Genomic DNA, 56909 nt, shown 5'->3' on the forward strand with positions numbered 1-56909 from the left:
AAATCGATATCCACAATCGTTATTATTAGTAGTATTATATAATTTTAAAAAAATATCTTATTAATATAATATGTTATTTATTAATTTTTAAATAAAAGATATCACATTTAAATTATTTATTGCAATTATTCAAAATAATTAATAATGAGAATAAAATTGACTAGAAAGAGTACACTACTTAATTAAGGGAGCACATGGTGTTGTGTGCATGATCTATTAATGGGATTGAAAATAGAGAGAGTGGTGCCAAATGTTAATCAGAACTCCTCCACGTAATTACCGCTTTAATCCTCTATGATTTTTAATGCGAATTCCAAGACCATTGAGAAGAAATTAGTGTTAATACTACTACTATAGTAGAGTATTATTTATAGTAAAAAGGTTGCAGCTCACCATATTAGCAGAGTTGTCACATTTTTTCTGCAAAAAAAAGTACTGTACAGAGAAGACGATACGCTACTCCAGTAACCGTCTCTGCTTTTTGTTTTTGTTGTATTTGTATCTCCATTCATACAAACAAATCCAGCTCAGGTTTGAATCAACACTCCTAATTTGTGTTTACATTCCGTTGTTCACGTTGTTTTTATGAGCGATTGTATTCTAGAAGCTTCTAGTATGTTTTCGAGAAAATGTTATAAACTAGTATGGTATACTATGCTCTCGCTATGAAGTTCAGGGAAGGGCTGAACCTAAAAAAATGTTTTATAGTGTTTTAGGATTTTTATGGAGTTTATTGATAATTTTTTTCAGTCATACAGTTTTTATTTGTCTGCGTACTTTTCAGTGCACACTATACAGTTTACAGTACTTGCTCTGTTTCCCTTTCCCTTCTCTCTCGGTAACTTGTTTTTTCTTCAGGTGTGTATGGAATATGTTGGTTCATAGGGTTTGGATCATTGGTTTTTGATCATTACTGTGTATGGATGTATCGTTAATCGTTCTACAACTTCAAATAGACGGAAAAAACTATGTACTCTATGGGTTTTAATGTTTCGAAATAGACGAATGGTGTACAGGGACTTTTTGGGTTTTGTGTTTTGGTCATCTTACTTTGATTGCATTTGTCTATCTCTTTTTCCTTTTGTTGGATTGCAAGTACATTATTCTTTTTCTTTCTTTTCTGGTTGAATTTTGTATATGTTCTTGGTTTTTATAGTTTATACTGTGATTTTGTTGATCTTTTGTGTATTTGGGTGAACTTGTGAAGTGTTTTTTCGGTAAGTGATTAGAAATTTGTGTGATTTATATTTTGTTCATCTCGTGGATATGTTGGACTTTAGAGGCATAAAATTTACTTTCTCATGGCATTGATGGACTATTGAATTTGACTTTTATTTTGGTGGGTATTCTCCTTTGCATTGCATTCTCATAGCTCTCCTCCATTTCAATCTTCCTATTTTTAATTCTATCTGTTGCATCTATCATACTGTTCTTTTGGAATATAATGTCTAGATATCTAAATTGTCCACATTTAAGCCAGTGTTATCAAAAGTGCAAAAAAAATCTAAGGTCACTCTAAGCGCAAAGCACAAATAAAGTGTGAGCTGGGTTTTAATGAAAAAAACACAAGTGAAGAATAAATACAACTATATATGTTTAGTCCAAGGCTAATACGTATAAGTATGAATCACAAATGTATGGACAATGCATTTGATTTTTTTAATGATAAAATAAGATATCAATTGATTAGTGTCGTCACTTCGGGAGATGCTTAGAGCCTTGATGACGACATTCAAACACGCAATAACCGAGGCAAAGCGCCGAACATGTTTTGAGCCTCGCTTTAGGGCTTACGTGTGCTTTAAACGTGCCTTTGACAACACTGATTTCAACACTGTAATCCCATGTAAATTACAGTGTAGGAGCTTGCATATATTGCATAATTCATATATGTCTTTTTTGTTTAAATATTTATTTTGGAAAACAGCAGATACTTGTCATCATTCTACAATCATGGAACTCCTTTTTTGAGACTGGTAAAGTATTGTGTACATTAATAAAACAAATCTTGTACTAAGTTGGTACCAGAGAATTTCAATGATCGGAACATTTCTGCAAGAAAAACAGAAGGAAATGGTTCAATCTATACACGATTCTAGTCCTGCGGTGAGTTTATGAATTCAATCATGCTATTCTAATCATCTTTAACATCTTGTAGGTTGCATCAAAAATCCATAAGCATGAGTATTTAATTTACTGTACAGTTTCTAGTTTCTCTTCAAAACATCTTGCATTTCTCTCTTTCCATGTAGATCTAGTAATCCTCTTATGGTATGTTTTCTGGAATGAGATACTCCATTCATCGCGATGCTCCATCTTCGTTTCTAAGAAAAACCAAGTTCTATATAATGTGCTAAGATACTCTTTGAGTCTTGTTATATGTTCAATTATTGAATCTCCACTTCAAACTGAAAATGATACTTAAGAGGGAACATAGAACATTTTGTTTTTTGAATGACTTGTTTTTTTGGAGTCTTACCTTTGCTTGCTTTCTTTGTTTTCCTTCTTCTAAAGCGAGGTCTCAATGAGTGGGTTTCTGCTTTCTTCAAATTCTCTATGAATTTTGGGGCTTTTGCATAATTATTATGCTTTTAGTAATTGTTGTAATGTGCACATCTACTTTTTTAGATGGTTGTTAGTTGTCAATGACAGGAATATGTATTTCCATTCCAGATCTTTGAAAGATTAACATCACATTGTGATAAGTATCAAATGTTCCCCCTTCAAGAAGCAGCGGAAGAAGATAGTCCCGAATTTAGTTGGGGTGCCAAGAAGGGAAAGGGTGCCCATAACAAGGACGTCCAATTTTACAAGTCATTCACTTATGCTGGAGTTGAATTCAACTTATATGATTGTGTTTACATGTATCGTCATGGTGAACAGGAGCCAGACATTGGTAAGATCGTTAAGGTGTGGGAAACGAAAACACGGAAAAGGATAGTCAAGGTGGTATGGTTTTTCCGTCCCACCGAGCTAACTCATTGGTTGGGTAATATCAAGGTGCTTGGCAATGAGTTACTGTTGGCTTCAGGAGAAGGTGTAGGGCTTTCAAATTGCAATCCAGTGGTAATTCTTTCACTAATCCTTTTTAAGGTATAATTTTAATCTATCTGTTTTTAGATGTAATGGTCTGACCTCTTTGAGATTTTATTACAGGAAGCCATCACCGGTAAATGCAATGTTGTCTGCATATCAATTGATAGGAGGAACCCTCAGCCAAAAGACAGAGATTTGGAAACAGCTGAGTTTTTATTTTATCGCACCTTTGATGTCGGCACTCATGAGATATCTGAGAAATTTCCAAATTCAATAGCGCAAATTGAAGGTAGTGACTCTAATTCTATTGCTTGATTTTCATTCAGTCCACAGTGTTATGCATTTTATGGTTGGATGAAACAGCTTGTTAAATGCTTGAATGGTTTCTGCTTCTCAGATTTCTGTGTCATACATTTGGTTTATTTCGTTAGAACTGCTTTAACATATGATACTATCTTTCAGAATTTTGTCTTCTCAAACTTTTGTGTAACTTATTTGAAGACAGTTTATACATTCTCTGGGAACCTCGGTTTTATAGTTGCTTAGGATTATGTAATACATTCGAGGACATTTTCTAAATGAAGAAATCAAATTAGTAAAAGGATAAAGTTATAAAAGTACCATAAAGAATTTCCCACTACATTGCTGTTTAAAGGGGTAGGGCTCTAATTTAACTGTCTTAGGCGCTTATTGGTTTTTCTGTGCTCTCGCCCATGCACGTTCTTGTTTCAGGTTATTTCCATCACTTGATGTCTTCTTTATTTTGATAGGACAAAAGAATAATTGACAGAACTAGATAATTTGTGCAATATATAGCAGAACATCTTAATATACTATTTCACTTAGTGTTTTAGTCAAATTGGGGTATTTGAAGACAATATTGCTAGCATTCAGGTTGCTTATTCTATAGGGGTGGGAAACGGAAGAATAGTAATAGATGGATGTTGGACTTTCATGGCTATTCACAATTTCACATTCATTCATGCATTCCCATTCATAGCCATTTGGTTTCAGCCTGTATTTTTTGTCACCTGTTCACCCATTAGTGCTGCCTTTTATCTGATGCATATCTAGAGAGTTGGGTTTCGTAGGACTCTCCAAAGCTCTATGACTTCTAGTGCAGTATTTCTTCAACGTTCTTGGAATTTAGAGCAAGGTCTTGTTTCTTTCAGTTTTTACCTTTCATTCACTGCTTTTTAAGTCATGGCCCCAGTTCTTGAATTTAAGGAGCTCTAGTGATGGATATATTGGTATAAGTTTCTTAGAAGTCTTTATTATGGCTGACCGCTCCGTTTTAATGAATGCATTGGATAAAGTACTAACCAAAGAACTGTAGTGGTGGACATATCTAAAGAGATGTAGTCATGTATATGATAATTTCACGTTTCATGTTGGCATTTCGCTTAGCTTTTAATCCAAAAATAAGTTTTGTAAAATTCTCCTCAGAATCTTGCTTATTATTAAAGAAAAGAAGAAACATCTTCCAATGATTCTATTTAAGTGTTTGCTGTGACTTGTGAGTTGTCAGTATAGGGAGGATGCTGGTGTTAACCGAAGTGGGCATGTTCTCTTTTTATTGTATCACACATCGCCAGACACGTGAGGCGTATGATGTAAATTTCTTTGGGATGAACCAAAATGTCTATTTCTTTTTGCTTAGCTTTCTTGTATGCATGAAGCTTTATATTGAAAAGCTAGCCTCTGAGTATATGTTTGCAGTAAAATCTGCTTCTTCAGTTTTTACATTCTTACTCTGATGCATTTAAATACTGAAAATCAATGATTTGAGGCATTACCTCATTCCTGCTGCAGTGGAGCACTTCTTTAATAAGGTGACAGATCTGAAGCAGCCTATTCATTATGGAGGAAAAGGAAGTCTTGACAAGCCACATTCATTTGGAGGAGCAACCATTAAAACAACGCTGAAAGATGACCAACCAGGAAGAAACACTCGTAACTACTTGTAGACATGTGTGGTAAATTCTTAGTTGTGATGTCAACAACCCATGTTTATTTTCAATTCGGCTCTTGCAGAGTCGACGTTGCCACCTGTGACTTTGGTCAAGCAAACTAAATCCTCCACAAGAACGGACCAGTGCACTACCATTTCACAGTGTCAGGTGACGGAACTGGTAGAAAAAGGTGATTACTCGGAAAGATAATGGGTTGATTCTTGTAAATTCATATCTGAGCTTAACTGTTAATCTGATCATTTCCAGAACTGAATAAAGTCCCAATTAGTTTAGGCAGACAAGGCAGACAGGGCAATGTTTCTGAGACGGACAAGACTGTTGCCAGAACTGAAGTAAAACATTCATATTGTACCCCGTCTACTAATGCATTGAAGAAGAGAAAGCTTCAAGACTTATCAGGTTTCTTTCTTACCTGTAACTTTCTCTTAGAGACAGTGAACAAATCATTATGAATGTTGTCTGATCGGGGATATGATCTTGCAGATAATACACCATTTGACCAACATAAGGTCATGAAATCCACAAGTCAGGTCATTGAAGTAACAACAAGGGTGAAGGAGGTATTCCGTTTTCCTTTTTCCAACTTTTTTTTTTTTTTTGGAGTATTAGGGTCCTGTGAAGGATTTGATTCACATAGAAAACTTTTTCCTCCTTTCGTTTTGTAAACAGTGCTATGAAAATTGAATATTGAGGTTTCCCTCTATAATCTGAAATCTGTGAGTGCTCATACCTGGCATACTGTTTCTTTTTTAGTTCCGGATTTTTGATGTATTGCATCCTTGTTTGATGAGAACGTACACTGGTTTTTTTTGTGTGTACTGAACTTGTAACTTGATTATTTGTTCTTTTTTGTATCTGTTTGCTGGCCCCATCTATTGTATAACTAAACCTCAGGTTGATAACTGATATCAATGATTGGATACTGTAAGGGACCTCTTAACCTGTTTTGAATTTAGTTCTGATATGATATCTTTTAACTTGCAGGGTGCTAGCACATGGTTTAAGGAACTGGTTAGTCTCCTATCTCCATTGTTATATTTATTCCAAAGTGTTTTCTTTTGAAGTTAAGTTGGTTGGGAAAGTGATGTAAGCTTCAACTATTTAGGCAAAAGTAGAAGATGTACATGATGTGCTGTAGCCTCGAAGCAGTTATTTACTCTATATTTTGTGATTTACATATATTAATTTGTTCTGCCCAGCCATGGAATGATAGACTCCAAGACGCTCAAGAGCGAGGTACACTTGTGTTACTTGAGAATCTTGATCCTTCATATGCATCAACGGAAGTGGAGGTACATAGAATGAATTTTTAGTCTATTTCAGTTTAATATGTGCTTTATTTTGTCCATTTGAATTTTGAGTAATGAAAAATGAAATATTACTGTGTCATTAGGTGTAACTTGTGTTAATTCATTTTGTAGACATGTGTATGTTTCCATTTCTATTTCGGGTAATATTGTTTCTAAAGCTCTTGTAAGTTCAAATGTATGTGGTAAAAACTTGTTTTCCCTTTTTCTTTCTCTTTTCTTCTTCGTGTTTTGATGAAAGTAAAAGTTTTACATGAATAACATTTCTTGTATTTTACACAAACTTCTCTTTTGAATTATTGCTATACATCTTGAAAATTTCACAAGCAAACTTTTGAATAACCTTACGTAAACTTAGGTTAACCAAGGTTATTGTATCTAGTTTCAGAATTGTTCTATAAATTTGTTTACTTAACCCATGTTAATTCTCATCTTCAAGCCACTATCTTTAGTGAGTCTATTAGTGGTGATGGTATGTTATGAACTTAAATAGCAGAATTAAACAAGGAAAACAAACAATAAATTGCAAGTGTTTCTTGGATAATTCTGTCATATATATCTGAAATTGAGATTAGAGCTAAGCTAAACTATAATGACATAGAAATGGAAAGTTGGAACACCATAGATAGCTCAGATCTGCAGAAAGAAGTTGAAGAAAGGATTATAGTGAGAAGAGGAATCAGAGAGGGAGGAAGAGAAAGAGAGAGAAGAGAGTCGAGGAAAGAGAGGAGAAAATTTTGCAAGTTTTCCAGAATTTTGGATGCCTCTGCCGTTTCTATTACTTTTACCCTACTGGCTTCATCTCAGCCTTTGAGCATCATTAAATGCGAAATGATCCTAGCCCGCCATTCAATTTCCTGTCTAATCACTTCTCCTCACTACTTCTTTGGTCTACCTCTACCTCTCTTGAAACCATCCATAGCCAACCTCTCATACCTTTGCACTGGGGCATTTAGACATCTCCTCTTCACATGTCCAAACGATATCAATCTAGATTCCCGTATTTTGTCCTTCACCGAAACCACTCCCACCTTGTCCCAGATATCCTCATTTTTAATCCTATCTCTCCTAGTTTGCCCACACATCCATTGTAGCATCCACATTTCTGCAACTTTCAACTTTTGAACATGAGAGTTCTTGACTGCCAACACTCCACCCCATACAATATAGTTGGTCTAACTACCACTCTGTAGAACTTGTCTTTAAGTTTTGGTGTCACCTTTTTATCACACAAACTCCGTTTGTAAGCCTCCATTTCATTCGCCCTGCACTAATGCAGTGAATGACATTCTTGTTGATCTCTTCATTTTTTTGGATGATAGACTTAGACACTTGAAACTTTATCTCTTTTGGATGACCCGAGTGTCGAGCCTCACTTCCATATCTGTGTCATACATTACATCATTGAACTTGCACTCCAAGTAATTTGTCTTGATCGTGCTCAATCTGATCCCTTTTGACTCTAGGGTCTAACTCCAAATCTCCAGCTTAGCATTAGTTTCGTTGTGAGTCTCGTCAATCAGAACTATGTTATCTGCAAATAACATACACCATGACACTTCACCTTGAATTTGTTGCGTCAATGCCTCCATCACCAATGCAAGTATAAACGGGCTTAGCACTGGTGCAACCTCATAAAAAATGGGAGGTGCTCTGAGGTCTTAGCTCCATTGTACATGTCCTATATCTCCCTAATATACTCCACATGTGTTGAAGTATGTGACCATCTCATCTAAAAGTTTAAGCTGTTAGAGAGAGCATACTTTTTATTATTTTATTATATGGTCAACAACAGGTACACCTCTAGCCTCCAAGTATCTCTATAGAACCTTCCTTGGAACTTTGTCGTAAGCCTTTTCTAGGTTAATGAACACCATGTGTGTGTCCTCTATGTACTGCTCCACCAAGCCTCCTTACCAAATGAATGATTTCTATAGTTGAGCATCCCGGCATGAATCCGGATTGATTCAAGAAAATTTTCACGCCTCTCCTCAAATATATTCTTATGTCCTTTTATTTGGTAGAGATAGATATATCAAGACAAACTTTTCCTCTGATATATATTGTGGTGGGTTTTCTTCTTGAATTATTCTTTGTTGTTTTTGCTCCTAGTTTTATACTCGAAGAGCTTGTCTCATTAATCTTTTTGAGTTTCTCATTCTCTATATTCTAGGATATTGTTAAGCATGCCTTGAGGCAAAAGGTTAGTGCAAAAATGGTGCAGCATAACACCTTCTCTAATCCCCTAAATGGTAGGCCATCGTGTATCTTCTTCTAAAATCCTAAAGTAAAATTTATTGACATTTTTCTCAGTGAACTCGATGTTTTTTTCTCTCAAATGAACACTACCAGGAAAAGCATTTCTTATCTTCAAATCAAGTGAGGCTGCAGAGACCGCCATTTTTGAGTTGAAAAGGAGGTGCCTAATGTTAGGTGATGGAAGGTACTAGATCGGCTTGGCAAGTTTTGTCTCACCCTTTGTTTGTCTTGTTGATTAGATGTTTTTTTATATTGTTCTTACATACACCTTGCTAGTTAGTATTCCTTTTTGACAAACTATGCTTGGTGTAATGATCTTCAAAGTCCTTGATGACATGAGTTAGTTGGTAATGTTTTAAAAGGCAGGGCTTGAAGCAAGGCGTTTTGTATAACATGGGGCGAGACGTAAGCCTTGAGATGTGAGGAGTAAGCCCCATAAATATTTAATTTTTTGTTTTTGATAAATTAATATAATAAGTATATAAATAACAAAAAGTAAAATTACATTAAATTGTAGAAAATTATAAAATTAGTGTATAAGTATGAATGTAAGAGTGAAAGATGAAAGATGCATCACAGCTATAGCCCGGTGGTGATCTACTTGGAGTTGTAAAATGATTGTTCCTAATAGTTCAAAAAAATAAAAATGACAATAGTATAAAGTTATTGTTTGAAAACCTGAAACCAGAAAACAAATCACAAATACCTATTATAACACAAATAGAACATGTTTTAGAATAAAGCCTCCCAAAATAGTATCTAAATTAGAGTGATATCAAAATGAATTCCAAAATCAATACCTAACTTGAAAAGAATAAAAGAGAGAAAAGGAATTGAAGCATAAAAAAGGAATTCACAAGCATTTGAAGACAAATCTTTTGCTTTGTAGTTTGCACTTTGCTGATGAAGAGCCAAAGAATGATTGGTTGCTCTGTAAATGACAAAGAAATATGAAATTAGGGATAACAATTAAGAGGAGACTTTGACTTTTGAGTTTTTTCTTTTTAGTTTGAGAATTTACAATTAGCTAACTTTTGAATGTTTTAAGTAATAAAGAGAACTTGCAATTTTGATTTTAAGTTTGGGAAGTTCTCTGAACTTACCACCCAAATGAACATCCGGAAGATTGAAACCTACGCTTAAGTTAATGCTCGGGAGGTTAGAACTTATGGCCCACGATAGTTTTCCTCTGCCAATCCGTTCTTGTGCGATATAGCCCTCCTAGCTCCATGGCTTGCCCCATGAATCGCCTACAAAATGCCTTTGAAAATACTGATTTAGTTTTTTTTGGTAGTAAACTGTGAAATATTACCATACCAACAATCAAAAAGTTACACCTAAAGAGCACCCATTATCTCGACCCCCTTCTAGGAAGATTGCCAATAATCAGTAGGCCTCCAAAATCAACCAGCTAATTACAAATTGTCTGTATTAAATCAAGAAGCACACTTCCTGCCTCTTTTTGTGTATTGAAACATATCTAACCTCTCTCTAACATATCTTCACACATCACACACATGTGGTTATCACACTGAATGCCCATCATTAGCTATCTATCCTTTGTTCGTAACCTCCCAAGATCCAGTTAATCACATATAAACCTATGTTTGTGCATTGTAATTCTACTCCATATTAAGTCAGCAGTATACATTCTTGGTGCAGGTGGCAGCACAGTACCCCTTAGAGACAAAGTATTTCCTGTTAGCAGTTAAATAATGATCATCTCTATACCAGCTTGTCATCTTCAGCTTCAGTTTATGAAGCTTTTTCCAGTAGCAGAAATCATCTCCTCCTTTCATATATATACCATTCACCCATTTTACCCATAATAGATCTTTTTTCTTCATCACCATCCATATAAAAATATAAGTTTTCCCAATGCAGCCATATTCCACATCCGACAATTCAGACCTTCATACTTCTTTGGTTGACATAGCTTATCCCAAGCCACAAGTGATAGTTTTTTCTTTTCATCAGTATCCCACCAAAGAAACTCCCTACACTTCTTGTCTACCTCCTTTAATGCGATTGGGGAAATATTAATACAGCCCCCTGAAAAATTATGTAAGGTGAAGTGGTGAACAGTATAGAATCAATAACATGAAGCTTACCAGCATAAGATAAGTGTCTTGTGGAGACAGCCCTGATCTCCCTGATCTTGTCTGTAATCTTCATCTTTAGTTGGTGACACTCCAATTTGTTCCACTTATTGGGAGAGAGGAAGGACCAAGTACATTATTGGAAATGATCCCAAGGTGAAACCAGTTAGGTTGAGAATTTCCCCTTAAGTATTGTCATCTACACCAGCCATAAACAGACTAGATTCATCTATGTTAAGCCACTAGTCCAGTTGTATTAGAGAAATGTTGTAAGGCCTCCACAAAACTTTGTACAGATACCACATTTCCTTTACGGAAAATCATCAAGTCATTAGCAAATATGAGGAGAGTCAACTGTTGCCCCTTACACATGGGATGGAATCTAAAATCAGTTAGCTTACACATTTGAGTCGTGGTTCTAGACAGGTACTCCATTACTAGCGCAAATAGTAGGGGAGAGATAGGATCCCCTTGTCTCAGCCCCCTCTTGCCTTCAAAATAATCATGAGTGTCCCCACTAACCTTGACTGAAAATTTGGTTGTTGTGACATGGACCATAACCAACTGTATGAACTTTGGAGGTAATCCATATCCATTTAGCATTTCTTCTACAAAATCCCATCGTACCCTTGAAAACACTGATTATGATGGTGTGATATTACCTTTTCTGTTTTAGAGAATTATCGAGAAGCCGTTAATTTTGATAATTAATACTGTCAGCTTTGTCTATGTAATTCCTCCTGATGGTCATTATGGTAGATGTCATATATGTTATTTATACTCTACCATCTCATGTCACTGGATTTTTTTCATAAAGAGAAATGATTAGGGTGAATACCTTTTCAAACAAGCTTTCGTTGAGTTAGCTTGATGCACCATGAATCTCTTCTATACTACTCTATTTCCTTCCAATAACCCTCCAAATCTGCTCACTATAGAGGGAGAAAGAAAAATGATGTAAATCTCATTCATGATAGTGGTCTGTGCTTCTTACTGGAAAGAAAAATGATGTAAATCTCAGTCATGATAGTGGCTTGGGATTCTTATCGGTGATCTCTATTTGACATTATCTTGGATGAACTTTTGTGAATACTACTATTTTATTGGAATAAGATGAATGAAATATGAGAAATAATTAAGATGACGGAGATAATGATATTGTTGTTTATGTCTTGTTAAGGCCAGTTGTTGCTCGGAAGGGAACTATACAGGACCAAGTGAAAAGTAAAGACTTTCCTGGCCATCTGTCCATTGGAAAACTCAAATTTCAAAAGCTAGGAGAAGAAATGGTACGCATTTGACTGCACACAAATAACCTCCTCTCCCTTAATTTGCTATTTGATGATCCAATTTTCATATTCCAATTTCTTTCTTGTAAAGAGAAAAGCAGTATCAACATCTCACTATGCCCAGAGTAACACAATAGAACATGAGTTGGCGGTTGAATGGCGTGTACTACAGGAACAATCAAGCCTGTGGTGGAAAGCTTTACGTCAGGTGATTATGAAGTGTTTATTCCCCGTCATTCCTTTTTTACCCTCTCCAGATTGTTGCTGTTTTCCGCCTGTCCTTTCTAAGTCTTATGATTTTCTTGTTGCAAGGAACAAGCAGCAGAAATTGAACAGCTTAATAGCAAGTTGAAGAACCCTATTAAGAACTCTGTATAGGATCTAACGTAAGTTTAATCCACTTTTTTAGTGTTCTTTAACTAAAGCCTCAGTTGATATCTAGACCCTCTAATTTTGGTTGTGCACAAGTAGATACTTAAATTTATAGAGTTGAACAAATAACCACACGCATCCTACATGGAATAATACACGCAGGACATGAATTCTATGTAGGACACATGTGTTTACTTGTTCCACTTTATACAAGTTTAATTTCCTACTTGTGTACACCCAAAGTTGGAGAGCATATATGTCAGCTAAGACCAAGTTAAAAGACACGTTTATGTATTATCCTTTTTCTTGTCCTTGTATTATTGTCAAGTTTCACCTAGATTGATATTAATTTCTTTTACACAGGTCTCGTTTTGTTGGTTTTCTCGTGTCCAAGAAGCATACAGATGTGTGGACCCATTCTGGATATGGGGTTGCGCCTTATTACAGAGATTTTGTTTGTCTAATGATAGAAGGCAACTTTTTGTGCAGCACAAACAATGCATCTTGTGTAGTTCACTGTGTTGGTGTGACTTCCAGAGCTGTAGGCAGATAACTATAGGATTAGTCAAATAGCCCTTCTGATGAACAACCCTTGATTTAAGGTCATCATTAAATCCATTAGGTAAAATTTTACAAACTTCCTTTTGGTGCACCAAGAGTGTCCTTGTTTTGCCAACTTAAAAAGGGCTATTTATGTTCATTGTGATATTACAGGGACAAAGTTAAACAAACCCTTAAACTTGAGGGATAGTTTTGATCATTTTTCTCATTGGTTGTTTTGTTGCTTGTTAGGAAGGAAGTTATTCATACATTAAAAAAGTTAGCGTAGCTTATATCATGTTTAGCTCTTTAGTTGTTTGATATAAACTTTGGTGTTCGGTTATCATTTTACAATTCTACAAGAAAACATGAGTAAATTATGGGTCAATTTGTAAATAATTTTGTGAAAGGTAGAAGTTGGAATAATTAAATCATATATTAATTAGTTTTTGCACTACTAATAGGATGAATACATCAATAATCTCTTAAACTTGATAGTGAACTTTTTTTAGACACTCGAACTATAACATATTCTGATAGAGTATGTGGACATGTAGAGTGTTCCTATTATGCACATATTGTTAAGTGTCTACTTATGTAGATGGTTAACTATTTAAAATATAACACCTCATTTTACTATATGCATTAGCCCCCATAAGTTGTAATATTTTAGGTATGTTTCAATTGATGCTCATGGGTACAACTAAATAGGGTGACATAATTTATGTGAATATGTAATAGACATTTGGGTGTATGTGAAAATGTTGCAAAATGTGATGTGCAGGCAGACTACCCGTCGGTGAAATTACCTTTATCTCCTTCAATGTGTTATCAGCTTTTAAATAAATAACCGAAAAAAGAAAAGAAGCTAAAGACTTTCTTCCCAGTTCACAACATCATAACAACCAGTTTACTGTTTTTCCCCTTTTTCAAATCCAACGTTATTCATAACTCATATATGTGGACAGTTCCAATTTATTTGACTTAGATTCAGACTATGAAGGACAAATCAATTAATGTTTGACGTTAATTTTTTAATTTTCTGAAATAAAATTTATATATTTTATAAATTATAAAAGAATTTACTACGTATAACTTACAATAGTTTAATAATTCTAAATCTTTTCAAAAATTATGATAAAAAAATATTCATTGATTGTTCAAATATTAATTAAGATAAACAAATTAAAATAAAAGAAAGTAGGAGTAATATCAAATTAGTTGAAGTGAATGACATCTAATACTTTCTCAGTCCCTAATTATCTGTCCAATTTTTTTTTTTAATTATACCTTTTTAACGGTTCATTTTGACAAATCAAGAAAGAACAATTTTTTTTTATCTATTATATTCTCAATTAATTAATTTTGACAAGGGTAGAAAAACTTCTTGAAAGTCTTAGATTTTTAATTCATCCACTTCACAATTCACAGGATAAAATAGTTCCTTTTTATCATTTCATAAAATTAATGCATAATTTACAATATTCTCCCTATTTTACCCTTATGAGTTATTAGCCTTGAGAATATGCATTTGACTAACATAAAAAAACTAAATAAATAATTCATATTCATTGATCTAATTATTAATCAAAATAAATTAATTCATATCTATTGATTGAGAACTTGACTTCAAAAAAAATAAAATAAGAATAGAATAATAAACTTACTTAATTACTTGATGCGCGTGAAATCTAAAATGATGACATATAAATAAGAACGGATAAAATATATCAATTTAAAAGTAGACAAGTAATTAATAAGCGAGGCATAATAAATCAGCTTGCGTTCATGGGTAAACTTTTGTAGGTCAAACGTATTTTCCATCGAATATTTGCACTTTTAGAAAACTTTAAACTCCCCGTATTCTTTAAAATGACTCTGGTCAAAGTTTGGTAAGGGTTTGCACTAACATTTCTGTCTTACTTAAAAATGTTTTCTTGACGGAAAATAAATTTTTCCATTTTTTTATAGTAGCTTTTATACTTTCATTTCTATTGATCTTCATATATAGGTTAATTGATTAAAATCATATAAAAAAACTTATGATTTTTTTAGAATATTTTTCTTTATTATCTAATTTATCCATTATGACTTGACACATCACATACCCCTTAAGAAACTATAAATAGAAGGATAATTTTACTATATCACCTTTTGAATATAATAAATAAAGTATCTTGAAAAATGTAATAGGAAAATGTCTATAATTAATGATAAGAATAAATTATGAAGTAAATATAAAATTATCAATGAATTTCATAAAGTTGACACGTATATTTTAATACAGTAAACAAGTATGGTTGAATAACTCTCGTTTGGATCTCAAACAAGTCTTTCTTATATTCCAATTTGTAAATGTGGACGAAAATCTAAAAGTGGAATGACCCATTTATGAAATTGTGTAGAAAATGATGTGTAAATGCCATTACTCTTCCCACTATCTAAACTCCAATTTTTTGTAAAACTCTTTGTATCTTCCTTTCAACACCTACCCTTTTTTTCACTATTATAAATACACCCATATTCATGCAAATTAATAGTGTACCCAAGAAAAAATAAAACTTCCTTTTCCACTTATTAAAAATTCCTAAAATGGTTCATGATAAGCGAGTTAAAGATGTAGTTTCCGGTTGGCTTACAGTTTTTGACGACGGTTCAGTAGACCGGACATGGACCGGTCCACCCGAAGTCAAGTTCATGGCTGAGCCAGTTCCACCGCATGACGACTTCATTGACGGCGTTGCCGTCAAAGATGTAGTCGCCGGGGAGAACTCCGGTAGTCGTTTCCGTATCTACTTACCTGAACGTAATGATAGTTCGGTTGATAAGCTTCCCGTCATTCTTCACTTCCACGGCGGCGGTTTTTGCATCAGCCAAGCTGATTGGTACATGTACTATGCTGTCTACACTCGCTTAGCGCGTGTGGCAAACGCTATTATTGTCTCCGTCTTCCTCCCTCTGGCGCCGGAGCACCGCCTCCCTGCCGCCTGTGATGCCGGCTTCGCCGGCCTTCTCTGGCTCCGTGACGTTTCCCGGAAGCAAGGTCACGAGCCCTGGCTCAATGAATACGCCGATTTCAACCGCGTATTCCTCATCGGAGACAGCTCCGGCGGCAACATCGTCCATCAAGTCGCCGCCAGAGCCGGAGAAGAAGACTTATCTCCGATGAGGCTCGCTGGCGCAATTCCGATCCATCCAGGCTTCATGCGGTCCCAGCGAAGTAAATCGGAGCTAGAACAGGAACAAACCCCCTTTCTAACCTTAGATATGGTGGATAAATTTATGGAACTGGCTTTACCGATTGGTAGCACGAAGGATCACCCGATCAGTTGTCCGATGGGTGATGCTGCGCCGGCGGTGGAGGAGCTTAAATTGCCGCCTTATTTGTACTGTGTGGCGGAGAAGGATCTGATAAAAGACACTGAAATGGAATTTTACGAATCATTGAAAAATGGGAAAAAAGATGTTGAACTGTTGATAAACAATGGCGTGGGACACAGTTTTTACCTGAACAAAATTGCTGTTGATATGGACCCTGTTACTGGTTCTGCAACTGAGAAGCTTTTTGAAGCCATTGCAGAGTTCATCAACAAGCACTAGTTAAAAGAGAAAGATATATACTTATTAGGTTATGGGTGCAAATAAGCATGGCAATTAAGGAGAATTTTGCATGCTGAATATCTGAGATGATCATATCGTATTGTTATTTTAAATATTTATGTTTGTTTTGATTGTCAGTGTCTTTAAATTAATAAGATATGTAATGTTCAAAAATCTCATTTTGTGTAATAACCAATTTGGTTGGATTACATCGTTGTCTTAATATTTTTCTTCTCATTTTGAGTTAACTTATTATTTAATAATTTGATTTTTGTTTTTTACCATACCTTTATTTAGTAGGTTATGTTTATCTCGTATAGTATACTAGGAGTACTTTTTTAAAAATGTTTGTTGTTCAAATTGTTGATGTGTGACATTATATAATAACGGAGAATAACCCTTCTATTCTTTAAAACAATATGCACTTCATATATAACTTTTGAGAAGTGTTTTCTATTTTATCATTAAGAAATTTTACCATAATGTAATAGTATAGACAATAATTGGAGTAACTCCACTCTCGATATGTAATACTTTTGAAAGAAAAATATTGCTATATTTCGAAAGCTTTTGCTTTTCCGTTAACAGGAAAAAAAAAGAAGAGATTTTGGCCACATATATATTAACTTAAGATGTTACATGAAATGCCAATTTTACGTGAGAAACGGATTAACATCAAGATGTAAAAGTGCTAACAATTTCAAAGTAAGTACCACGTAAATATTATTTACATTTTTCTATTCATGAGTATAATAATGTCAAAGAAGTTTCCTCAAGGACTTGAGTAAATTTCACTACAATTTCAACGCTGTGTTTTATGTGCTTTTTAATAGAAAAGTTCAAAAAGTCTTTCAAACAAAGTCAAATAAACTTGCAACTTGATTGACAAAATAGGACCGTCTTAAATAAGCTTAAGCCTAAATGTAGGTAGTTTGTCTAACCTATTCAGAATTTTAAGGGTTGAACTCAAGATAATTTAAATTGGATCAATAAATGTAGGTAGTTTGTCTAACCTATTCAGAATTTTAAGGGTTGAACTCAAGATAATTTAAATTGGATCAATCTCAATCTATTTGAAAAAAAATCTTTAATTGAGCCCAATATAATCTCCAATTTTAATCCGTTTTAAGACTTTTTATTTGCATTGGTGTAATATATATTTCCATATTGAAGGTATAAATTAGAGATAATATCTCAGATGGTCACTCAACTTTGAATAGTTCACTTAGAAAGTCACTCAACTTTGAGTTATTCACTTGGAAAGTCACTCAACTTTGTTTTATAACTCAAAAGTCACTCAACTATTGGTATTTCACTCAGAAAGTCACTCAACTATTGATATTTCACTTAGAAAGTTATCCAACAAATTTAAATAATTTATTCAATAAACTATTGAAATCTATTTTTATTTTAAACTATTTTTTTAACAAATAATAAAATGTCTATTTTAATTATCTTATTCATGACTCACTCCAATTATGTAACTATTTTTTTTTAAAAAAATGTACATCAGCAATTCAGCATAGACGAATTAAATATGCTGAAAAATGATCCAAAAAAGAAGAAGATTGAAATTGAACGGAAGTAATTAAAAAAAACGCACAGTAGCATATAACAATCCTTTATTATTTTTTTAAAAAAAGTTCAAAAAAAATTGTATTCAACAAAATTTAATAAAATAATTAAAATGAGCATCTTTCTGTTAAAAATAACAGTTCAAAACAGAAATTGTATTTAACAAAATTTAATGAAAAAATTATTTAAATTAGTTGGGTGACTTATCAATAGTTGAGTGACTTTCTAAGTGAAATGACAATAGTTGAGTGACTTTTGAGTTATAAAATAAAGTTGAGTGACTTTCTGAGTAAACTATTCAAAATTGAATGACTTTCTAAGTGAACTATTGAAAGTTGGGTGATCACATGAGATATTATCTCATATAAATTACTATTTACTTTATATCTTCTAGGATTTCCAATATAATTTAATTTAAAATGAACGGAGTAATATTTCATCATTGATAAGACTATAACCAACTTCCACATTACAGAAAAACTTCAAATATTTTTTAGTATGGTGGAGCTATGCAGTGTGTTCCCCTTTTTAGCAACACATTGATTATCTATTTAAAAAAATGAATGGTCATCACAAGCCACACAAGTTTATCACTTCAAAAAAACATCTCAGATTTTCCTGCCACCAAAAAAGTAAAATAAAAATCGATTACTTGCAAGTTGCAACATACAGTAATATATGTACTCTTAATAATGTATAAAGTTCAGGTGGTGTGCATCGAATAAACCTTATGATTTAGATGGCAAGTTGAGAATATATGTGAAAGATAGACAATAATGAACCAACGGTAAAACGATAATTCCCTAATATCTTGCATTACAACGAAAACTAAGGACCCAAACCAAGTTCCTCAGAGTAATAATGGCAAGTTTTTCGATACATAGCTTTGTGTAAACTTGAGACGATAGAGACAAGGAGACGTATAACGTAAGGCCTTTCACTTTAAAGACACTAAGCAAGCTTGCAAAATTACAGTTCCAGTGAAAAAATAAAGAGAACTTACGTTTTGGACCATAACTGTTTGGTCAAAAGCCAGGAATTTCTCCTGGCATGGGAGCTAATTCATTATTGCCGAACCTCTCCTCGTCATAGAAACAGGCATGAACAATCCTACCGCCAAAAAATCGACCTTCAAGTTCTATAAGGGCTTTAGTTGCATGTTCTGCTCTCTCAAATTGAATGAAGATCCGAACAGCTTCTTCATGAGGGAAATTCGTTTCTGTTATCTCAAAAATTAAGACACGAGTTACAGTACCAAATTTAGAGCACTCTTCAGCCACCTCACCTTCTAGGTCATCATCAACCTCGCCAGGACCAACCTTCAAAAGAAGGAAAAAAAGGAACAAAAGATAGGTAGGTCAGACGATCATCAAAAAAGAAAATGAAGCGCGTTAAAGATTTGTTCGTGTATTATATCCCTACAGATGGTGCATCAGTTTCCATCACTGAATAACTTCTCTTTTTGGCCGAGGGTCTATCGGAAACAACATCTCTACTCCACAAAGGTAGAGTAAGGTCTGCGTACATCTTATCCCATATGTTGTTGTAGATAGTGAATCAGTTTCATTTATCTCATTTTCTTTTTGAGTCTATTCTATAACTTGGTCAACCCCCCACCCTCTCTCATCCATTCACTACTGATATATATCTTAACCTTTTTTTTGTGCACCCACCTAGAGGAAAGAGTTCAACATTGCAGATATGAAGCTCTTGGAAAAGTGTAACCTCATGCAAGCCCACTTTTCATTAATGGCAAAACTATGATTTTGATCCAAAATGTTTCAGTAAAAACTAAGATCCAGAAAATAATATAATACACACAAAGCAATGCAGCAGCCATTAACCCTCTTATAAGCGAAACATTCAATTCCAAATGATGTGTAACCTAATGCGCTCTTAGTTCTAAGCCTCCACCTTATTGCCAGTTCACCACAAAGCATGCGCTCCACCCTAGTCCATCTTCCCATCATTCCAAATAATTCTTTTAACTAAATTTGGTCGAATTACTTTAAAGTTTTATTTAATAGCTTTATACAACTTAAACCTCATTAATCAAACAAAGGATACATATATCCAATCCATCCACAATTCTTCAGATACAGTTCACTTTAATTCTCTCATTGCAACCAAATTCACCATGACCCAGCATTACAATCCTTCCTAAATGAATCTCTACTTCCTCCGCATTGGAATACCATCTATAATCCAAAGGTATCTATGTGTGTGTATCCTGTCCACAGACCAAACAACCCATACAAGCTAGAGAAATTTGAGTCAAGCTAACCCCTTGGTCCATTCACTAGAAGTGACTTCCCCACTGAGCAGAGCATTAATCATATTTCAAACCCTAGAGTGAGTGGAGAAATACTTAGAATCACAAGAAGAGAAGCTAATCAAGGGTTGTACCTTCGTTTATGAAGATATTGGTAATTACCAGCACATGAAACCTTAAAAGGGAAAACAGGTTATATATCTAGAGAAAGTTGATTCCCCTTACTGTAATGTGAAAGCAGATGCACAGATACATTTCTGAGGAGATGTTTTAAGTAGCCAAAGCCAACAGAAAATGATAGGCAGAAGTGGATAATGTTCTAATTAGCTACTTTAGTATTTCACTTATCAGGCAATCATTAAAGATTGATAAAAAACAATAAAAAATTATATTAGTACTCAATAGTTCTCTTAGCAGTACTTATTGTTAGATCCCAAAATAGTTTGGTAGGCACAAATTAACAAAATAAAACATAAGACTAATTGGTCCTTTTACCCTTTTTTAAAAGAGAACCTATAGATCGCATAAAACAAGGTTAAAAAGTTCACATAGATAAATCTGTTGAACAGGTTCAGTACACTATCATAAAGATCAGTCAGTGAACCTTATAAAGAAAAAGGATCTGTGAGTGAATCTTAGTACATTAGCTACCACAATTAAATAACTTGTCAAAGTATATGAGTAGCACACTGGCTCTCAAGACCTAATTCAATAGCCAATTAAACATAATACCTTTTCACATGATTAAACTACATGACTGCCTCTAGAAACACAAATTCAACAATGAAATGTTAAGTCTTAACACCCATATCTAATAAATAAACAATCACAAACACTCACTACCAAATATTGGACCTTAAAGGAGTTCATCTAGATAACCAATCAGAAACTTGTTTCAGATAACAAAGGCAGAATGGTAACTTCTCTGCTATATTAGAAAGATTTTTTTTTTAAAAAAAAAAAAAGGGGTAGGGAAAGGGGAAATGAAGGAGGGGATTACAAGGTGGGGAATCCAACCCTCACCAACAAGCTGAAAGTTCAGGTAGCCAAACAACTAAGCTACTAAGATAGATTAAGGTGGAAGCCAAATTCTTCTTTTTCTCAATGAGGTGAACACTTTTATTAGGTGGAAGCCAAATTTAAAAGACTATTCTCAATGGCATGGCTGAGAACTTCACTTTTACGGGGCAAAAATAAAAGCAAAATTGACGAGTGTGTTGGTCAGAAATCACTAAAAGACGAAAGTTTTTCTACTTCAATTTCCTCGGCGGAAACAACTCTGATTCAAAACACACCTGAGCCCCTGGAAACTACTTGCACTAAGTGTAAGACTAAGCCAAAGTCCAAACGACTGAAACCAAATTAACTCATATGAAAAAAACTATTCTAGCAAGAAGCCATCATAAATGATAGATCTTTTGGTTTTGCTTATTGTATACTCGTGTTGTAATTACTACTGAAATACACCATTGGTGTATTGTTGTCTATAAAATGTTAACTTTCTCAAAAAAAAAAAGAAACCATCATAATTTATGCAGCTAAAAAAGCTCATACAATAAAAATCCCAAATCAAACAGAGCAAATAAGTAAGTTAATAGAACATCTTAACAATCCATACCATATTCCTAAGCGACTTAACTATATGAAAGAAACTATTCTAGCAAGAAACCATCATAATTTATGCAGCTAAACAAGCAGAACAAATAAATATGTTAACAGAATATCTTAATAATCCATACCATATTCCTAAGCAGCACGACCCTTGTTGGAGGCATATTGAAATTGACACTCTTAACCTTCTTTTCAGGTGCCTGTTGTTGTTGTTGCTGCTGCTGCTGCTGCTTTGCTTCACTAGCCACTATAACCCCACCTCTCTTATCAGTCTTCTTAGCCATCAATGGAGTTGTAATTCCTTGTTCCAGCTTCCCAAGTCCCTGACCCTCCTTCCATCCCATCTTAGCCATCATCCTTTGTGCAGCTGTCATCTTTCCTTCAGCTCCCAATCCCAAACCCCCACTCTCTGACCTCCCAATACTAAACTCATTTCCTGATGGTGGTGAAGGCGACCGTGGGGGAGCACTGCCTCCTCCTCCTCCTCCTCCACTCATTGCCGCCCTCCGCCGCCACGCCTCCTCACCTGAAATATTCAATTCTCTCTCTTTTTCCCTCTTCTCCTTCTCCTCCCTCTCTCTTTCCCTCTCCTTTCTCTCTCTTTCTTCCAACTCTCTCCGCACCTCAGCCTCCATTTGCTTCCTCTTCTTCTCCCTCCGATAATCTTCGTAATCATTCGGCCGAGCCGGGTCGTATTCTTCTAATACACTGCTGGTAACAGCCACCAGGGCTGGTTGAAACGACGTCGTTGCGAAGGTGGGATTTGGATTAGTGTTCTCGTCAAGAGGAATCGAGGGATGAGGTTTCGGAGCTGCTGAAGGCTGCGGTTTGGGCTTCGGCTGAGGTCGAAGAAGTGTTTGGGGTGGGGCGAAGGGTTTGCGAAGGGCTGAAGGAGCCATCTTAGCACTGCTGGACCACACATTAGCTGTGGTGGCGTTGGTTGGCTTGTCATCGTCGCCAGAGGACGACGGCGGTGGGAGATCGCCGTATAAGCCGCCGAGCATTGTGACGGGAACTGATCGGAGATTCTGAATTGACGAATTGAAGAGTTCGGTGGAAATGGGGGTTTAATTGGACGGAAGTTGGGATTGTGATATACTTTTCACTCCTTATTGCAATATATTTTACTACTTTGGTCCTAAATGTTTTTTATTTCTTTAGTTAGTTTGCACTAAAAAACATATTAATATTAGGAATATACAAATATTCCTATCCTAAATATTAATCCACTCTATAGTTTAAATAATTACATATTATCTCATTGATTAATAATTTTATACTAATTTTTAAGTCAGATATATCACTCATTCAGCTGTCAAGTCAAATACGTGTATCAAAGATACTAAATACAATATTTTGATACTAGATACATTCTAAAATACAAATATATGGAGAGGGAAGGGGGACAACATTTATCTTTTGATACTAAACAAATACATTCTGAAATACAGATACATAGGGAGAGAGACAAGTGAGAGAGTCAATGTATTCCACATACATGCGTATCACACTTAAATACGGTGTATAAAAAATTACATCTACTTTGATCAGCATGTATCTAAGATACATGAATCTGAGTAAATGTGATACGAAAAGTAATTTCAAAAACTAAAGGATAGACACATAAATCATAGTTATACCCTGAACTAGTGGAATTTATAATTTTTGCTCTTTAAATTATTACTTTTTTTCAAGTTTCATATGTAACTAGCCATTGTTTCCTTCATTGACCTAAATTATCACTTCTTTTGTATTAAAAGACATCTCAATGCTGAGTTAGCTACATATTGTTTCCTTTTTTTATGATCGTGGTATCCGTGCCAACTTTCACACGTCTCAACTAATTTAAATGATATCTATCATCTTTTTTTAAGAGCAACTTTCACATATAGCAAACAAACTATTTATATACTATAACAAAGTTTGCATAATTGCGCTCCATAGCAAACATATATATGTATAATTCGCTATACATATACAATTGAAAACTATGTCTATTTCGCTATACGTATATACAAAAAGAAGCAATTGTATAATTCGTTGGCTCATCTTCAGATTTGTATAATTTCGTTGGCAGGCCATTTGTATAAATTGTTATTAGCCTCTCGTTTGTATAAATCGTTGACAAAAATATTCGTATATCAAAAATCACTTTCTCTTTCGCTTTATTCAAACATAAATTATACATTATACAAACACAAATTATACATTATACAAACATAAATTTTACATTATACAAACATAAATTTAACATTATATTGTATAATTTGTGTTTGTATAAAACGAGAAAGAGAGAAAGACAAAAGAGAACTACGCAGGAAAATATTTACATTGTATAATTATAAGTGTATAGGACGAATATTTATGCATTTGCATGTGTATATACAATTTTATCTCGCTTTATACAAACAGAAACACAATTTATACAATTCTGTTGTATAAAGCGGGAGAGGCGAACACAGAGGGAGCGAGCGAGAAAGGGAGAGTGGCGAGTGAGAATTTGAAGGGAGAGAGGCGACTGGCAAACGTTTGCTACGGGGCGCAATTAAATCAAACAGTAGTTACTCCATTTATTTTAGATTATAAGTTTGTCATCTCTATTTATTTTAGATTATAAATTTGTCATTCTGAACAATTATCCCTTTTATGATCGTGGTATCCATGTCAACTTTCACACATCTCGACTAATTTAAATGATATCTATCATCCTTTTTTTTATGATCATGGTATCCGTGCCAACTTTCGCACATCTCGACTAATTTAAATGATATCTATCATCTCTCACCAACAATAAATATCATATAATTTTGTCACCCAAGATAAAAACATAATGAAAGAAATCACTAGTGTTTTTTTTTATGATCTTTTTTGGAAAGAAATCGCTCACTCGACAGCATGCATTTGTAGAGTGTTTTAACACAGAGAGCTATAACTTAGATAATCAAGGGGCAACTTTAAAAAAAAAAAAAAATCAAACTAGGATTAGGATATGTCAAATTACATAATCAATGCTATGGATTTGTTTAAAATGCTTCCCATCCAATTGTTCAAGTGCACCAAAGTTTGTTTGTTTAAACTGTCCTGTGGCCTTGTGCGTCTCAGGATGAGCATGCGTTTACATCGCTAAGTTGTGAAAACTATCAAATGGTACATCGACTATTTAAAATACACCTTACATTTTGTTTTGGACTACCTTATATATACATATGCATGAGATCACGAACCATAGAATCAACTTGAAAATTGAGAAATTCCAACATAACAAACAAACACAAGTCATGAAGAGAAACCAAAAAAGCTTAAATATATTGACATCAAATTTTGATGGGAAGAGTACGGTGAGAGCTACAGAATCAATCTCAAAATCTTATTAACTGGGAACCTGCACTGGAATGCTGTGTGCAAGTGTCGAACATAACCTGGTTGTCAATTAGGTCTATACTTCACCAAACATGGTCCAGTGAATTTGGCGATGAGAGTGGATCAAGACGTAGAAAAATGATAAAAATATGAGATATAAAACAAGATCCTTTCAACGTGTACAGCATACAACTCCCTTTGGCAGTTTGGACACATCTAGAGGCAGTTCTGGGTTACTAATAAAAGTATGATCTACTGAATCACCTGCACTAAAGGCCTTTAATAAGTGAGAAGAAAGAGAGAGCACTCTTTACCTATAAGTTGAGGAAAGAATCATCTGTGGCTAAGTCGACTTTTAAGCCCCAGTAATATACATCAGGCTCCAAAACCAGATATTAGTCCCAGCTGACAGCAAGAGCTGAGACTTTCATCAGTGCACCAGGTCAATGGCAAAAGTGCTAGGTTTTTTCTCCCGCAACTGCACCTCGAGAATTCACAGTGGTTCCACACTTCACTTCTCGGTTTCTCCACTAGATAACCCCACCGTTCCAGCAGGGGGGTTCTCCATACTACAAGAACTAGCATTGCTAGCGCTTTGGCTCCCACCTGTTTCTGGAGGCTGTGAAGTATCACCTGATGATCCTTCAGAATCTTTTTCCACATTACTGGTGCACCCATTAGTGGGTGGAATATGAGCATTTTCTTCTTTTGACTGAATAGTATCCTTTGGAGCTTCTGATTCCTTTTTGACGTCGCCATTAGGTAAAGGAGGCCCGACCACATCAGCAACGCCAGCTGAATCCGAGGTTTGATTGGATGTTGCAATTGTATTAGAGCTTTCTCGCCATTCAACCCATTCAGGAGGCTTAATGGTTTCATTAATTGTAGCATGATGCAAGTCCTCAGACAAACTAGAGGGTGCAGGATGATCTGAACTTTGTTTTGGCTCAGGTCGATCAGATGAGGCAGTGTCTGCCAAATCATCATCTTCATCAGCAGCTGCATCATCATCTGTGCTAGGCCTAATAACATTAGTTTCTTCTGTGTCAGGTGAGGGAGAAGCAACCAAGGCAGTGTACTGTTCATGAATCTCTTTGTCATCCTCGAAAGCAAACCAGTTGGAATTTGTAAAAAGTGATCCACTGCAAAAACAATTATAAGTAACATCATTGTTACTAATGATACTGGGACAGATACACAAAAAGCATTTTGAACAGTGTTTTTTACCCACCTTTCCTGATCGTCACCCAAACGTAGTGAAGATATCACAACTTCAGCAGACTCATCATCAAAATAGACATCCTACAGGAAATCAGAAGAGTTTATGTAAATGAGTTGCCTGAAAGGGCACAGGTTGTGCATCGCCACAGGCAAAAAGCATAAAACAACATCAAAGACTACTGAGACTTGAGCACAAAGCACAATTAGGTTCAGAGAAGAGAGCACTAATGAAGAAAAAATAAATGTAAACACAAACAACAATTATCTGGATTAAGGAATTGAAAGATTAAAATTAAATATATCAAGCAAAAATCATGTCACTGAGTTCAAACATAGATTTGAAGTTCTGATTTAGATGTAGAGATGCAGTGCCAAGCTTTAATGACTGGGTATTTATACCAAATTTCACTAATTTTGTAGTCGTAATCACTCAAACTCCATTCATAATGTTCTATTAGCAATCAATCTACTACTTCATGAACTATAATTACTGTCTAGTATGGTCCTCCTAAAGCCACAGCCATGGTGATGAAGCATAGTCCCTAGCACCTTGGTGACTGCACTAAAAGGTCATCTAAGCTAAGCCAAAGCACCCAACCTGCGCTTCACCAAGCTTTAGGCGTAAGAGGGCTTTTTCATGTGAGCCTTAGCGACATTGATTATGACAACATACAAATTAATATTCAATAGGAGGATTTCCAAAAGAAAGAACTATGTGGGAAAAATGCTTTTGAAATTTCTCAAAAGGAGAAAGCACACAAGTGAGTTACAAAAAATCCACCATCATCTCAGAACTGTTATACATACCCTCTATGAGAATTTTAAAAAGATATCTATAAATGGTCCAAAATCAATGTTAAAGGGTATAACAGTTTGTATGAGATTACCCTTTAAACTTTAAAGTCATTTGTAGGGCCTATTTCTTTGAGATTTATTAAAAGATGTGATAAGGTGGACATATCAGGTAGCAAGAAAATTCCGTTAGATATTTCTACATGCAATATTATATCACTTCATTCTTCCATAACAAATGACATGTTCATTTAATTAATAAAATAATAAACTAAATATGCACAGATAACTAACTGGCTTTAAAGCAATTGAAAGCTAAGGGAAATATGGGTATTTTGAAAAGCTAATAGGTGACTTCAGAACCAATCCCTCTGTCCCAAAGTACTTGTCAAGTATCGTTTTTCGAGAGTCAATTTGACTAATCTTCAGAGCTAAATTGAATTAGATTAATTTAATATTTAAGACTAAAACTTTTCGATTCATAAACTATATGAAAAGTACTATACGTTGCATTTCTAATATCAATAAGGTGAAAAAATACATCTTAGAATGTTTGATAAAGTTTATGAAGTTTGACCCTCAAAAAAGGAAATATGACAAGATTCGGACAGAGGGAGTAGTTGGAAGTATTGCTAATGACCAAGGGGAAGTTCCTGTCAGCCACATTGAATTAAAGGGAAGATCAGTATTAGAGGTGGAGCAGAGGTGGTCTGCCTTACAAATCGACTCAACTTTATGTAATGATCATCATTATGAAGAATGATACCAATCAATCAATCAATTGACTTTGCCTCAATCACAAATTAGTTGAACCTCATCTGAATATCTTCCCGCTATATGAGAACCCACTTCATGGCCGTGAATATAATTATGCTTCTAAAAATCAGACTTTTGCTATGTAGAGATGAGAGTGAACACGACCATATAACAATATTGAGATCTATGCTGAAGTGAATGTGAAGGAGAGAAAGTACGCCCTGTACTCTCTCTCTAGAGCATATGCACAAACAGCATAGAAGTACGGTAGCAGACAGTTTGTATATCTCATTAACTAAGCAATCACTGAAAGACTAAATAAAACCTCGACAGTTACCTCATCATCCCGCTCAAGTGAACCACGAGCCTGCACACAGATAAAGTCTTCCTTGAGTACATGATTAATGATAATATACTTAATGGCCATGTGCTTAAAAAATTGATATGTGAAGATTAAAGATGAAGTTGAATAAAAAAGATTTAAAACAAGAAAAACCAGAAAAGGAAAAATAAGCAAAATCAAGCATCCATTGTTTTTGGCACTGTTAAGATATAACTTGTATTGAATTGGTTGCAGACAATATACAGAGTGCTCCATAGTTTAGGCTACTTGAGATAAGGTTTCTTTAAACTTAAAATGAAATAGTCATTTAATAAGGAAGATACTAAATGCCAATATTCCTAATAATGACAGAATTAGGAAGACTATTCTACGCTATTAACAGGATAAAATTCATTCTAGCTCTCACTGGATTCTGTCTTAGCCTACTACATCGAGGCAATAATGCCATGACCATATAACAGTTACAAAATGCTGCCACAGATTCCTGGACCCTCTGTCTAACCCTGCTACATCTATATTGAACTATGGATCTTATACCATTTTCAGCAGAGGCTTTTTACAGTAAAAAATTCAACCACAGATTCTGAACAACATTCCTGTGATTGGGACTTGCAGATAAAAACCAAAACCACACTTCAAATTCAATTATAAATAATTAGATATGCAAAAAGGTGTGGGCTTGAATCAAAAAGCACATTTACTGTGCTCATTTTGCTTCATCTCTAAAGATTCTACATAGCAGGCAGCTCTAAGAAAGGACAACTCTAACTATAAGAAAGATAAATTCTCCAACTATCTATCAATGTTCCAAATCCTCTGTCGTTACCTTCTCCAGATATAAACACAGGAACCTAGCCAGCACTATTACATGCTAAAAGATAGAGAGAGATGAAGAAATGCACAATCATATTGTCTTTTGTTAAGATATGAAGAACACCTCATCAAGTTCATCATTGTTATAGATTCCATAGCGGAAGGCCTGGCTTAAATTATTTGCCAGAGCTGCAACATCATAGTCTCTATCTTGATAATCATCATCATCACTGTCCCTCATTCGGTCATGCAGTGATGTGGGTCTCCTGAGAGAGGTTACATGAAATAAAAGTCAATATTATGCTGGTATAAAGAATAACAAACTACAATCATGATCAATCCAATGAAAAGATGAACATATATCATTGGTATAGAATGGATGTAATGAGTATATTTTCTTCAAAAATGTTGTGTCCAACTCAAAAGAAAAAATGGCATGATGTTTATATAATTCACACAAACGATCAAGTGAGGAACACTCAAATCTGGGCATGATTCTCTCCTTCCATCGCAGCAAGAATTTTTTTATAAGGTAAGGTAAATATCATTAAAGGAACTCAGCTAGGGAAACTCAAATGCTTTTGTACAGAATAAATGTAGCATTAATGAGACACATTCAAGACCCACAATTTGTTATATAACATGAAACATGGTACTCCCTTTTTCCTAAACTATGTGACACTCAGTCAGTCCCAAAAGAATGACATATTTCTATATTTAGAACTTTCTCCATCCCAATTTATGTGATGTTGTTTGACTTGGCACGGAGTTTAAGAAAGAAAAAAAGGTTTTTAAAACTTGTGGTCTCAAACAAGCCATAGATATTTGTGTGGCTATAAATCATCTTCACTAAGGGTAACATAGACATTTTAAAAAGTTAAATTGTACTAAATATAGAAATGTATCATTCTTTTTGGGACTGGCTAAAAAGGAAAGCTTGCCACATAAATCGGGACAGAGGGAGTAACAATTGAATTTTATACTTTCCATTCTACCCTTAATGAGATGATTTTTAATGATACAAATATCTACGGCTTGTTCAAGACCACAAGTTTCAAAAGTCTTTCTTTCTTAAACTCCGTGCCCTATCAAACACCGCCACATAAATTGATTGAGACGGAGAGAGTAATTAACAAGAAATATGTTCAATCAGGCAACACCAACAATTTATTACACACACAATCCTTGTTTTCACTCCTCCCACCCCTGCCGTACCAAATCAAAAACAAGCAAAAGAAAAATAGAGGTACTAACTATGCAGCTACTATTTGCCTTATTCATAGAGTCCGGGTAATGCCTTTTCAACAAGATGGCTAGCAAGTGTTTTTTTTTTGGTGTGTGTGTGAGAGAGTGAGAGTGAGATCTATCATGAGTATCACCCATGTTAACCAACAAAAGGAGAAGCCTGAACTTAGGCAGCTCAATTTCTGTTTTTGAATAATTCAAAATCCTGGTAATGATGTAACCAACTCTGGCAGTGCAAGCTCAGTGTCTTATGTGAATTCAGACTGCCATTCCTAAATCGGGACAAAACAGGTTGCAGAACTACAAACCTTTTTTGATAAAGGTGGATGTGTATAGGTCGACAACCAATCTAAAACTAGTCAATTAACAAAGACTCCTCACAATATTATTTGGAGCCAAACGAATAATGAGAAATATAGCTGAGCCAAACTAGTTTACAATTGAGGGGTATCTGTTGTTATTTTCCTTATAGTCACACATGGAAGAAACTATTTGTGTTATTCACAGAGATCAAGTTATGCCTTTCCAACAAGAAGGTAGCACCGGGGGGGGGGGGGGGGGGGGGGGAGTGTGTGATTGATTCATCTCTTGTATTAACAAACAAAAGGAGATGCACAACACATCCCATAACAAAGACTGCTCAATTCCAGTTCTCAAGTATTTCATAATCCTGGTAATGCAGTCATTGTATGACACTACATGAATCTACCTAATATCTTCATATTTTCATCACTATCCCTTGTGCATACCTTCTTCTCTGCAGGTGGTTTATTTACTTGGAAGCAATCCCCCTACCCTAGGAAATACTAACCAGCACAAAGTGATAGCAGGCAATTAAGGCACTCACCCACAAGCCCACTGGAAAACATTTTCCACAGCATTCCGCTTTTGAAGAATATTTGTCTGCCAATCAATCCATTCACTATTCTCCTGCCAAAAAGTACTTGCATTTAGGATAAGGAATTTACATAAGGTTACTTTTTGATAAAAGAATTTGCAGAAGTCGAGCATAAAAAGGAACTGTGAAGGGCTCCTACTTGATACATAACGGAGGCAATCACTAACGACCTCGCAAACTAATGCAGATAGGAAATTTGACCATATCAAATCACTAAAGTGAGACTGCACTGAAGAAAAGCAATCAAATAGAAGAGAGACTTGACGCAAGTAGGTGAATTCTCTATATAATAAAAGGCATTTTCTGAAATTAACTTCAAGGTACCCAAGATGATTATCCCCAAATGATTATAGAGATTTTTTTCCAAATTGAAAATCACTCCATCAGAGGTCAATGTAATTTCTCAGTACGTATAGACTAAATAAGTATAGGTAATACATTATACAAGTTACAATAATGTGGGCATAGTTTAGGTAATGGGTAAATAGGTTTTAAAAAGTAGGTAATAGGTGAGTTGGATCTTTTTGATAATTTGTGTACATATTTTGTACTGGAAATTGTTCTTCTACATGAGAAAAATGTGGGCTGGTACTTTCTATTATTTAAACGTAAAGTTTAGGTATATTTTAGTTATAAAACTTACTTAAGGTACTAAACAACAACATACCCAGTGTAGTCCGACAAAGTAGGGTCTAGGGAGGATACCCTACCGCAGAGGTAGAGAGGTTGTTTCCGATAGACCCTCGGCTCAAGGAAAAACAGTCCAACCCAGTACAGAAAAAGAATAAACGGAAGTGAAAGCATAACAAAGCAATCTGAAAAGTAACTACAGCAAACTAATAGGGTAACCGAAGTACAAGAAACAACAAATAGTAACACAAATCAAGGGACAAGAAACTACAGGAGCAATACTACGATTACTAGTATGGACGGATAGCAAGACAACACACTACTGCCTACTTACTTTAGGTACTATAGTCCAATAAATCATTAGTCCACGAACCACCCATGAAATTTAGCCAAAATCATTAGTCCACATACCACCCATGAAATTTAGCCAAAATGAACCTATGTTAAGAAATATGATTAGGTATTAGAGCAACTTTGTAGGTAACCTAAGAGAAACAAGAAAAAGAATCACCTCAACATCAAATTCCCAAACACAGAGCGTTTAGTCAGTCAAGCTTCTTCTAGCAACATAAGTAAACTACCAGGAGAATGTAGCGCCTAATGCAACAGATTTGTAAATCTACGCTCAGTCTTCTAGGAAAAGGTGTGACAATCAAGATGTGACACATCCACTAAAACAGGATGGTTGAAATATAAGAACACAATGCCTGTGTTATGCAATAGAAAGTTACACAGAGTGGTTGTATATATGTAATCAAATGTTGGGTCTCACAAGATGGATGTCATAAAAATATTAATCCTAAGATGGATGTGCGGCAATACAAGATTGAAAAGACAAAAAAAATTACCACAAGGTGCATATACCATGCAGAGGATAAAAACAGAGAAAGTTGTCTACGATGGTTTGCACTATGTCGTATGTGAACCTCCATACGTACAGTAATCTAGGTGCAACACTATAATGAGTAAAGGCACTAAAAGAGGAGGTAGACCTAAAATCATACACACAGAGTTAGAATCTCTCATATAAAGGATTCATATATGCAATACCAACTAATTGGAAATAAAGCTTAATTGTTGATACACTTAAATTAGGTTTGGTATTTGTCATAAGACTCATTAGTCTGCATATAGACTTAGATAACAATGTGCATGTGGGATTTAGTGACTCTTTTTTAAAAGACATTACTTAGTATTGGAATGAAATGGGCTCGAATAGAGCAGAATGAATATTGAGGATTCATATAATTAATCCCAACTAGTTAGGAATTGGAGTAGTTGATTGAACATCTATTACACTACCAGGTAGTATGAGTTGAGCAACTTCTGCGATGACCAATGAAATACGCATAAAGAAGTCACTTGTGTCTTGTGAAACTCTCTCACTCCCTCTATCCATATTCAGTGGTGTCATGCTTCTCATTACTTCCCCTGATTGCCCCCACTTGATGAAAATGCAACACATTAGTATTAGCAACTGCCCAAATGGACCTTGAGAAATCTCTATTTATCAAATGCAAAATCAGCTACTCTAAGTGCAAACATCCTTGTGCCTTGTGTAGCTGAATAGCCCAGTAAAACAGGACGGATTCAAATTGGAAGAACTACATGAACAAACAGAAAAAAATGATAACACATGAAATCAGATATTTCAAACACCTGCAGACGCGACTGTATGCCATTATTGTTGTTCCCTAGTTGAACAAGTTTGTTAGCTATTCGTGTCGCATGCCCAATGTTTCCAATCCTGGGTGGGGATCTTCCCTCAACAGAGGCCGTTGGCTGCATCCACATTAAAAAACTTAATGACCAAAGGTTTCAACATCTACAGCCCAATATACAAGTAAAATTAAGAATATTGAGTCAAAACACCTAAATTTTGATTAATACCTTGGATGGATCAGCAGCAAGTGTTGAGTTTTTCTCCGCCTCGAGAATTTTCACGAGAAGATTACAGTCACTAAGAAGATGTTCAACAAATTGAATATTCTTACTCTCCAGGCACGAAATTATTATAGTCTCAACATGATGATGCAAAAAGTTGTTGTATGGATACCTGGATTCAATAACAAAGAAACTGACATCAGATACCTAGACACTATACCAAGTAACAGAAATCAGAAGGTTATTTGATTATATAGTAACATAGCACTTACTCAAAGAACAATTCTAAGATGCGTTTAACAGCACCAAGCCGAATCAACTCCTTTTCAGCAGCTTCACTGCTAACATTCACCAAGACTGAAACAAACTCTATAATCTGAAATTCCCAATTGATCGAAATCAAAATTTGAAGAATCAAAGTCCTATTTACCACCCAGCATAACATTAAAACACAGTGCAGGTGGACGGGAGTTTTTTTTTTTTGATGAAGTAAATGTTTCATTGAAGTCAGATGCAAATTAGTTACAAAAGTAGAAGCAAAAACAGTTGGAGGTGGAGGGGAGTTTGTTTCTTCTTGTTAGTTACAAAGATAAAAACAAGACTCTTGGTGTTCAGTTGATTTCATATATGTAAGCAATAGCAGAAAAGAGATTCCAGGAGAGAGAACAAAAATACTCATAGTACTCTGATTTGGAGCAGCAGAGAGCATCACATGATTCTTTATTTATTTTTTTAGAGGGATAGTGGAAAGGGACCTAGGGGGAAAATCAAAGCAGTATGAAAAATCACTGATAAAGGAAGGCTGATGTTTGAGTTTAGTCCTCTTATTCACAAACTCAAAAATCTTTGTTTACAAGTCTAAAAAAAAATTCCAAAAGCCTTTATTAATTTATTTACAAAATATATAATACTGACAGACTCAACGAAGTACAACAAACACGCGAACTTGCCACTACTTTAACACTAAAGTTAAATATTGATCTGCGAACTGTTATATCCATGAAAATTGACATTATGGAAAGAGAGGAATTCAAGAATTTTTTAAGATATATACAATTCACTGCAGAAAGTTGAGATGAATTTCCTTTTGTTTTATTTTTGGTGTACAGAAAGCTATAGAGAGAGTACAGATTATCTGTATACGTTAGGTAGTCTGTAAGTATAATAGATCAATTTTGATCTATTCTTTTGCTGTAACTATTGTTTCACACTAACTTAATGTTTTTTTCTATATATACTGTTACCAATTTCAAAAAGAAAATATCAGTGAAAATTGAATGCTGATTGCTGAAAACGAAACATGAAGGATAATATTTAAAATTTTATTTAGACCAAGTGGACCTTAAATGATTAGATAGCATTGCACGACATAGATAGATATAAGGGCTTGTTAGATCGAAAGAAAAAAAATAAGGGATAATACGCCCTAAACTAGCCCCCTCATTTGTCAACTACTGAACTACACGGTTGAATTTTGAGGGGTTTCTATTACCCACTTCCTTGTATCTCACAGCACACACCCTAAGAAGTATTTAGTTACCCAAATGAGAAAATGTGTTTATATACGTGCTGCCACCATGTCACTACCCATTTCTCTTCTTTTTTTTCCCTATTTTAGCTTCACTTTCATCTTCCCTTTCTATACACAAAAACCTCAACTTTCACCACTCAAATCAACAAATCACACGCATAAAAAAAGCTGATCATTCACTGAAAAGCAAATGAAAATCCTAGGACCAAGTCTAACAAGCTTTAAGTTGGAGCTATAAGCATCTCTTCAGAACGCACCATATAGAAGGTCCCTTTAGATGGATCTAGGATGTGGTTTTGTAGTGAAGTCTGCAAGGTGAAGTGAGTGGATTTTGTTATGGGGTAATTTCCTGCACATGTTAATTGTTTGTTTGCTACAGCTAAAATAAGGAGCTCTTAGTGTGATAAAAGAGTTGGGTTGGAGGTCAGCGACATAAAAGAGTAATGATAGATAGAGTGAAGTAGAAGTCGAATGGTACAGCTTGGCCGATCAAAAGTTGAGTTCCCAAGCCAAGAGAGTGTTTTCCTAATGCCTCTCACGCGTTTTAAGAAAGTAAATCAATCCATGCTATGTCAGCAAAAGAGGGAACAATAATTCCACTTCAAAATAGTCCGCAAAGTGTAAGTGTGTACTTGGCAAAATGAGTTTAGTAAGGGGGTGGGGTGTACTTATGTTTTATTCCCAATTAAAACTCTCAATTAATGAAAGAAGAAAAAATTTGAACACACTTTTCATTTCCTGCAAAAATAAAAACCAGCACAATGTATTCAAGAATTGTGTTGCGCTTAAAGCCTCATCAGACTCTTTGACAATGCTATCCTCTCTAAGTTAGATCAAAAGTGATATTAAATTATATCCATTTCTAATTCCAAGACAGAAGCTTGGAGAGCATTTGCTTGATGATTTGAAATAATTACTCACACCATAAAACTCCGCCTAAGATGGTATAGTATTTGGTTAGCCCCATAAGAAAGAAATAATCACAACATAATTGTAACGTTTGGTTGGAAGTCTAAATAACACATCCATTAAGTCATGCCGAATCTAAAGACAGAATGTGAAGCGAAAATACGTGTATTAGCAATGCGGGGAATAAACTATTTAAAGACAAAATACTCTGTTGAAGTAATTCATGTATAAAAATCTCCTCATTATTAATCTCCGCATATACAACCTTGCATTTACAATCTCTGCATACCTAGTGTGTGAACCAAAGGACCCCTTATTTTCCTACAAGAAGATGTTCAATAACTACCTTCAGACGATGCTTCCCAAGAGGTGGATGTAAGCTCCCATATGTTGTTGGCAAGACATTATCCTCTGATGAAATATCCAGAAGCTTCAGTAAATTACCTGTATAAACAAGCAATAATAAAAGTTATTCCACTTGAATCACAACATACAAGTTAAAATCAGAGCCTATAAATCTAATTCATATGGAAAACATACCGAAACCTAGATAACTGGTACAGCACAATGAATTATCTCAAATTCAGTATTTCCAAAAAAAAAAAAGAGCCAAAGACTTTTCCAGCGGAAAGCAAAACAAAATACAACGGGCAGCAGAGAGAAACAACTATAACATCGAAAGGATCTCCAATTAATTAGGACGTAAAATGTTACAGTTGAGGTATGATGCAATGAACCAGTGTACCACTTACCTTTTTCAATAATAAGTGTCACAGAACTCACAATAGCATGTATATCTATGTGTACATGTGTGTCATTTGTATATAGTTGGGTTCATTGCATCATATTTGTATATATGTGTGTCATTTTTTCAATATAAGTGTCACATATATACAAATATCTCAAAGATCATAATACACGACTCATAAAGGGAACCTAGAATCCAAACTTCGCGTAAAAAAGAGAAGGTCAAATAATTAGGTTTTTTATTGAACCATGCATATCTTTAACTTCCTTTGTGTGTTTTTCCTCCAAGAATCCAACTGTGCTGAATTTAACACTTCATCATGGTAAGCACACTCCGCATATCTATCCTTCAATCATCACTAAAATAAACCAACATATTTGTTTTACAAGTGAAGTCACAACACCTACTGAAATTTGATGACAATCAACACCTTCAATTTGACCAAACTGTTGCGGGCTCTCTTGAACACGCGGGTAACCCCTCCCCGAGCATAAGATTCCTAGAAGGCTTCCCCCATTTCCCTACAATATTCAGACTAAAACTTGCTACCAAATGGAGACTTCCGGGAACCTTAAGAGGAAAGAAGGCACCACATATTTTTTGTTTTAAAGTGTACTAGTCACGGACAGAAGAGGAGAGAATGATGTCTGCAGGGTTAAATGTACGAGTGGTATGCCTTGGAAAAGCTTGTATCATGTATATCAAAAGTCAAATGTATTAAGCACTATAACAGAGCCTAAAATCAATATTGTGCAAGATAAGAATGTCAAAAATCCTTTCTATTTAAGGGGGAAGGTGGACGTTCAAGAGGATGTACAAACTATTTGTCCACCAATAGATACTGTTCAAAGACAACCAGTAAATCCATACCTAAGCTTCCCAACATCCCTTCCACAGTCTCAGGATTTGCACTTGCTCCAGAGCACTGCATTGACTGGCGACCGTACATGTAATATGTTCCTGAAGCTAGCCTCTTAGGGTCTAATAACGATATGCACACAGATAACGAGTTAACCAACACGGATTTAGGTCGTGAGTCCTCCAGTGCATGACGAAATAACCTCTCAATGAAACTGCGAAACATCATATAACCAAATATGTCTGTGAGATCCGAGAAAATACAATAGTATCACCAGACTAAGGCTTCAATCAGAATCCAAAATTAATGAAGGTTCAGAATAATAGAACACCTAGGGCTGGAGATTTTGGCAGCTATCCCAGGAGGAGCATATCGAGTAATGGCACACAAAGTTTCTGCTGCATTAGCATGCACTTCAGGGCAATCCTGCAATTACAGAGAATTCCATTACCATAGTAACCTACACCAGCAATTACAAGATTTGTTGGGTACCCAGTCACTAACTAAATAGATGAATACTAGACCATCAATATTTGATCCATCCCTACTGAGCACATTATGTTAAACATATAAATCGATGAATTATAACCTTCTCATCAGCCCCAGAACCTTGGTCGCCTAGCAAATATCATCAGGCATGCAGTAATTCCTTTTTTCAGAATGGTAGCATAAAGCAGGAATGCAGTACTATCTTAGTTCCCCAAGCCAGGTTAGATATCGAAACACATAAATCATGTAATGACTAATGACTTGGCAAATTAGAGAGTTATTAAAATAAATTCAGGAAAATGACATACTGATGAGCTAAACTTGTCAACGATCATCTCCAGCACATCTGCATCTTCCAACCACTGCATGGAATCCAAGAAGTTGCTATACAAATGTTCATCGGTGCCAATTAGGCGGATTAACACCTAAAATCAAAAGCATTAGAACTTCTGGATTTAGTCATGCTAAACAACCAAAACATGCCTTAAAACTATTTCAAAAACTACAAACCTCCATGATGGATGTAATTCCAATGAGATCAACCAACTTCTTGATAATATCTTGATGAGTCTACAAGAGAATAAACCATAATCATTAGCTTGACTGTGCTTGACTTTTTATTGAAAGCATTAAGAGGCGGTATCAATGTTTCACCATTTTACAAGGGACAATAATTTTTTTAAAAACTAGCCAGATGATTGATACATTAAATACATAAAGATTTATTGGTAGAACATACCAGTTAGTCACACAAGAAATGGTATCTCAAACTAAAGAAGATATAAACAAGTCACAACAGGCGAACACCCTCCACCATCTTAAAGAACATAAAAGAAATGAATTGGAGACTAAAAGGGAGCAAGGTTTCATTGGTACATACATAGACCAGCTTTACCTCGACTGATATAACATCCAATCATTTCCTATATGTGTGTTTTTGTAATGCAAATCAATCATGATAGCTAATAAGAAGCAGCAGACTTACTTGTACATAGTTCATAAATGCTGATGTCTTCCGCAGCAACAAGCATATGACAACCTAAAATAAGAAACTTGGGCATCAAGTACAGTGTAGAAACTGAAAATCTGATAATAACAGTTCACAGAAGAAATAAACCTTAAAAAATGGAAGTACTTCCAGAAAATATTAAATGCAGCATTGTTTTCATCGAAAATCCAGCAAGTAAAGTCCTTCATTCAGTCTTACAGTAGTATCTAGCATGCAACTATCACCTTGCTTTTGGTCGAAACGGGAGCAAAACGATAGAAACTAGACAGGATAAAATTGAAAAATAAACATAGCTTTTCAACGAAAAGTTTTTTTGGAAACTAAAACACGGCACCGCCAACAGAGAAGTTGTCAACCTTGCAAACTTTTTCCCCGATAAGTAAAAGGAATCAACCTTGCAAACTTATTAACCACTCCCCTTCCAGTTAAATATATTTAGAGATATATACAAAGGAATACATAGCTAAGTGAAGCATAATTCACACTAATGTGACTAGTGGTCAATGATGAATACCTTGCTGAAGTAACCAGCCAACAGAGTACTATGTGCGTGCTCAGGTTCCAAAAATGAGAATAGCAGGTTCATTAGCTGACATCCAAAATGAGAAAGCCAATTTATATAAACAATATTCAAGGAACTAAGCATATAGAACAAAGGCAGAATAAAAATACATGACAAAAAAAACAGTGAATACCTCCTCATTCTCAACCAAAGCTTTAAGAATTATGTCCACCTCGCATGTAAAGATTTCACAAGCAATAAAAGGAAACCTATGGCACAGTCAAACAAGATATCTTTTAATAAATGCACTTGGGTCAAGGAAAAAGAGAACTCATATTCACATCCAAAGAAATATTCAGAGCCTATAACAAATGAAATGTAAATAACTTTCCAGTGCCAGTCAGACACTCACTTAAAAGTTCGTTTCTTCTCAGCATCTTCTGGAGCCTCTTCCACTATGTACCTGACAAGTTGTTCAACTTGAGCTCTTTCTCGCAGACTGTCAGAAAGAAAAGCATAAGATGATCAGTTTCTTCCACAGAATGACTTCCTTTTTTGACAGGTTCTTCCAAGAAATGACCTTTAAATCCTACAAGAAGAAAAAATTTGTGCAGAGATGGCACCAAAAGTTTCATAATATTACCATTTTTATAATGGTAACATTCTATATATTAACAGGTATACTATACCAAACTGTTTAGTCCCCCAAAGTTAGACAGTTACAAAAAAGAAGCCTGTCATCACATGATACTTCCTCCATATTGTCTAAAACATCAAAAATATCTTACTCGTGTTTTTAAAAGCAAAAGCGGAAAAAAATAGCGATAAGGTCCATGATGCTTGAAGCGAAATACCAGAAGTGAAGCATATGCTTCTTTGAAGTCAAACTCACAATTCACAACATTAAAAAGATCACCAAAATTACATGAATTTAGTACAAAAATGATCAGAATGCAATTAAAATAACTGATTACACAATCCAATAAACAATAACGCTGATTATAATCCGACTATTCAAAGTTGAGATTCAAATAACCAAGACCACTTTGCGTTGGGATACATTGCTTGTCATTGTTTCAAGTGCACACTTTTATGAAGCCCATTGCTTCATCATTTAAGCAATAACATGTAATAACACTGATCTTTACAGTTTATAGTGAAAACAAAATTAAGTTTTGTTAAAATCCAAGCACTGCCTCAGCCCACCAACCCCCACCCCACCAAAAATTGTGTTTAAGAAGGATATCTAACTAGCCTTGCACTTGGCATGTTTATTTAGTGCACACTAAACTTTTTGTAGTCCTAATGAACAACCAGAATTACAAAAGTTAACCACTTGTTCTTACTAAATCCAGACTAGCCAATTTTAAACCATAAATAAAGCTTCAAAGGCACGACATGCATCACTAGACTCCCTCAGCTAAACCTCACCATACAGCAGTAAATCCAGACTGATCTTTTCACAATTAAAGATATTTACTTTAAATGGATTTTCCATGAAACATCATTGGTTGGGAGATACTTTGTAGTTTGTACATCACATCCAAAATTAATAGAACTTGATGTTATTACAAGTTATATCTAGCATACCAACAACCCCCTGAAGAACCAAGAGCGAATAAGGTGCTTACAAATTAATAAGGCGTCCATTAAGAGCTTTACATTCTTGAATTATTTCATCCTCGTCCAAGAGCTCATCCAGTGCAAAATTTTCCTTATCCAAAATTGTCTCCACCTGAAAATAGTAAGTGTATCCTATAAAACTATGCACATCATTTTTATCATAAAATATCCACACACATTATTGATTGAGAAAAATCATTAGCTGAACACTGATACAATGCTTTGGAGTAAGCAATGTTGAAAACTGAGAAGTAATGAACTCAAATTTAAATTGCGCTTGCATCCATTAAATTTATGTAGAAGAATATTTCTGAAATATTCCAAAGCAAAAGTTTGCAGAATATATTCAGATTCCATAATATATGATGAAGAATATTCAATTTAATTATTGAGATTGGAACCAAAGATGTGCTTGAGAGATAGTTGTCATACATTCACTGCCTACCTACTGTTTAGATAGCATTAGCAAGGTCCAACTTAGGTAAAGAACCTTGTGTTTTCCAAAGGACAAACTACTATACATGGAGCCCCTACATTGTTACCAAAGTCTATGAAAAGTTCTCTTTTTTGTCTCTATCTTATCCTTCATATCAGAAACTCTCAATCCTTGTAGACTTGCCATAAGTTATCAGCACAGTGAAAGTTTTTTCTTCTTTTATAATAATTCAACTATTCTCGTCTCTTTTAACCATCTAGATGACACTGATTGCTGTGGTGAAACCCTGTATCCTTCCAGTGTAATACAAAGTGACTACACATCCACATTGTCTAGAAGCAGATCCATCAGTCCCCGTAGCTATGTAAAATCAGCACTCTACAACTTCTTGTTAGGGAACAGTACATGTCAATTTACCTGTTAAGTCAACAATCTACATTTGTCCAGTTAACTGACATGTTCACTCTACATTATCATCATGAAACCATCCCTTTGTGTCACATCATTTTTTCTGATCAAGTAAGCATATTTCATATAATAAACAAGGCCATAAAATGACCATATACAAGTGGTATTACTTGTATACCAAAAGGTAAAGAATCTACACAATCAACTGAGTCTCTACAAACTCCACCCAATCTCGTCTATACAATAGGGAACTTTCTGAGTGCACCAAAATAAAATAAGGGAACGAAGGCTACTTTGAGGGGAACTCGACTTTACACCTTCAGAAGCTCTTCTATTCCTCTCTCTCCAGACAACCCACATTAATGCAAGTTGCACCATATTCCATGCCCTTCGTCTTCTTCTTCTCCTCCCACTCTTCCAACTGAACATCAATTCTTTCACCATTTTTGGCATCACCATGGAGTGCCAAACCACCTAAACATATCCCACCATACTCTCATTGTCAAACTGCAATGTAGGAGAAGATCATCCACATCCTCACCCACCTCCTTGCACATGTAACACCAGCCGATGAATACAATCTTCTGCTTTTTGAAGTTCTTTATTGTCAAATCGCCCATCTTGTGGCTAACCAAGCGAAAAGCACACCTTCCTTGGTGCCTTTGGGATCCATATTGCATTACATGGAAACATTTGCTCCTCCCTAAGCAACAGATTCCCATAGAAAGTTTTCACAATAAACATGCCATTTTCCCTTAAATCTCTACCACCATGCATCAGGCTTATCAATTGGGTTGCCTTGCCTATGTAATAAGACTAACAATCTTTGGAGCTCACCTACTTCCCAATCATTTTATTGTTTTAGACAATTATAATTACAATTGATACTTCCCATCCTTCTAAAGCTCAAGTCCCAAAAAGTCCCACTGTCCCCCTAATTTGTTGAACTATCATCTCTCTCTGGCAAGAAATTCTATAGAGACACTGGAATCATCTTTCAAAGTGTCATCCCCGCACCATCTATTTCCCCAAAATTTAACCACACCTGAAAGGCAAAGTGATGTCTCTAGTTCTCCACCTCCTTCCGAAATTCCATATTTATCCTTTATTCCCCCCCTCCCACAATCCCCCTCCCCCCGACAAAGTTTGTGTCTCCAACCCGAACCCCCATAGCCATTGTGTCACATCATTATTCAATTACTTAAGCTAGCAAACAATTGAGTCAAAAAATAGGTGTTAGATATTTTATACTATCGCCGTCCATGTTTCAAGAAATAAGCTATATTTTATGTGTGGTTTAGGCACATGTAACAGGTTTGAACCCTCTAGAGACAAAAGTTTGGTATTAAGTGTAGAAAAGAAGGGGCAAAAAAAAGTTTGCCCAAGTATATGGCATAAGACTTGAAATGGCCTATGTATGTGGTGTACAAAGAAATGGACTTCTGTTCCCCGGATCAGCTCCTCTAAATTCCATAAAAACAATAAATTCCAAATGAAAGGCTACCTGGGCATGCTTAGAAAAGGTGTCTAGTATGGGCAAAAGGTACATTGCCCAAGTATGTGGCATAAGAATTGAAGTGAAATAGTGAATTGGAAAGAACATAATTTTACCAAGAGATATCATTTACTTCATTGATGTCAATCTAGAAAGCAAAATAGCTTAAAATTTGCAACATAATCTTGCACTTAGTTCGGATAAAAAGCAAGTTATGAAAAGTACATTCCTTGAAAAATTCCACAATGCTGCACAAAGGTAGAATTGCAGTTTAACATTGAGGACCTGATAGACATGAACTTCATCGGTACTATTTTCTTCAATTAGCAATTATAGATGTATGATTCATCAAACCACAGCTATTTGTTCAAGAAATTAGATCCAATCATAAGGCCCACCAGTCCATCATAAACTTCTCCTCTGCCACTGTTCCATTGCTCTATGATTTAACCCAAAAAATATCTTTAAAAATGCCACCATCATCCAAGTCCATCTAACACTCACTCTCTTCCTTTTTCCCTCTTTCAATAAGGAATTTAACACTCAGTCTCTTCGAGTTGCATAATTAAGACAATCAGAATACAACCAGTAAACACCACTACACCAGACCCCCAAAACATTAACTTCCACTATAAATTCAGTCCAAAAAAGTACTCCCCACTCTAGAAGTCCAGACCAATCACATTACCAATCTTCCCTTACACAATTCTGAATTCAAAATTAAGACTGCTACAACACAACACAACATACATAACAAGAAATTCAACAAAAACCCATTTCCATTAATCAAAATCCTTAAAAAAATAAACCACCCAATACAATTCCAATCAATAAACACTAGATATAGCAACCCAAACATTCAAATCGTACCCAAACATTTCACAAAAAGTTAAAAAAAAAAAATGAGACAGGGAATTAAAGGGGTTACTGGAGAAGCAGTGGAGAGGCCAGCCATACGCCAAAACATAGCCATTTTTTCAGAATCAAGAACCGACCCCGAAGAGAATTTTCAACAATTTGGATCTAGGAACAAAAAGAAAGCAACCCCAACAATGATCTTGAACCCAGGAAGCCCTAGAAAAAGGTGGGGAGCAGAGTCTTTGATAAGATTGGATTCGGTTCAATTGTTATCATGCTCATAAAAGAATTATACTTAGCACCAATTGTGAGACGGTGGAAAGAGGCATTTTTTTCCTTGCTGTATTTTTGGGGACTTTGTGAAGAAAAAGAAGCCACAAAATAAATTTTATTAAACCTATTATCAAATTTTTTCGGACGGAATTTAAATTAGTTGAATCGGTGAATTTTAAAAAAATTAATTATAGTATTTTCGAGAGGGAGAAAATGTCAAAAAGAAGCCACGAAACAAATTTTATCAAACCTACTATCAAAAAAAAAATTAAGTTAATATTTCTTTTTTTTTTTGTTTGGAAAGGGTGAAATTTAAATTAGTTGGATCGGTGAATTTTAAAATAATAATAATAGTATACTCGAGAGGGAGAAAATGTCAAAACAAATATTTTTATTTAAGAAAGGATAACTTGCTTGTATGTTTTTTAAAGATATGATTCTTTTGGGTAATTTGAAATGTTTATTTATCCATGATTTTGATGTATTTGGTTTAAAATGTGTGATAGTCGGTAGAAAAGAAATATTGTATGAAAAAGTTTCTCCTACGTGCAAAGTCTTGATGCATACTTGTATTGATAGGAGTTAGTAGGTATCTTGTAAAATTAATAGAGATATATCGACTGAATATGATAACTATCAAAAAGAAAATATTAATATAATTTATTATCCTTGAATAACAATTACACTTACATTGATACAATTGATGATAACTTGTCATATAAATTGAGCTAGTCTATTTCTATATTGCCATAAAAATCTCATGAGACCAAACTTCTAAAAATATTTCAAATTAAAGTTTCCTGCAAATAGGTGTGAAAATCTTCCAATGTATTTTTATGGGCTCCAATGGCTTGAACTTCTTGTCGTTTGTTGGCTTGATATGATGTTACTGCTGTTATTAATAGGAAATAATTTAGAAGTGCACTCATTGTCACTCAAATAGTGGTTAAGTGCGTTTGAGATTTCAAATATTTTTCATTTTATTATCGTGATTAAAACATTAATTCTTAAATTAAAATAAAATTGTTTGAGAAAAGGTGAATATTTTTTATTTTTATGACCATAATGTCTGAATCAACTTTCGAGCACCTCAATTAATTCCACAGAATACCTGCCACATCTCACCATCAACAAGTACAAAATAACGTTGCCCCCCACCAAAACAGATGTAAATACTATTTCTCAACATCAACAAGTGAATACAACTTCATTAGCCATTGAGCCACACGAGTGCAAAGTGAATACTATTTCTGATGACCAACCAGGTCATTATTATGATTTGGCCTCTTGTAAGGGCATCATGCATTATTTTTTTGGCCATTCCAGCAAGGACCAGTGAGTACCAAAAGTCATCTTGACAACATTTCCACGATTCCCCTAATATTGTAATTGATGATATTCACCTATGCATTGCAAATGAAGACAACTTATTTCACTTTGCACTTTTTCCAAATGAATATGTGACAACAAAGAAAACCTCTCTATTGAGGAAAGAGGTCTTAAAGATTCTGTCCTTTGAGGTAGAGTAAAATCTGCGTACAAACCTCGCTTTGTGATACTACACTGGGTGTATTGTTGTTTCTTGAGAAGTATTAAGTAAAACCTTCAAACTCACTGAAGTCATTGGAATTTCAATTAATACACTAAAATTGTTCTGTATTTCTCTATTACGTAGCTGAATCAATATGAACAAATGTGAAAAGAGAGAATAAAAATATATCAAAATTGATAGATCAAAATTTTTGCCAACATAAAAATAAATATTGACCTCACAAGAAAGTACAGAGAAGGCTATTCCTCCTTTTAGCATGAGCCAAATTGGGCAATGAGCAACAAGCTCAATATCACGAATGATTCAAAGGATGCACAAAAACTCCATTTCGAACATCAGCAATACGTCCCCACCTTCCTAGGCGAGGTTCCTGCATATCAGCGCAGATGATGGTACATGAGATAAAATAGCAATATACAGACTATCAACGATGCTTCAGGTGTGAATTCAATGCGTCCCTGTGCTAGAGAATATTGGATGATATTTTGCACATCATCAGCAAACTATGCTCATTACAAAATAAGGTACTCAGATCAATAACCCAAGTCTGACTCAAAACATAGTATTTTTCTACCCAGATGAGTCTTAGTCCACATATACAGTTACCCCTATATCTAAGAAGCTTTTTGGATATCGAACCAAATGTTCTTTCATCCACAAGGAGAAAAAGTAGTCACTTTCAACTCCAAAAATGTGTCATCTATGTTAGTTTTCTGCAACCAACTCAAAATGTTCTCATCATTTCCACACTCTGCTCCCCATACCCTAAGAATACTTGTTCAGGTAGGCCATTTGCCTTTGTGCAAACAAAGGAGGGAATCTTGCTACTATCATCACAATCAAATTTCAAGTTTCAGGTGCCACATATCTTTGTTAGCAAACCGTTTTGAACTTACTCAAGGATAGAACACAGCAGAAGAAATGATAACTTTATGAAAAACTAACAAGGAAAAAGATTTGGTTCTTTGAAGGACAGAAGAAGAATTAAGACTTTTCCTGAAAATGTCCAAACAAGTAACGGCAAAGACAGGAAATCATACTAAGAAACTATAACTAATCATCCCAAAAAAAAATAAAATCTAATCTCTCTATAAAAGAATTAACTTGTCATCTCAAATACCTATAGTCCTAAGAGGACACTGATCACAGTGGAAAAGAATTGGCGAAGCAAAAAATTGTTGAGTGATGCATTGTACTATCGTATCAAGAAGTTGGATCATCAAAACAAACAAATATGGAAGAAATTAAATCTTTTTGATCTGTTCGGCTAAGTTGGAAAACACTGAAACATAAAAATGGAGATAGAACCATTCACCTGCCCTACTGCAGCAACCAAGAACTGTCCTGATTTTGAAAAAACTAAGGAATTTATAAATCCAGCCTGCATTAAAACAATGATCATATCATTATTACATTGTTCTAAAGAAGCAACATCAGTCTACAAGCAGCATACAAACAGCCCCGGAACTATTGCTTATAAGTCCAATGAATTGAGCACGCTAAATCTCATTTGCCAATTTCATTGAGCATCAAGAACAGTGAGCAAGGATACAAAAACGCTATATAAGTATTCGGCTTCTTCAAGTAAACAGAACAATGTATGTTAACCATTAAGTGCAACATTTAGCAGAGTTCATATATGGTGATCTGCTTAAGAAATTCATTGTAAGACTTCTAACTGGAAGATTTGACTTTTTTGAGAAAAGGGTAACTTTATATTCACACCAAACAACTAACTGGAAGATTGACTTTGATTTAAGATGTCGAAGAACTCAAGTTGAACATAGATAATGCAAAACTAACTAGAAAAGGCAATCTATAAACAACATTTTGGACAGCTGCTTAAGTCAGTTAACTTTTAAAAGCTCTATTTGTTCTACATATCGCAGAGGGAACTTTAGTTTAAACCAGTGCTAATGCCAATGGGTTAAAAATGTAAGTGTTGAACAATTTACTTGAAACCCTCACGGGTTTGTCTTGTTTGCTGATAAAAAAAGGGCCGGACTGTATTACCAAAGGGGATGATAGCAAGAGACCTTTTTTTCAGAAAATGTTCGTCTCCAAACAACCTTGTGCTTGCACCTCGACTGATCCAACCAAGCCTTGTAAGAGTGGGATGATTCACCCAATGTGACCTCTGCTGAGATTTTAACCTTGTTCCTAAGGCTGTTACTGCAGCTCTTTTTTTTCTTTTTTTTGAAACAGTTATCTCTTCTTCTTCTTTTTTCACTCCAGATCTTTAATATCTAGGTCAATCCCTTCGTGATATTAGGGAGAATTAGTGAGATTATGGATAGAATTGCTATACTGTCTCATTTTTTGGCAGGGAAGGAAACTATGTCAAATCAATATCCCCAGTAAAATCATAATACACTTCTCTCACTACAGGTGTGTGCAACAGTCACTATGTTGGCCATGGAAACAGATCTGGGAAGTGGATATACAAATGAAATTTGCATGCTCCTCCTGATTGGTGGCAAAAGAATCATGCTTGACACAAGAAAATCGGCAGAAAAGGGGTTTTCAGCTGTGTTCTAGGTGACTTTTTCTGTCAAAAGAAGTTTTCAGCTGTGTTCTAGGTGACTTTTTCTGTGAAAAGAACCCAGAAACAGTTAGCCATTTATTCCTTCATTGTCCAATAACAGACCAACCTTGGCATCTTTTCTTAGAAAAAATCCTTTTCCTTAAATATGGTGGAAGAAATCCTTTTCCTTAAATATGGTGGGTCTAAAATGGATGATACCTAGGAATACCAATAGACATTCTTAGATGCTGGAGCAGCAAAGGAATTCAAGGAGGCAGAACAAATGGTGGAATGGAATCCCTACATGTATAGCAGAAAGAAAGGGATGCAAGGTATACTGAAGGCAGAGTCAATCCTATCCAGAAGATCAAGTTAAATTGCATACATGTTTTTCTCTTTTGGTGTAAAAAAAGAAAAAGAAATGGTAAATGACTAACTATGCTCTTTGCCTTGTATACCAGTACAGATCTGCACTTTCTTAGTGCTAATTGAGCATTAGCAATAAACTGTTACCTTTTCAAAAACAATCTTGTTAATTGCTCTTTATTGTTTCAGAATAAGCTTCAGTGTGATTGGACTGACAAAACTAATCTGATATCAAATGAACTATGTTGGTAATGGCAGAATTTGTTTTAGTTGGCACTTGCTTGGAAAGAGGAGAAGAAGAACGAGAGTTGGCAGCACATTTCGATTTGCCCATTTCAGCATGCCTGGATGAACAGCCATAGATTTGAATAGAATTCTGAACAGTCTAAACTCCTACCAATTCTGCATTTTTATGGCCAACTCAAAAGCCCTGCAGAGTTATCATTTTTCTATTGAGACGAAACCATAATGTTGTAGGGTTAACATATGTCACTAGACCTGTATAGGGTTGGTAGCCCATCATGCCTTTCTAACACAATATTTTCCGCCTTTGTAATACTAGCAGATGTTAAGTGAGCCACAAAATCCAGTACCACGCACACACAGTATCCCCTCTACTCCTGGGTATAATTAAGTCACAGACTCCTAGTATTACCAAACTAAATCCAAAGAAGTTCCAAAGAATCAGATGGAGACACACTGAACGATTCCTTACCACTGGGAGCTCAAACAATGGCTGGATGCCTTTTGATTCATTTTCAATTGTCCACAGTCGAACAGACCCGTTGCCAGCTCCTGATGCTGCAAGATCACTATTTCTGCAGACTGTCAGCGCACTAACCCAAGAGAGTGCTGAAGAGGAATGACACTGAGGATTAAGGGTGCCATTTTCTGCAAGATTGAACACGTTTTAGTTTTTCAATTACCTTTTAGTGAAAGAATTCATATTGAAGTTAAATATCGATATTAAAACATACAACTAAAAGAATTCTAGCATAAGAGAGAGATAACAGAAAAATACAAACATTAAAGCTTACCCATGTGGCCATTTGATAGGGCCCCATTGCTCTGTTCAATTCCCACTGATTGCAATGAAGCATGTGCATTTTTTACAATGTGGACAGGCTTCTTCCTTGTTACGTTCCAGTGCTCAATACTTCCATCATCAGAACCAGATAGAAACTCATCATTATTGATGAAACAACAGCATTCAAGGGAAGTTGCTGGAGCACGAAATATCAATTGAGATTCCTCCGGAACCTATTGGCAGGAAAGAGGGAGGCAAAGTGGTAACGAAAATTATCAAGAGTCAGAACTATCTGTGGATGCATTAGCAAAGTTTAGTTGTAAAAAGAATTTAACTTGTTAACAAGGACACTTCAAAATTTGTTCTTGTTAATTCAAGAAAGAACCTTGTGCATTCAGTGGTACCACGAGTGGAACCTAGTCATAGAACCCTCTCAACTTAACTTTCACTTATGGAACTTCAAGGATATATCTATGATGACCACTGTGGCGAACCACAATACACTAAAAAGAAATTAAGTTATCGTGTTTAAAACAGAAAAATTAGATCCCCAAGGCAACTTCATAGTAGCACAAGACAACTCTCAGAAGATTAGATCAGCAACACCCATAACCTGAACATATAATCTTCTTAAAGTTTTTGTAACATCCCATTGAATCTGGGAGTAAGCAAGCAAGAATGCTTCTTTCGCTATTCTTACAACTGCACAAGGGATCCTCTCAGCAGGAATGGATCAGCAACACCTTTTTTTATCAGGTAAAAAAGTTCGTTTCCTAAATCAAAAGGCCAAAGTCGGTATACAAGAAGCATACCAAAAAGTAAAGAACCTACATAAAGATATGGTTCCGTACAAAAGACACCCAATCGACTATACAAGCCGGAACTACATCAGTTCACCAAAAAATAAATAAGGGATAAGAGACTACACTTCAACTGCCCAAAACTCGATTCTACCCCTTCAAAAGCCCTCCTATTTTTCTCTCTCCAAATGATCCACATCAAAGCCAGAGGTACAACATTCCATGCCCTGCTCTTTCTCCGGCTTTTTCCAGCTTTCCAGCAAAACAACAGTTTCTTCAGTCTTCACTTACATTGGCATCACCTAAGGTATACCAAACCAACTAAACATATCCCATCCTCGTTGCTAGGCTGCAGTATAGTAAAAGATGATCTACAACTTCGTCCGCCTCCTTGCACAAGTAACACAGCTGATACACACAACTTTCCTTCTCTTAAAGATTTCCGCCATCAAAACCACCCCTCCAGCAGCTAACCATGATAAAAAAGCACACCTACCTCAGCACCTTAGGAATTCGAATTGACTTGACAGGAAAAGCCTCCTTCGTCCTCACCAAAAGCTTCTCAAGGACTTGACAGAAAACACACATTTGTTCCCCAACTTCCATCTCATTGTATCGAGTCTTTCAACTAGCTCACAATGTTGATGTAGTAAAGTTAGCAACCTCTAAAATTCATTCACCTCCCTATTCTGGAAATCCCTCCTGAATCTCAAATCCCAAACCATCTCTGCCACTTGTGTCTACCTAGTTTGCTGGACTACCGCCTCCCTTTGACAAGATACTGTATACATACTCGGAATCTCATCTTTTAACAACAAATCTCCACAGCATATATTTCATAAAAATCTACCCATCCCTTCATGATATTCCTCCACACTCCACACCCTATAACCAACATATAATCTTCATAAAGATTTTCTAACATCCCATTGAATCTAGGAGTAAGGAAGCAAGAATGTTTTGTCTGCTATTCTTACAACCTTATAAAAAAAGGATTCACCAACTTAAATTTGACAAATTGCAAATCCTTAAAACTAGGGTTAACCCAATTTACATGCCTTAATTTCTTTTTAGTTGGACATCCTCAAACTCAATATTCAAGAATATAATGTTCTTTTTAAAAGACATCAATCTAATATTTTTACTATTCTTTTTTTTTTATTGAAGATATCTGACATCAGAGACTCAGTAACAGTGCTAGAGCAACCTTCAAGGAATCTTATTAGGAATTTTGAAAAACAAAAACTCTTAGATCCTAAAAAGCTCAGACCTCAGGCACTAAGGAAAGACATGCTGGATGACAACTCAACTAAATTATGCCTTTTACTGGAAAATATACACCTGTCATGAGAAGGACTTCTTCATCAACAAGACACAGATATTCGTTTAAATTCCTCAGAAAAAAAAAATCATTGAATACTTAAGAAACAACCAGAGTTTCTTTCACCACACAGATACATAGCTAGGAAAAAGAATTCCTGAAAGCAGATGAAAGGCCATGAATTACCTTCCATAAGTGCATGGTTCGGTCTCGTCCAACTGTCAAAACCCTTTCTTTCCTCAAAGAATCAATGGTTAGAACTTCACTTTGATGACCAAATAAAGTATTTACATAAGCTCTATCTTCCACATTCCATATCTTGATGGATCGATCAAACGACCCTGAAAACAGTTCAGAAGATCCTTGTCTGAATGTCAAACATGAAACAGGTCCCTTATGACCAGGGAATGCCTGTAAAAGAATCATCTCCATATTAGAGTATCAATGAAGAGTTAAATAAAGAATCAGTGAATTAGCCTCTTCAGATTTGAAGAGCGCAATTAGCTCCAAAAAATTGAACTTGCAATGGAAATGCCAATGAAGTCACTTTAGTGCTATTGCACTTGCAAGGAGAAGTCTGGCCAACACGAGTTTCAAGCTATCATCTAGCTCTACAGATTTAATTTGAGATATGAGAGAGAGAGAGAGAGAGAGAGAGAGTCAGAATCTAAAGGTGATCACAATACCTTAATATGCTGCCGTGTTCGGGCATCCCACAAATGAATGTGACGGTCCAAGCCTCCACTTGCCAAATAGCGTCCATCAGAGCTGACAGCCAAAGCTAAAACATGCTTACTATGTTTTGTTGCTCGACCTTGTGGCTCCTTTGCACCATGTGACTTCAATGCTTCATCAGTAGGCCATGCATACTTTTCTGTCTTTCCACTGTCCACGTCCCAGCTAACAATAGTACCATCTTTAGAAGATGAAAATCCCTTCAAGTCATCATCAGATAAAGTCACAGCAGTTACGGACTGTCGATGTTTCACTAAAATGTGAAATCCCTTGGTAGGCTTTTGAATCCTGAAGAATGAATAATGGTACAACTCAATAACTATCTAAAACCAATGTCCTTTTTTATTTAACTACTTGCAAAAATTGAATATCTCTTATCATGATTCATGGTAATACTGGAACACAACAGCTTGCGTAGCAATTATTTGATTCTCTAAATAGGAGATCATGAAATAGCAGCTTTCAACTCAAAAAAACCTCAGCTATAGCCTAGATGCAAGCACAACACATTCTAACATTAAAACAGAAACAAAGAACCATCATATTCAATTCATCCGCTAGTGATGATGGAGTCTAGGTCAGCTTGTGCATGGGATTCGAACATGGGCCATTTAGTTTAGATTGTAGGACATACAATCTCACTAAAATTAGTATAAATTTTACAATGTTTGATTGGGATTTAAGGAGATAAATCACCACCTAGAAATCAACATTATAACAAGAAAATGTTTATTTTGTTAAAAAAGTACAAACAAATATTTTAATTATACATTGTATACTAGTAAAATGTAATATATGAAACTAAACATTCAAAAAGGCATAATCTTTACATTATACACGCCCTGCATTGCAATCATTGCATTACTAATCTCTCCGCATATGATCCCTATATAGCTCATCTCTAACCCAAAGGACCTGTAAGTTGTTACTTATATACCTAACCACACCACCATCCCCCTGGGAATCCGGAATCCAGCAATTACATGAATTACTAAAACCCATCGAGCTATCCATGCCAGAACAGAGTAAATTCAGGTAAAATGGAATAACAATCCATACTTATCACACACCTGGAAGCAATAGCTTTTCTGGAACGACCACTGCCCTCCATCTGCTCCTTCTGCAACATGTCTACCATCCATGAGTCTCTCATTGCTTCCCTCTCCTCTCTATCATATTCCTCTCCACTCTCTCTTTCTTCCTCTTCCTTCCTCTTCGACTCCCTCATACTATGCAAAAATGTCTCCGCCAGCCTCTTTCTCTTCTCAGCTGCCGTCTCCTCCTCCTCCTCCTCTTCTTCTTCATCCTTCCTCTCATTCCTATCCACTCCTTCATCATCAGACCCATAAATGTCCTCTGAATCATCACTGCTCTCAATATCTTCATCATCTCCAAATCTCTTTCGCCTTTTCAAGTCGTTGTCGTCATTGAAAAATGGGTCGCTTTCAACTGAAAATCTCTTCTTACTACCCTTCTGGGTGTTTTGAGCTGAAGCTTTCTTCTTTTTCAGGTTCTTCATGATTCAATTGTGAGCTTAAAGTTCACAACTTTTGCAGAAATATGTTACAATCAGTTGCAAATTTGGACTGAAATTGAAATAAAAGCAAAGGAACAGTAATGTAGTGACTAGGGTTTTAGGACCAGTGAACAATGGCAGCACACAGAGTTTAGGGTTTAAGGGTAGTAGAAGAAACGGAAAGAGGGAGATGTTAGAAACGGGTAAATGGGCCGTGCGGGTTTGGGCCTCACACTAAGGTATAATGGGCGGAAGTTTTGCAACGGATCTAATTTATTTTGGGTGCTCTTTAATGGAGTTGTTTGAAACTAAACCGAAATAAATAAATTGAATCGAAAAAAAATATTGATTTATCGATATGGGTTATTGATTTAGGTATTTTGATAAGAGAAGATTATATAGCTAAGATAACATTTAGTACTTAATTATGCTACATGACTATAGTTTTAATTAATTATAGAAAATGGTTATTGTTTAAGAAAATTGTTAAATTGGGCCCCACTTTTTTTGTATAGAACGTGTAGTAACCCAATTTCCCGTTTATACAAATCTTCCCACTACCTCTCTCTTCCACTCTCACTTAATTTTCTCCATAAGTCTCTCAATCCCCCATAAATCTCTCAACCGAATCAATTTTAGATTTTGAAAAAACCCTTCCATCAATTTATTTATTTATATTTGTTTTAATTTCTCCCCTAGTTTAATATTTTTTCAGTCATAATCTCGATATCAGCCATAAGAGAATCACTCGAGGTATTCAAATGCATTCACAAAAATTGGGCCATTTTTTTTTATCTTTTTGTAAGGCAAAATAAATTGCATCTACAAGCAATTAATCGAAGAAGAAGAAGAAGAGACGGAAGAAGAAGAAGAAGAAGAATCCAAGAAGAAGTCTAATCTGAGTCAATGGACCAACAAGATGGGGAAGGAATTGCGGTCTTTTGTATAACTTAATTCGTATATTTTAATGAATTCATTTTTGTTTTTTTTGCATAATGTTACGGATTTTTCAGATTTTCAAACATTATTTTTCAGATTTTATACAAATATATACATTTAATTGTATATTTTTTTGTCCAATAGTGGTACATATACAATAAATTCATTTGTATTTATCAATTATCTTTTTTGTATATATAATTTGTTGATACATTTGATTTGTATAAGTTGTGAAAAAATTCTAATTGTATAACCCTAGCAGTCAATTAAATGTATAATAACACAAATATAATAATGAATCTAGTAGTCACTTCATACAATTATACAAATTGTATATAAATTATATTCTGATACATATACAAATTCATTATAAATTTTAGACATTTCCAGTAAACGCAATATCTAACTCATATAAGTCAATATATACAAATATAAATACAAATCAATTGATAATAAATATTTGTTAGTATGGAGGGAGTCATATTTGGTATGAAACTCTAATGAGATACAATTCCATAATTTATGAGATTATTTTCCTTTTTCTGAACCGAAATTGCTGTCAAAATTCATTAAATTCTTGAAAAATGAATTGTATATACTATTAAAATCATGTGAAATATACAAAGGAAAATATCCATAGCTACTGAAACTATAGCTATGAAACGTAATTAGGCAAACTATAGCTAGGGAGCCTAATTAAGTTTCATATAGTAGCTATTTGTGAAAATTCCCCTTTTGATAACAGTTTTGATTATTATGGGGCTATCAATTCTTAGGGTGTGTTTGGTAGGAAGGAACACACTTTTCAAAACTCTCTTCCAACTTTAAATTACAATATTTTTTTGTTGAAAAAATCAATTTATTTTGTCCCTATCCCCAAACTAGCCCCTCCCCCTCCCCCTCCCCCCCCCCCCCCCCAACCCAAAAAAAAAAATCACAACTTATAATTTTATCTTTAAAAAATAGTTCAAATTTTAAAATTTTCAATTTTTTTAACTCCACCCAACCCCTGACTTCCCCCCTCCCCCCTACAAGAAAATTTAAAAGTTAGTTTTTTTAAAAAAAAAATTAAATTTCAATTTTTGTTTCCTTCAACTCACACATACCTTAATCC

General features: G+C 35.2%; 5 protein-coding genes across 5 annotated transcripts; 2 read left to right on the plus strand and 3 right to left on the minus strand.

Annotated features, from left to right (window-relative positions):
- Positions 1-1966: 1966 nt before the first annotated feature.
- On the plus strand, positions 1967-13012 carry LOC125849488 (protein ANTI-SILENCING 1-like). The gene is made up of 15 exons (XM_049529576.1): positions 1967-2106; positions 2674-3066; positions 3157-3325; positions 4849-4989; positions 5071-5178; positions 5283-5408; positions 5493-5569; positions 5994-6020; positions 6209-6301; positions 8490-8568; positions 8669-8759; positions 11855-11963; positions 12055-12171; positions 12276-12349; positions 12699-13012. The coding sequence occupies exons 1-14, from the start codon at positions 2038-2040 to the stop codon at positions 12339-12341; spliced, it is 1665 nt and encodes a 554-aa protein (XP_049385533.1). The 5' UTR covers positions 1967-2037; the 3' UTR covers positions 12342-12349; positions 12699-13012.
- Positions 13013-15373: 2361 nt separating this feature from the next.
- LOC125848767 (probable carboxylesterase 15) lies at positions 15374-16705 on the plus strand. Its single transcript, XM_049528693.1, has one exon. It carries the CDS (start codon positions 15468-15470, stop codon positions 16473-16475), a length of 1008 nt encoding a protein of 335 aa, XP_049384650.1. The 5' UTR covers positions 15374-15467; the 3' UTR covers positions 16476-16705.
- A 2101-nt stretch (positions 16706-18806) lies between these two features.
- On the minus strand, positions 18807-23018 carry LOC125846249 (DNA-damage-repair/toleration protein DRT111, chloroplastic). Its single transcript, XM_049525624.1, has 2 exons — positions 22062-23018; positions 18807-19369 (listed from the first exon to the last, which is right to left on the minus strand). Exons 1-2 carry the CDS (start codon positions 22935-22937, stop codon positions 19076-19078), a joined length of 1170 nt encoding a protein of 389 aa, XP_049381581.1. The 5' UTR covers positions 22938-23018; the 3' UTR covers positions 18807-19075.
- A 2194-nt stretch (positions 23019-25212) lies between these two features.
- Positions 25213-45113, minus strand: LOC125846250 (uncharacterized). Its single transcript, XM_049525625.1, has 19 exons — positions 44813-45113; positions 41554-41657; positions 40335-40421; positions 40116-40191; positions 39935-40009; positions 39397-39450; positions 38922-38981; positions 38720-38836; positions 38254-38348; positions 37934-38136; positions 36662-36759; positions 34148-34251; positions 33882-34047; positions 33651-33773; positions 31311-31393; positions 29343-29484; positions 28400-28429; positions 26525-26595; positions 25213-26435 (listed from the first exon to the last, which is right to left on the minus strand). The coding sequence occupies exons 1-19, from the start codon at positions 44855-44857 to the stop codon at positions 25805-25807; spliced, it is 2364 nt and encodes a 787-aa protein (XP_049381582.1). The 5' UTR covers positions 44858-45113; the 3' UTR covers positions 25213-25804.
- A 1601-nt stretch (positions 45114-46714) lies between these two features.
- Positions 46715-55022, minus strand: LOC125848708 (U3 snoRNP-associated protein-like YAOH). Its single transcript, XM_049528635.1, has 7 exons — positions 54411-55022; positions 53292-53628; positions 52792-53016; positions 50495-50717; positions 50173-50348; positions 47883-47948; positions 46715-46937 (listed from the first exon to the last, which is right to left on the minus strand). The coding sequence occupies exons 1-7, from the start codon at positions 54857-54859 to the stop codon at positions 46860-46862; spliced, it is 1554 nt and encodes a 517-aa protein (XP_049384592.1). The 5' UTR covers positions 54860-55022; the 3' UTR covers positions 46715-46859.
- Between the last annotated feature and the right edge of the window lie 1887 nt (positions 55023-56909).

This window comes from Solanum stenotomum, chromosome 12 (genome assembly GCF_019186545.1).
Source record: "Solanum stenotomum isolate F172 chromosome 12, ASM1918654v1, whole genome shotgun sequence".
In the NCBI taxonomy this organism is placed as follows: Eukaryota; Viridiplantae; Streptophyta; class Magnoliopsida; order Solanales; family Solanaceae; genus Solanum; species Solanum stenotomum.

What these genes read in the sequence shown, in the direction of transcription:
- LOC125849488 (XM_049529576.1), top strand. Translation starts at nt 2,038, where the DNA reads ATGATCGGAACATTTCTGCAAGAAAAACAGAAGGAAATGGTTCAATCT. An exon ending in TTTCAAATTGCAATCCAGTG is followed by an intron (nt 3,067 to 3,156) that starts GTAATTCTTTCA and finishes ATTTTATTACAG; the next exon opens with GAAGCCATCACCGGTAAATG. An exon ending in CCAACCAGGAAGAAACACTC is followed by an intron (nt 4,990 to 5,070) that starts GTAACTACTTGT and finishes CGGCTCTTGCAG; the next exon opens with AGTCGACGTTGCCACCTGTG.
- LOC125848767 (XM_049528693.1), top strand. Translation starts at nt 15,468, where the DNA reads ATGGTTCATGATAAGCGAGTTAAAGATGTAGTTTCCGGTTGGCTTACA.
- LOC125846249 (XM_049525624.1), bottom strand. Translation starts at nt 22,937, where the DNA reads ATGCTCGGCGGCTTATACGGCGATCTCCCACCGCCGTCGTCCTCTGGC. An exon ending in TCGTGCTGCTTAGGAATATG is followed by an intron (nt 19,370 to 22,061) that starts GTATGGATTATT and finishes CTTCTTTTGAAG; the next exon opens with GTTGGTCCTGGCGAGGTTGA.
- LOC125846250 (XM_049525625.1), bottom strand. Translation starts at nt 44,857, where the DNA reads ATGGCTATGTTTTGGCGTATGGCTGGCCTCTCCACTGCTTCTCCA. An exon ending in ATCTTAGAATTGTTCTTTGA is followed by an intron (nt 34,048 to 34,147) that starts GTAAGTGCTATG and finishes TATTGAATCCAG; the next exon opens with GTATCCATACAACAACTTTT. An exon ending in GTTTTCCAGTGGGCTTGTGG is followed by an intron (nt 29,485 to 31,310) that starts GTGAGTGCCTTA and finishes AACCTCTCTCAG; the next exon opens with GAGACCCACATCACTGCATG.
- LOC125848708 (XM_049528635.1), bottom strand. Translation starts at nt 54,859, where the DNA reads ATGAAGAACCTGAAAAAGAAGAAAGCTTCAGCTCAAAACACCCAGAAG. An exon ending in AGAAAAGCTATTGCTTCCAG is followed by an intron (nt 53,629 to 54,410) that starts GTGTGTGATAAG and finishes TTCATTCTTCAG; the next exon opens with GATTCAAAAGCCTACCAAGG. An exon ending in GAACACGGCAGCATATTAAG is followed by an intron (nt 53,017 to 53,291) that starts GTATTGTGATCA and finishes ATTCTTTTACAG; the next exon opens with GCATTCCCTGGTCATAAGGG.